Source organism: Vipera berus, assembly GCF_964194415.1.
Source record: "Vipera berus genome assembly, chromosome: 11".
NCBI lineage: Eukaryota > Metazoa > Chordata > Lepidosauria > Squamata > Viperidae > Vipera > Vipera berus.
Window position 1 is genome coordinate 14,315,305 of NC_138214.1, and position 72,089 is coordinate 14,387,393.

A 72,089-nucleotide genomic window follows, 5' to 3' on the forward strand; every position below is an offset into this window, starting at 1 on the left:
CTCTCTCTCTCTCTCTCTCTCTCTCTCTCTCTCTCTTTCTCTCTCACTCACTACTCACCACTCATTCTCTCTCCCAGCGAACTACTACTGAGTTTTTAAAATTTTTATTTTCTTCCCCGAGTTTGGCTCACATTTTATTTGAAAAATGTATAATAATGTTGTAGCCTTTTCAAAGAAAACAGAGCTATTAATTAATGTCTATATTGTATGCCACTCTCTTGATAATTTTATTTGTCCATAAGAGCAACAAAAAAGCAGAAAGGTCATTTTTAAACGGTTTCATCTTCGCACATCCTGTGAAATATTGGACCAGCCTCCTTGCCAGACTGATCCCTTCCTTTTAGAGTCTGTAGTCTCTAGCTAGGAAACACCACTAACAGCCATGCTGATTAAGAATTGTAGGCCTTAAGATCCGAATGATCAAAGGGCATCTTATGCAGGGAGGCAGTTTTATAGTCTTTTATTAAGAAACCACAAGAGCGAAAAGTCATTCATTTGAATGATATTAATTTATGTTGGTTCAGCTGACCATACCTTCAAAGTATACAGGTAGCACAACGTTTATATTATCCATGTACACACACACACACAATGCACACCCAAATCCACTTTTCCCCAGACATAATGTCTAGTATTTTATCCAAATAACTGTACACTTTGAAAATCCTTTTTGACTGAAATAAAGTGAAAAACTAGTGAAGGCTATTTTCGTTCATAGCTGGCTGCCTGTCAGTTTGTTCTGTATTTGTGTTGTGGTTCCTTGCAATGAAACCGCCCCCAAATCAAAGATCTTATGAATATCTTGCGTGGTGCCTATGGAGAACATTTGATACACATTTGTACATTGGTAGCAAATAGAGGTACCAAACAGGAATCAAACCGGATTCCTCCAGTCTTGGTTAAGTAAAGCCAGCATTTGTCTTCCTTTACTCTATAGAGGCTGTAGGGTTGTGTGTAACATTTTAGGGCAGAGGGATCCATCATTCGTCATCATCATCTACATGCAGGTAATCCTCGACTTACAACAGTTTATTTGAAGGTACAATGGCACTGGAAAAAGTGACTTATGACCGTTTTTCACACTTATGACCATTGCAGCATCCGGGTGGTCACCTGACCAAAATTCAGATGCTTGGCAACTGATTCATATTTATGATGGTTGCAGCATCCCGGGGTCACGTGATCTCCTTTTGCGACCTTCTGACAAGCAATGTCAGTAGGGAAAGCCAGACTTATGACCGTTTTTCACACTTATGACCATTGCAGCATCCGGGTGGTCACCTGACCAAAATTCAGATGCTTGGCAACTGATTCATATTTATGAGGGTTGCATAAATTCACTTACCAAATGTTTCACTTAGTGAGAGATATTTGGGGCTCAGTTGTGGTCGTACGTAAAGGACTATTTGTACTACTAAAACTCTACAGTCTGTCGATTGTAACTTTCAGTTGGGTGAGATGGTGCATCTGAGGGCAACCATTTTTGAATCAATGCAGCTCAAATGAGCTAACTTACAGAACGTGTCCAAATTTGGAATCTATGCCTCCTTTGGGATTAAAATTTGGCAAAATTGTGGCACTTGCGTGCTTAGCCTGCTGGGCTGCCAGGCTGCCACAATCAAGCAGTAGTAATGTGATCATTTTCAATGAGCCACGCCAGCTTCCCATAAAGAGTGTCAGTGGGGAAGCCAGCGGGAAATCAGAAGTCACTTTTGCTCCCACTGATATTTTGCCCCCCTCAGTCATACTGATTCATTGTTTAGGTAAGGAAATTATCTTGGGAAAAATGACCCAACAGGGCACGCATGGGTGGTCTAGCACTTTGTAAAACTGGGCGAGGCTACAAGCTTTCATTTTTTTTTAGACAGATTGTAACCAGCAACATGAGTTAAGGAAGCAATAAAATAATAAAATAAATATATAATAAAATAATAAAATAAATAATAATAATAATAGAATAATAAAATAATGAAAAAATAAAATAAAATATTAATTAAATTAAATAATACTCAGGATTGTTGGGGGCAATTAAGCTGACTTTGTAATAATGCCGCTTGGGGTGTGTGTGAAAGCCCTAATAAGCAGGCATATACATAGAATGAAGGCTACTGCTAAGCTTGTAAGCCGCCCTGAGTCTTCGGAGAAGGGCGGGATATAAATGGAATTTAAAAAAAAAGAAATGGCAGGGAATGAGCAAAGTAATAAACTGAGATGACTTTATTTCTCCACAAGATGGCAGCATATCCACAGGTATGGTTGTGCCTCGCTGGAGCAAAGATGAAAAAATTGAGAAGGAGCAGTGTTGTCAATCAGTGGGAGCAACTTCAGTAACAGGTACAGGGACCTTGGAGGTCATCTAGTCCAACCCCCTGCTCTCACAGGTGACTTATACTATTTCTGATAAATGGCTTTCTAGTTTCTTAGCCTCCAGTGATGGGGCAGCCACAGCTTCTTGTGGCAAGCTGTTCCACTGGTTAATTGTTCTCGCTGTTAGGAAGTTTCTCTGCAGTTCTAGGTTGCTTCTCTCCTTGATTAGTTTCCACCCAGTGCTTCTTGTCCTGCCCTCGGGAGCTTTGGAGAAGAGGCTGACACCCCCCCTCTTCTTTGTGGCAGCCCCTCAAATAATGAAACACTGCTATCATGTCACCCCTGGTCCTCCTTTCACTAGAAGCTTTAAGGATTGCTGAAGGATTCCTGAAGTATCCTGCTGAAACAAAGGGAGATGTAAAAAAAACTAATCATGGATTTGTGGGGGGGTGTTGTTGTTAGTTGCGAAGTCGTGTCCGACCCATCGCGACCCTATGGACAATGTTGCTCCAGGCCTTCCTGTCCTCTACCATCTTCTGGAGTCCATTTAAGCTCACACCTACTGCTTCAGTGACTCCATCCAGCCACCTCATTCTCTGTCGTCCCCTTCTTCTATTGCCCTCAATCTTTCCCAGCATTAGGCTCTTCTCCAGTGAGTCCTTCCTTCTCATTAGATGGCCAAAGTATTTGAGTTTGAGCTTCAGGATCTGGCCTTCTAAAGAGCAGTCAGGGTTGATCTCCTCTAGAACTGACCGGTTTGATCGCCTTGCAGTCCAAGGGACTCGCAGGAGTCTTCTCCAGCACCATAGTTCAAAGGCCTCAATTCTTTGGCGCTCAGCCTTTCTTATGGTCCAGCTTTCACTGCCATACATTGCAACTGGGAAGACCATAGCCTTGACTATACGCACTTTTGTTGACAGAGTGATGTCTCTGCGTTTTAGTGTGCTGTCTAGATTTGCCATGGCTTTCCTCCCCAGGAGCAAACGTCTTTTAATTTCTTGGCTACAGTCCCCATCTGCAGTGATCTTCGAGCCCAGGAAAATAAAATCTGTCACTACCTCCATTTCTTCCCCATCTATTTGCCAGGAATTGAGAGGGCCGGATGCCATGATCTTGGTTTTCTTAATGTTAAGTTTCAACCCAACTTTTGCACTCTCCTTCTTCACTCGCAACAAGAGGCTCTTTAGTTCCTCTTCACTTTCTGCCATTAGAGTGGTATCATCTGCATATCTTTGGTTGTTGATGTTTCTTCCGGCAATCTTAATTCCAACTTTTGATTCATCTAGCCCTGCCTTTCTCATGATGTGCTCTGCATATAAATTAAATAGGCAAGGCGACAGTATACAGCCTTGCCGGACTCCTTTCCCAATTTTGAACCAATCAGTGGTTCCGTGTCCAGTTCTCACTGTTGCTTCTTGGCCCGCATATAGATTTCTCAAGAGACAAATAAAATGGTCTGGTATGCCCATCTCTTTAAGGACTTGCCACAGTTTGTTATGATCCACACAATCAAAGGCTTTAGCATAGTCAATGAAGCAGAAGTAGATGTTTTTCTGGAACTCTCTAGCTTTCTCCATGATCCAGCGTATGTTAGCAATTTGATCTCTAGTTCCTCTGCCTCTTCGAAATCCTGCCTGTACTTCTGGTAGTTCTCGATCCACATACTGCTGGAGTCTAGCTTGTAGAATTTTAAGCATAACTTTACTAGCATGAGAAATGAGTGCAATGGTGCGATAGTTTGAACATTCTTTGGCACTGCCTTTCTTTGGAATTGGAATGTAAAGTGATCTTTTCCAATCCTGTGGCCACTGTTGAGTTTTCCAAATTTGCTGGCAAATTGAGTGTAGCACTTTTAGTGCATCGTCTTTTAAGATTTTGAATAGCTCAGCTGGAATACTGTCACCTCCACTAGCTTTGTTGTTGCTCAGCTTTTCTAAGGCCCACTTCACTTCACATTCTAGGATGTCTGGCTCGAGGTCAGTGACCACCTCATTGTGATTGTCAGGGATGTTAAGCTCATTCCTGTATAGTTCTTCTGTGTAATTTTGCCACCTCTTCTTAATCTCTTCTGCCTCTGTTAGGTCCCTGCCATTTTGGTCCTTTATCATGCCCATTTTTGCATGAAACATTCCTTTCATCTCTCCAATTTTCTTGAAAAGATCTCTGGTCCTCCCTATTCTATTGTTTTCTTCTATTTCTTTGCATTGTTCATTTAAGAAGGCATTCTTATCTCTTCTAGCTATTCTTTGGAATTCTGCATTTAATTGGGCATATCTTTCTTTTTCTCCCTTGCCTTTCACTTCCCTCCTTTCCTCAGCTATTTGCAAAGCTTCCTCAGACAGCCATTTTGCTTTCTTGCATTTCTTTTTCTTTGGGATGGTTTTGGTTGCTACCTGTTGTACAATGTTGCGAACCTCTGTCCATAGTTCTTCAGGCACTCTGTCTATCAGATCTAATTCCTTAAATCTATTTGTCACCTCTATTGTATATTCAACAGGGATATGATTTAATTCATACCTGGCTGGCCTAGTGCTTTTCCCTACTTTCTTCAGTTTAAGCCTAAACTTTGCAACAAGAAGCTCATGGTCTGAGCCACAGTCAGCTCCTGGTCTTGTTTTTACTGACTGTATAGAGCTTCTCCATCTTTGGCTGCAGAGCATATAGTCAATCTGATTTCTGTGTTGACCGTCTGGTGATGTCCATGTGTAGAGCCGTCTCTTGGGTTGTTGGAAAAGGGTGTTTGCTATGACCATCGTATTCTCTTGACAAAATTCTATCAGCCTGTGCCCTGCTTCATTTTGTACTCCAAGGCCAAACTTGCCTGTTATTCCAGTTATCTTTTGGTTTCCTACTTTAGCATTCCAATCCCCCATGACGATAAGGACATCATTTTTGGGTGTTAGTTCTATAAGGTGCTGTAGGGCTTCATAGAACCGGTCAATTTCATCCTCTTCAGCACCGGTGGTTGGGGCATAGACTTGGACTACTGTGATATTGAATGGTTTGCCTTGGATTCGAACTGAGATCATTCTGTCATTTTGAGGATTGTATCCCAGTATTGCTTTTCCTACTTTTTTATTGACTATGAAGGCTACTCCATTTCTTCTGAGGGATTCTTGCCCGCAGTAGTATACCTGATGGTCATCTGAATTAAATTCACCCATTCCTGTCCATTTTAGTTCGCTGATACCTAAGATGTCGATGTTTAGTCTTGTCATCTCTTGTTTGACCACGTCCAGCTTTCCTTGATTCATGGATCTTACATTCCAGGTTCCTATGGAGAAAAAATCTTTACAGCATCGGACTTTCCTTTCACCACCAGACATATCCACAGCTGAGCGTCCTTTCGGCTTTGGCCCAGTCGCTTCATTCTTTCTGGGGCTACTAGTACTAGCCCTCTGCTCTTCCCCAGTAGCATATTGGACGCCTTCCGACCTGAGGGGCTCATCTTCCAGCGTCACGCCTGTGGGGGTGTAGATGTACTCAATTGGGACGCGGTGGCTCAGTGGGTTAGGACGCTGAGCTTGTCGATCTGAAGGTCGGCAGTTTGGCGGGTCGAATCCCGAGTGCCATGTAGCAGAGTGAGCGCGTTACTTGTCCCAGCTTCTGCCAACCTGGCAGTTCGAAAGCACATAAAAATGCAAGTAGAAAAATAGGGACCACTCCGGTGGGAAGGTAACAGCGTTCCGTGCGCCTTTGGCGTCTAGTCATGCCAGCCACATGACCACGGAGATGTCCTCGGACAAGCGCTGGCTCTTCGGCTTTGAAACGGAGATGAGCACCGGCCCCTAGAGTCGGAAACGACTAGCACGCATGTGCGGGGGAACCTTTACCTTTTACCTTTAGATGTACTCAATACCCCACTACTTACCAGAGAGTTACCTGCCTGGAGTCACCCTTTAATCCTTAGTGCATACGTATCTTGTGTGTGAGGTTCTGATATAGATTGCAAGTTCTGTAAAAATCAAAATTAAACTCTCAGGACCTGGAGATCTGCCCAGCCCTGTCGTAGAATGATGGGTAATGCAAATACAACAATGATGGCTACCGACTTTAGTTTCTATTGCTTCGTCGTTCGTTTTGCCTTCAGGGAACGGCACAATTGTTCAGCCACTGAATGGACTGGAAGTATTTGGGTTTCCTTTTTCCCCAGTAAAAAGAAGCAGCTTCAGAACTGTTTGGGCCTCTTAAACCGACGTTAATCCTACTGTTGTTGTTCTCATTTCTACCCACCATTTCTCCCCACTTGGTGAAGTGGAATTCCAAAAGTAACTGTCGGTATTAATTTTTGGTTTTATTTCTATCGGAGATGATTTGCTTCCTTTTCACTTAGGAACTACAATCTGACCTCTTACTTCATCCAGGAATCCTTTTTAAAGCCACCTAGGCTGATAGCTAGCCTAGACTTGAATACATTTCTTTCTTTCTTTCTTTCTTTCTTTCTTTCTTTCTTTCTTTCTTTCTTTCTTTCTTTCTTTCTTTCTTTCTTTCTTTCTTTCTTCCTTCCTTCCTTCCTTCCTTCCTTCCTTTTCTAGAGCTGCCCATCTCAATCAATGATTCTGGGGGCTTAAAATTAGGGGGAAAAGAGCTCATTCCTTTTTTCCGTTGGTTCTACTGTCCAGTGACTTTTAGTGCAAGAAACAGTTTTCCTAAGCGTTCATCTCGATGTTTCTTTCTAGTAACAATGAATTAACCAAACTTCAGACAATAAATGAGTTTGCACAATGGAAAAGCCATTGGGGACCAGCTGGCTGCCTTTACAAAATGTGCTAAGCTTGGTTAGTGCTAGACTTGGTTAGTCAGGGGAGTTGTTTCGTCTTTCGATGGCTCGGCATGGGATTCGCTTCAACGGTTGATAGCTCGGTGCATTGTACAAAACCCAGGAAATGGACGGAACGGCTTGCCACCCGAAGTTTTGCTTTTCGAGAAGAAAGTGGACAGCCGTCGTCCAGGGTCTCCTGCGTGAGCAGGGGGTTGGACTAGAAGACCTCCAAGGTCCCTTCCGATGCTATTGTTTTGAGACGATCAGATCCTACCCTCGCCCAGTGAGGGAATCTAGTTTCCTGTATAGGACTGACACTGATGGTTTTTCTTTTCTGGTTGGACCCCTTTTGATTTCCTCCTATCACCATCACCACCCATAGCTGCCATAGCTCACTCGGTGGTGCGTGGAGGTAAAAGAAGGACGTGGGGATGGCACTGAGTGTCTTTGCTGCTGCCCTCCAGTTTTGAGAGCAGGGACTGACACCACCCAGCTGTGCTGCTTTCTCCTCTCCCGTTTGCAGAGTTGCCGGCTGGATTTCTCCTCCCAAAACAAAAGCTTTTCTTCCCTTTCCAGAGCCGAAGTGGCAGGGTGATAGCAGGAGAAATCCCTGCTTTGAACAAGCGGCTAAATCTCCAACGTTTTTTTTTTTAACCTTGCACAACCTCTGGGTGAGCTCCTGGTGTGAGACCCCCCCCTCCCGCCCCAGGTAGAACCAGGTTCAAATTCAGACGGTGATTCTCTCCTTCCTTCTTCCTCCCTCCTGATGCTGCGTCCCACACCACACCGGTGCCTGCATGCACAGGTCCACTTTGTTATTTAAAGTGTACGGAATCTCCTAGTAGGCATTCTCCTTGCATGAGTCACCAAGCCACATGAGCTATAAGGGATCTTGCTTTCCAGAGGAGCTCCTCCTTGGAGAAAACGGGTGCTAATTCAGGATATTTTCCCTCCTGTTGGGTGGAAGATCTCTCTCTCTCTCTCTCTCTCTCTCTCTCTCTCTCTCTCTCTCTCTCTCTCTCTCTCTCTCTCTCCCATTTACAGCACTGCAAAAGTTCAGGCTCTTGAATAAGAGTTTAGAAATCACAGTCAAAATGTGTGCAGTGTCCTTGCCAAATCAAAATAGTTTTTTTAAAAAAACAAATCAGGTATTTTAAGAAGGGCTTCTTTCATTTCATTTGATTCTGTTATTTCAAGACCGAGGAAGTTCATCATCTCCCGTTTAACAGAATAATGGTGTTGGAAGGGACCTTGGAGGTCATGTAGTCCAACCCCCCCCTGCTCAGGCAGGAAACCCTATAATATTTCAGACAAATGGTTGTCCAAGTCTCTTCTTAAAAACTTCCAGTGTTGGAGCATTCACAGCTTCTGGAGGCAGGTTGTTCCACTAGTTAATTGTTCTAACTGTCAGGACGTTTCTCCTTAGTTCTAGGTTGCTTCCATCCGTTGTTGCTTCTTGTCCAGCCTTCAGATGTTTTATAGCTTGACTCCCTCTTCTTTGGGGCATCCCCTGAGATATTGGAACGCTGCTATCCTGTCACCCCTCGTCCTTCTCTTCATTAAACTAGACATACCCAATTTCAGCCACCGTTCCTTGTATATTTTATCCTCCAGTCCCCTGATCATCTTTGTTCCTCTTCTCTGTGCTCTTTCCAGAGGCTCAACATCTTTTTTTTATACATCGTGGTGACCAAAACTGGATGCAGTATTCCAAATGTGGTCTTACCAAGGCCTTATAAAGCGGCATTAGCATTTCATGTGATCTCAATTCTATCCCTCTGTTAATGCAACCTAGGATTAATTACATTGGCCCCTTTTGGCAGCTGCAGCACACGGCTGGCTCCTATTTGAATCTTACTTCTAGTAGAGATTTATTTGATGGCCTCTGACAAGTAGCTTTAGCCTTTACAGGTAATCCTTGACTTACAACCATTCTTTGGTGACTGTTTGAGCGTGACAAGGGCACTTTAAAAAGTGACTTATGACCAGTTGCCCTACTAACGATCGTTGCAGCGTCTCCATGGTCGTGTGATCAAAAATTGGGCACTTGGCAACCGGCATGTATTGATGGCGATGGCACTATCCTGGAGTCACTGATCACCATTTCTGACCTTCCCAGCTGGCTTCCGACATGCAGAGTCAATAGGGGAAGCCAGGTTTCCTTAACAAGATTCATTTAACAACTGCAGTGATTTAACAACCATGGCAAACAACCACTTTGCTTAGCACTAGAAATTTGGGACTCAGTTGTGGTTTTAAGTGGAGAACTGCATGTATTTTAGTTCTTCTGCAAGCAAATGGTCCTCTCCTTAAGGCTTGGGACACCTGAAAGATATTATATGGAATGTTTAATTAGCTTTCTTGAGCCATTTTAAGCCTTCCCTCTCCAATCTCTCTCTCTCTTCTCTCCAAAATGGAAATTATTTTTTTTAAACTGGAAAAAATAATTTTCTGTCTTGGGTGATAATTTACTGCGAGGTCAGGCTGTTCCTTTTTACAAAATACAGTTATGACTTAATTAGTTTGGCTCATGCATCTGTTTATATAAGAGATTAGATACTGGAATGAAGGATCCTGTATATTAAGATACTGGATACTGTAATGGAATTATGGTTATGTTTTAATTATATTTCAAGCAGTGAACCCTTTCTTCTGAAAGAAAAAATGGGACTATCAAAATATTGATGAAGCAGTCAAGCTATGACTGTCTGACATGAGTTAATGTGATATGTTTTTAATAGGAGTGAAATGTTTATACTTTAGGACCAAGATGCTGAAGAGAATTTTGTGATCCGTCCATTTGGCCTGCAAGAATCTTGACATGTGTTTATATATTTTTTAAAAGTGTGTTTGGTGGCTTTCAATCAATCCCACTCCTCATTTCTTTCTCTCTGTGTGCAGAGGAAAAGAGTGTGCTATTCCATGGGGGGGGGAATGTGTATATGAACTCTCCATAGATCATTTGTTTACACTTTTAAGATCTAAGTGCAAGCCGAAGACACTAGAGTTTGCCCGACAGGCGTGAATGTATACAATAACACAAGAGATAACAATAATATCAGGGGTCCTTGGTGCTCTCTGAGCTTGCTTGTTTTCTTGCAGACGTTACATTACCCAAACTAGGTAACATCATCAGTGCTACCGGTAGTAAGGAGTGCAATTTGCTATCAGTTTACATTCTGGTGGCTTGTTCGTTAGTGTTGGTGTGGATGGTCTTAGAGATTCTTTGGTTGGGCTGTTTGCTGTTGGCTTCATTGGCAGTTTCTTGACTGGGGTATTGTTTACTTGATTATTGGTCTGAAGTTAACCTTGGAATTAATCTATGCTGACCCAGGTGCTGATTGCTGGTTGGGGGGTGCTGGGGTCTTTTTAGGCTGGGTGAGAAGTCTCTCTAATTGGTCCTAAAACAACCACATGGAATCAGCATAGCACACAAACCAACTAAAGCCCTTCAGAACATCCTAAGCAGACCAAAAGACCCAGCAAACCCAGAAGAAAAAACATCTGCAACAGAGGTCCCCAACCTTTTGGGCGCCAGGGACCGGTTCTGTGGAGAAAAGTTTTTCCGTGGACCGGAGAGTGCGTGGTTTTGTGTGCTGCCTGCATCCCACGGATGGGGCTTTGCTTGTTTGTGTGGACCGGTTGCTGGCATGCCGCGGCCCGGTACCAGTCCACGGACCAGGCTTTGGGGACCTCTGATCTACAACATACAATGTAAGAACTGCAACCACCACTATGTAGGACAAATAGGCAGAAGATTGGCAGGACACATCCACAAACACCGAGTCGCAGTCAGAAGACATGACAAAAATTCTTTCATTTCACAACATATAGACAGATTTAACCATCGTCTCAATTGGGGAAATTTGACCATCCTAGACTAAGCCAAGTCCAAAAACATCAGGGAATTCCTAGAAACCTGGCACTCTGACAAATCAGCCATCAATAGACACATAGACATTAACAACTTCTACAGACTGTGCAAAAGAGACACTCACCCAGCCCAAAACAGAACAAAAAGACTCCAGCAGCAATCAGCACCCAGATCAGAATATAACTCGAAGGTTAACTTCAGACCAACAGTCAAGTGAGCAATACCCCAATCAGGAAACATCCAAAGAAGCCAACAGCAAGAAGCTCAATCAAAGAATCTCTAAAACCACCCGTCCCAAAGACCAGAATTTAAACTGACAACAAACCGTACTCCTTTCTAGCACTGAAGATGTTACCTAGTTTGGGTCATGAAACGTCTGCAAGAAAACCAGCAAGCTCAGAGAGCACCAACAACCCCTCATGTCAACCCTGAGCTACAAATATTATCCTTTATTAATACCAATAATAGTTGCCCCATTACAATTAACGACTTCTATGTTTGTAAAAGAACACCTCAACAGGGCATAGTTAGTATATCCTCCATGTTCCAGTCATAAATCTTGCCAAGTTAATAAGCTTAAATGGAACCGGGCACTGATTTAAAGTAGGCTCCAAAGAGTGACGTAGAATAGCAGGTAAACAAGGAGTTGTTCCACCAGACTTACTTGGAAAGGAGACATTGCACTTATCTCCTAGGCAAAGCCCTTGGTGCCTATCCAATGAATTACCGTTGTTTTCACAAATGCATATTTACGGCATTTGCTCAAGACTCTCCTGTTCTGGCAGGAGCAAACTCCGCAGACTGTACGGAGACCTCTGCAGATTCTTATCTTCACAACCAAGCTAGCCAGAAAGTTGCTTTCTTTAAGCCAGTGGCCACCTTTAAGACTTGTGGACTTCAATTCCCAGAATTGGAATTGCTTGCTCAGGTATTCTGGGAGTTGAAGTCCACAAGTCTAAAGGTGGCCAAGGTTGGAGACCCCTGCAATTTAAGCCAAGGCTGTACCACACATCAGGGAAAGCAATACAGGTAGTCCTTGACTTACAACAGTCCATTTAGTGATCAAAGTTACAATGGCACAATGAAAAAAGTGACTTATGACCATTTTTTACACCATTGCAGCATACCCATAATCACGTGATAAAAAAAATTTTGGGATGCTTGGCAACTGGCTCATATTTATGATGGTTGCATTGTCCCAGGATCACGGGATCCCCTTTTGCGACCATCTGACAAGCAAATGGGGAAGCCACATTCACTTAACAACCGTGTTACTAACTTAACTACAGTGATTCACTTAAGAACGGTGCCAAGAAAAGTCGTAAAAATGGACAAAACTCACTTGACAACTCTCTCACTAAGCAACGGAAATTTGGGGCTCAGCAGTGGCTGAAAGTCAAGGCTGAAGGTTGACCTAAGCTGTAAAAAGCAACCAGGGATGTCGTTTCCTTCCAATTCTGTTATTCTGTATTCTATTATTCTATGCCTTTCACCTACTGCTGTATACATTTAGCAGACGTTCCTGTAAGAGGGCATCCGGTAAATTGAATGACTACAAGGAACCATGCAAAGTACAGTTATAGCTTGGCGATAAGCAAAACATGGACACCCGGTGATGGGCAGGCAGGCAGGCAGTGAACAAGGACAATATAACTACTCAATGGATTAATTAGGAATGAGCCATCAAATTGAACATCTTGATTTGTGCCTGGTGATTATCCATAGTTCTTCTAGAATAGATAATGTATTCCAATGTTCTCTTCAATCCCATTCATCCACCATTATCCTCCAGTGCTTCTACCCATTCTACTGGGCCAAAGAGAATAATTTCTCCTAATTCATCATCCACTCATAACAGATGACCAAACTCTTTGAAAGATGTCAACAAAACTTGTCAGTAACCCACCAGCAAACATCGTGACCAAGGATGTAAATGAATCCTGGCTTATTAAATATCCTAAGTGAAGGGGCAAGTCTAATGAAATAGAAGAATTGAGTAGATTCACGCACGTGGGTGTAAGGGAGGGTTGGTGATATAATATTCATAATTAAGTTGAAAAAGAAAGCGGGCGTACAAAAGTAACGCTGCTTTTTTGCCTGAGAAAAATAAAACACAGAGGTTGTGTTTCCAATTCCGTTGAAAAATAAGCTGCGGCTGCAGATAATAAGAAAGCGGGCTTTCGTAGTAGTTAAAATCCATAAATCTGTCACTGTCCAAAGTGCAAAGGGCTTACCCATCAAATGCAGACAACGTGACAGAAAAGGAGAAAGAGCTGGCCTTTTATGCAGCTGCAGATCAGCAAGACCATCCAAAGTGGTCTCACAAGGGGGTGAAAAAAAATACAGACTTGCTTATTTGAAAAAATGAAGTCTGTAAATATGAGACAAGTCAAGTCTCAGGAAAGAAATGGCCCATCCTTTGAGCAGAGAAACCACAGCCTCCACTTTGCCTAATTTGATCTGGCATTACCATCTCACATCAAGAATGGTGAACGTACAATAAGTCGTTCTGCTCTCTTGGACAAAAAATTACAGGGCTCCCTTGGTTATTCTCAACTTTAGCCTGTAGTATGAAGAGATGGCAGAGGGTGGAGGCCCTAGGAGAAGAAGGGCATTTAAAGAACATGGACGTAATCTTGACATATGTTCTTGGGATCTAGCAATCTGTGGTTATCAATCACTATTAACAGAAGTCTTAAGGTCTTCCTCTATCCTTGGCTAACCTGTTGAACCAAAACGAGTAATTCTTTTTGTCCTTTGATTGGGCTGTCTAGAACTCAAACTAGATAAGACTCAAATAAGGTGTTCTGTGGTATCAGAATGGTTGTCTCTGATGGGGAAAGTGATGAACGTGGGCAGAATTGCTCCTGAAACCTCTTTTTTTTTTAATGGCCTTCCAACATTTCCTCAAAGCATCTCAGTCAGCTTTCTGTGGGATACACTTTTGCCATCTAGACCGCCCTGCAGTGTAGTGTTGTTGTTTTTTGTTAAGTTCAGAAGGGTTGTGAATGACATGTTAGCTTTCATTGTGAAGTGTCTTCTCTAAGGTTCACTCTTCTCAGCTGGAGTGAGAAGGCAGTTAATGGTAGATGTGGAGACTCTGGAAAGAGTGCAGAGAAGAGCAGCAAAGGTGATTAGAGGGCTGGAAGCTAAAACATATGAAGAACAGTTGCAGGAATTGAGTATATCTATTCTAGTGAAAAGAAGGACCAGGGGCAACATGACAGCAGTGTTCCAATATTTGAGGGGCTGCCACAAAGAAGAGGGGGACAAACTATTTTCCAAAGCACCAGAGGGCAAGAGAAGAAACAATGGATGGAAACTAATCAAGGAGAGAAGCAACTTGGAATTAAGGGGAGATTTCCTAATAGTGAGACAATTAACCAGTGGAACTGCTTTAGAAGCAACCTAGAACTAAGGAGAAACTTCCTGACAGAACAATTAATCAGTGGAACAACCTGCCTCCAGAAGTGGTGAATGCTCCAACACTGGAAGTTTTTAAGAAGAGACTGGACAGCCATTTGCCTGAAATGGTATAGGGTTTCCTGCCTGAGCAGGGGGTTGGACTAGATGACCTCCAAGGTCCCTTCCAACTTCTACTTCTTATTATTATTATTATTATTATTATTATTATTATTATTATTATTATTATTATTATTATTATTATTATTATTATTATATTATTATTATTATTATTATTATTATTATTATTATTATTATTATTATTATTATTATTATTATTATTATTATTATTATCATCATCCCTGGAGGCTTTAAAGAAGAGGTTTGTCGTAAATTTATTTATTTATTTATTTATTTTAATTCCATTTATATCCCACCCTTCTCCGAAGACTCAGGGCGGCTTACAAGCTTAGCAGAAGCCTTCATTCTATGTATATGCCTGCTTATTAGGGCTTTAACACACACCCCAAGCGGCACTATTACAAAGTCAGCTTAATTGCCCCCAACAATCTGGGTCCTCATTTTACCTACCTCGGAAGGATGGAAGGCTGAGTCAACCTTGAGCCTGGTGGGATGCGAACCTGCAAGGTCGCTTCCAACTCTGTTATTCTGACTTCTGTGTTTACTAGTACTTTATCCCTCCAAGTGGTTAATTATTAGTCTCTGCATGAAGGGCTATTAGTTGTTTTCATGAAGACAAATTAGTTTCGGTATTACTTGTTGACCAGATAATTCTAAGGGGGGGAAAAAAACTAGGCTTCTCGGAGAAGACAGGCTAGCTCAGCAAAATGTACACTGCCCAGCACAGCATCAACCATTCTTTCTCAGCCACAGAAGATGTTGTGGTCCTTGAGCTGTCATTCATGTTTTCTATTTTTTTAAAAAATAGACATGCATTTGGATGCTGACTCAATGGCAGTCCGAAAGGACTACCCCAAATCCTATCAATGCAATCTAAAGCAACGTTGGTCTGGCATACAAGCATATAAATCAAGTCCTATAAATCAGGGAACTCCCAACCTTGGCGATTTGAAGACTTGTGAACTTCAACCCCAGAATTCCCCAGACTGGCTGAGGAATTCTAGGCGTTGAAATTGACAAGTCTTAAAGTGGCCAAGGTTGGAGACCCCTGGTACAAAGAGTAATGAGGACATAGTGGCTTTTAGATCACCGTCTGATGCCCGGAGACCAGATTGAAGGACGGAATGCATTTGACTGTCCTTTTCAGTGGACTCTGGAGATCTTAGCCTTCTGCCTCCTATTAAAGCCCACCAATCACATCTAGAAGGAACACTTCCTATGGAGCATTTTCACACGTGGAGGTGATGGGCAGCCAAGGCTATGGAACAAAGCAGAAATGCATTTTTACTAAACACACACACACAGACACAACCAAACACACACACCATCAGCCCTTTTTCTCATAGTGAAACTATCTGACTTCCTGTCTCTTTTATTTATCTGTCCATCCATGCAGCCATCCCATGGGGGGGGGGGAAATCCCAAAGAAATTGGGAGAGACTCCTACGTAATCTTAATGAAAATCCCATGGGGAAGTTATCTCCTAAGAAATTGGAAAGACAGGTTTCTACAGAGAATCATTTCTAGGGTAAACCAGCAGGGATTTTTTCTGTTTTGTTTTGGGGTTTTTTTTTAAAAAAAAGTCCCATTCTATTTTTTCATCCTCTCTTCCCTCTAAGCACCAACTTCCACCTGTCATTTTGGAGGGGAGGGGGGAGAGAAAGAAACCTCTAAAGGGGAGGGTCTTTCAAACAGCTGGTCCTCTTGGAGAAGTTGTGCCCCCCCCCATCTGCTCTGTAGAGGTGCCGAGTAAGTGGCCAGAAACTCAGCAAAGCCTCTGAAACAGAAGCGTTGACCGTCGTTCAGGTTCGGCAAGTCTGCGCAGAGAGAGCCCCTTCAGCAGTTTTTTTTAATCCCATTTATATCCCGCCCTTCTCCGAAGACTCAGGGCGGCTTACAATCTAAAGCACAATGTGCTTAGCAATAGCCTTCATTCTATGTATATGCCTGCTTATTAGGGCTTTCGGGGGGGCCCAAGCGGCATTTTTACAAAGTCAGCTTATTGCCCCCAACAATCTGGGTCCTCTTTTGCTCAAACCAACCCACCCAAAAACAAGGAGCAAACATCATCCAACCGTTGTTTGGATAAATGTGCCTTATTTACCGCTCGTATGACTTTCTGCTATGTAGCAGGAGTGCCTTTTTTTTTAACTTTTTCCCTTTTTCTCCCTAACATATGCTGTCTGCTATAACATGAGGCCGGGAGAAAGGGGAGCTGGCTGCTTCATCTGGAAAGCATGCAGTAGAGAGAGTGATTTTGCTGGTGGGTTACGATTTTAATCTTTGGGAGAAAGAGAAAGGTTTGCCTGTTTCCTCCAGAGAAAACAAGCCGAATTAGAAAGAAAAGCCCTGTAAATATTTCCTGTTTTAATTCCCGGAGCACCAGAAATTAAATGCATGCTTCAAAAGGTAACTGTATAGAATGACACACACACACACAAATACAAATCGTTGCCTTTAGTGAATACCCTAGGTCCAGGAGGTGGTCTCACAGGAAAAGCTTAATGACTTCTGTGACACTTTCTGTCTGGGACAGGATTCCGCCATAGGAAAGACAAAAAAACAAAAAAGGCCTTGGTTTTGCTATCTCTAAATGACTTTGCTATCTCTAAATGATTTTGCTATCGCTAAATGATTTTGCTATCTCAATAGTTTTGCTACCTGAATAATTAAGGGAGGTGTAGATTGTGTAGATGCTGCCTTTTAAGCATATGTCTCAAATTCAAGACTTGGAAGGGGAGGAAATAACTTTTGGTGGCTCTAGAAAACTGGGTTAAAATAAGAGAGAGACTATTTGATTAAATTTATGAGGAGTCCTTGGCGCTCTTTGATCTTGGCTGTTTCCTTGCTGACATTTCATTACCCAAACTAGGTAACACCGTCAGTAAATGAAATGTCTTCAAGAAAACCACCAAGCCCAGAGACCACGAAGCACCCCTCGCTCCAGCCCTGAGCTATGAATATTCTCCTTTACCAATTCAATTTATTCCAGGAGGAAAAATAACCCTTTTTTTGTCTTCATCTGGGTTCAGCCGTGTGCCAAGCCAGGTAAGGCATACATTTGGCTTGATCTGCAGCTTTCAATCCGCCGGCTGACTTTTAGAGTTGTGGCAAGATTAAGGCAAGGTATCACAATGAGCACTTAATACGTCCGGATCAATCTTCTGGCATCAGAGGTTTAGAGATTCTTAAAGATCCTTAAACCTGCTAAGTTTAGTCCAACAGGGCTGAAGGAACAGGGAAAGGGGAAATTGTGATTAGGCCAGGATCTCAAGGGGGGTGGGAAGGTCTGTAAGAGCTCCACGAAGTATTGTGGGGCTTGGAGAGAGTGTCACATGTAACATTTACAGTATCTCCCCCTCCTGACACACAAACCCAAAGACCAGAGCTAAAGTCAAGAATTGAAATAGCTGGAGACATTTTCAGAGACACAGCTAGAGGATCTCTTCAGAGGACAAGTTCTATTGTTCCAAAAGCTGCCCCAAGTTTTTTCCAAATTGCAAATTTACACCATTTTCAGATATCAGACAACTCCTATTTTGGATTGTTTATAGGCTACTATTTCATTACTGGAGTACAACCCAAAATAAAGTGTTTCTGTTGTGTCCATTTTAATTCAGATGCTCCTTTGAACCAGTTTTTTTTAGGCATGGGATGATCTTGTTGGAGGAATGAAACATGGGAAGGGAGGGCTTTGGGACAACCGTGGCATTTCCTGAAATTCAGAACCGCAGTACAAATGACCACAAGCCACTCATGACCTCTGGCTCATATTATTACTTTAGACATCTGGAAAGGCATTTTCTGTGAATGAAGTGAATGACTGGGAATGATTTACAGTGCAACCCCTTGCTTTAAACAAGCTTTCCCCATGCTCCATTTAAAGCAGGGCTGTCCAATGTGGGCAATATTAAGACTTCAGGACTTCGATCCACAGAATTCCTAGTCAGCCACTCTGGCCGAGGAATTCAGGGAGCTGAACTCCACAGGTCTTAAAAGTTGCCAAGGTTGGACACCCCTTGCTTTAAAGAAAAAAAAGGAGCTATATAGGAGTTAAACTATAACACATTAAAAAGTGCCTTAAATCATACTTTCATTTAAATGACACTTGGGCTCCTGCTTGCTATAGTTTTGATTTTTTTAAAAAAAATTAGTATCCCTGGGACATTCAGAACACCCCACAGAAGTGTTTAGTTGAAGAGGTATACATGAAGCGTTTTAAAGATTTAAATCCATTCTTAGCATGAATTGAACACGGGTGTGTGTCACTCTTTAAGTCAGGAGTCTAAAGAATCACTCAACCACTCACTACATGAACACATTTACTGCAAGTAGCTCTATGGAAAGCCAATTCAGATAAATATAAACACTATACAGAGCTTCAAGCTAGTCTCCCAAAATTGCAAATGTGCTGCATTTTACCATGAAAAAACAATGTAACAATATTTACAATGGAAGACACAGCCAGATCAATCAGCTCAAACCTTTAAACAGATCAGTGAAGCAGAAATAGCAAATATAATGAACAATTTCAACCATGTATGTTTTTCAGTTTGTACAGACAAGTGTCCCAATATCAAATTAAAATGTACAGGACAAACATTGTTCCATCGTTGGTTTCTCTGTACTCTACAGCAGCATCAAACGGGTGGCTGGAAGGTGGCCCACACAGATATGTTTAGGAGATGGTCCTCCAGCACAATACTGAATAAGTTACTTGCTGTAAACTAAGACAAGAAAGATTGCATATTTTATTATGCTGTACCTGTTAAGTCTTTGTACCAGTAGTTGTGAGGTTACCCATTGATTCAGCATTTGTAAAATCAGTGCTCTAACGGCCGCCTCAGGAATTCATATGTGGCGCATGTGGCTTTCAACGCGCCTTTTTCACAATTCACCTCTTTGAACTGTCACCCCTCCCAATTTTATTTATTCAACGAAGAGATGTAAAAGTACCTTTCTCCAGCCTCTTCCAAACTGGTACCCTTCCAGAGATGTTCAGACTCCCAGAATTGGGGATCCTGGGATAGGCAAGCTAAACAAATTGGTCGGGACGCTCGCTTTGGTGAGGGCTAGCCTACTGCATTGCTAATTTATAGACTCCTAACCAAAAGAACATGGCAAGACAGCACTGCGGTCTAGAAAAGTGGTCATACTTTTAAAGTTAAGATCTGTTTAGCAGCAACTAGCTAACTTTACCCTTGAAAATCCTGTTTTAATAGATTCAGAAACTCATCTGTGCTCTTAAAACCCTGCAACTTTTTTTTCCTTCTTCTTTCCGATTACAGCACTCCACCTAAATTCATCGTTATCGGCTATATTGGGCAAAAGTTCCCTAGACCGTTAGGTGACAAGCACGTCAAATCAAACCCCCCCCCCAAAAAGAGATTCCAGTACATGGTGATGGACATCAAAACTGAAAAGGATCTAGTTTGCTTTACAAAAGATCAGATGTCAAAACATGAGGCAGCACTTCATATTTGTACAATGTTCAAGGTAAAGGAGTATCAGCCACGTGGCACCTGGGGATCTGCGTCCCACTTTCAACTCCGATATCAGTGCTTCTAATTATTAATGCACACTCAATGTCTCCACCCTAGCATCAAGCTCTCTAATGACAGAAGCCTAGGATATGATGTACCTAGCTTTTGCTATAATTTTGAATTTCCAATTTTAAACAACTCCCATAGTAAGAAAGGCCTTCTTTTCCCCAATTAGGCATAATAATATTATTAATAATAAAGTATTAGTTGCACTTTTGTAACTTTAGGGGAAAATAAAAGAATGGCTCCAAATAAAAGGGATCTTTTATCAAAGTGTAAGGTTAAGGGGTTCTCTCTATAAAAGCTCTACAGCACATTAACATGGTAATGCAAGGGTAATATACAGTTGCAATTCCCCACCCCCCCATTTCAGCTTATAAAAAAATCAACTCCCCATTTATCCAAAATTTAAAAGTCATAGAAGTTAACTATACAGGGACATAAGAAAATGCTTTAAGTATAATCAAGATACAACCAATTCTTCAGTTCTATTTTTTTTTTACATTCCAAATATTCTCAGAACACTCTTAAATTTAAGAGGACATAGATTTATTTTTTTTAAAAAAAAAAGATATAGAACTCATAAATTTATTGTACCGTAAAATGAAATTAAACAAACAAAAAAAAGAGTACCTCTTCTCGTTTATAGCAAATTGCTCTTCGTGGCTATGAAATCTCACCATCACCTAGTGGGGATCAATCGGCACGAGGGGGGACTGTTCATTCACAGCCCCACCCCATGCATGCGTGCCTTTTAAGTACCAATAAATTCACTGACGCTTACTCCCTCGTAATGGAGTACGAGACTTATGACCTCTGCTTGCCTCGCTCTCTCTTGAAGAGGAAAAGGAAGCAAGCATGCTAGGTGCTCCCACCCACCAGCCGGCAGTTAGTTCACCTGCTTTCCAGCAATTGCAGCTACCATCGGCGGCCACCAGGGGAACAACTGAGAAAGGACTATTTTCCCCAGGTGGGAGGGAGAAGTGGTAGCTACTCTAGAGGAGGCAGGGAGAAAGGTAAACAAGAGCATCTCTATGGTGCATGCAAGAACAAGCAGGCAATGGAAACGAAGAGTTCTCCCAGATTCTACTGTTTCAGTTAATGGGAACTGGGCGTATTGTGTGCGTGTGTGTGTGTGTGTGTGTTGGAATTTTGCTATCCAAAAGACTAGCTGCAGGCCTGTAGCTCTGAAACTATGATCTACTGATTTCGATGAGAGTTACAAATACGTTCGCTTAGGATGATCGCCTTGACACGTGTTCCCCATCCTCTCAAAAAGGGTTTATAATTGCGGGGGGGGGGGACAAAACTGTAAGCCAATGGTAAATTGTTTCATCCATCACTTCAAGTACTAGAAAAGCAAACCCATCATAGGAAGCTTCTCTCATACTGCGACCTCTTGAAACAAACAAAAAAAAAAACTGGTGCAGGAGATGTAGAAGCAGTGCAGGAAGTTATTGTTTTTCTACTCAAGCATTCGTATCGTCTCACAGATGGTGCTAGGAGAGCCAGAGAGCAGAGTGGGGAAGAGAGGTGGAAAAAACCCCTTCTTTCCTCCAAATTCATCCATGACAAAAGTTCATTTGGATTAGCGCGACGGTAGACTCAACCACCCCTCAGTGAAATCTCATTCCAATGATGCATGTCCGCGTCTGTGCTGGTGGAAGGGAACAGAGTTGGCTGGAGATGGGCCCTGCTTCCAAAAGCACCAGACAATTATGGAGATACCAGCTGGAAAGCCTGCTCTTCTCACAATGGTTTCCATGGTAATGCCATCAGTCTAGGAAAAGAACAAAAATATTTTAGTGCAACTGAAATGGGAGGGGAAAGAGAGAGGTGCTTGTTTCGCATTGTTTCTAGGGGAATTCAAACTAAAATCCTGGTTGGCACATTCAGATGCTTTCAAGGACAATTTATGGCTAATGAAACCACATAAAAAAATTCCACTGAACCCAGTCCATCCCTTGCTCTTCACAACTATCACGGAAGTTTGCCAAATTTCTTTTCTAAGGTGCCACATGTAACCTGTACAATCTCAGCTGTCCAGAAGATTAACTTGTCCGGCATTTCTTTAAGGCAGCCCAGAGAATATATGGATACTTCTGCAGAGTGATATTTATTTTACTAGAATGATGTCCAATCCCTAATGTTGTTGGGTTTTTTTAAAAAAAATTAAAATTTCATTTCACCCCTTAACACGGAAGAAATTCAGATGACTCAAAGTATTTCATACTGAGATAAATCAAGGGATCCATTAGTTTAATAAATTAAAACTTTTGAAGAAACCAAAGCACATGCAGGTCACTGTAAGCTGTTTGCACACAGCAGCTTTTCTAAGAGTTGATTTTTCACAATACTTCAAAAGATAAACACCAACAGAGAAAAAAACTTGCCTGTTTTTTTCTAGCGAATTGTGGCACAACTTAGCATGCAAAGTAACTTACCACCTGGGTTGAACGTGGCATCCTTGAAATAAGCAAACTCTGTTCCCAGGCCTATGCTTTCCCAAATGCTGTTATTTGCTACACAATTTATACTCAGGAATAGGATTAAGCTCCCCACTGGAGGTGGAGGGACTTGTCCCAACTATCCCTTGTACCAAAGCAAGTAAGAAAGATTATAAAGCAAAATTCTGTGGATGCCTAAGATTTTCCTGCAGAATTAACACAGTTGAATAACTGAGGGAATCAGATCCAAAAAGAATCCAAAATTTTACCTTATTCTTACTTTTTGATACTAATGCCAAAGTTCTCAACCACCCAAAGGATAGGATAAGCAAGAATTTTATCATCCAGCGGCTTATTCACAACTCCCTACAAATGTTCCTTTGGAACTACTGGACAAAAACATAACAGCCTAAAGATTTTTACCCTTAATTCTTTATGAAAGCAGCAGCAACTAAGGTATTTTTATACTTTAGATAATGCAAAAGAGAAGAGACCTGTATTGCGTATATAATCAACCATCCTAAACTGTGTTATTTATGGGGTTTGTCATCATTCAGGAATTGGGGATCTGAGGTAGATGACACACATACAAAAGATTACTTACTGGAAAGAAGAGATAAATGAAAATCTTGCCCGCCCCAATCAACAACTTTACTTCCAAAAGCAGAACAAAAGTGAGAACGTTGAGTTTTTAGAATTACACCAGCCATGATCTCTCTTCCAGCCACTGCAAGATATCAGTAGCTCTCCCCTTCATTTATGCTAAAGCCACTTACTGAATGTGTTTGAAACAATCATCTATCCCACTGTTCAGTGTGATTACAAAATTCCTCCCTCTGGATTTGGTCCTCCCCTAACAACAGGCTCTCTATGTACCCATTCTTTCTTGCCTCAAAGGGCTGAATCACATGTTAACAAATATCCTGTTGAATAATTCTATTAGCAAATTAGGATCATATCTGAATGTTACCAAGGATCAAATACTTCCTATATGTAAAAAAAACAACAAAAAAACCCCAAGCACGTCAAGGGCAGGATTCTAGCCTGGGAGGAGGGATAAAAGTCACATATAAGAAAGGATAATCTGATTTACACAGGAAAGAAATTAAACTGGAAACCTTCCTCCACCTGGGTAGACAAAAGTAGAAGCAACAGTGGGATGCCTCTATCATTGACGCCCTAAAAGGAAATCTTGACTCTTAAAATAACTTATTCCAAAAACATGTCCTTTTAAAAATATTTAATATTTAATCATTTCCAATGTGTTGCCTCCCATTTCAAATAATTGTGCATAATGCCCAATCATTAAGATGGGGACGCAAATCATAGTAACATTTACAGGTGTATATAGTGGCTATCACCAATTGTAGTGTTTTGTTAATGTTAGACCCAATATATACATCCAGGGTGTGGGAGGTCATATAGAACAGAAATTGGGCCCAAGGGGTAAAAAAGAAAGTCCTTTTGTACTAGAAATTTATATTCTCCCCCCACACACACCTCCGTATCCATTCATAAAACTTCTGCTTTTAATTTAGATTTCTTTATTGTGGCACTACCTGTATCTGTCTATCAGGATGAGAAGCCAGGCAAACAGTTATTTTACCTATTGCAAGTACTGTTTCTATTCTGAAACAGTTCCTGTATGTTCAACAATGGCCTAATAGGCAAAAAAAATCTGAGTGAAGTTTATTTCAGCATTTAGGTACAGCTTCAGTTGCTGAAAAGCCCTTATCATAAAGCAACAGGAGGGACCCCAGCCCACCGAGGGAAAAAAGATGGCCATTCCAATAGTTGTGGCATGAGTTGATGCTCTGTCTTCTTCAGTTTAGCAGCCCAGGGGTAGGCCACCTTGGCTCTTTTATGACTGGTGGACTTCAACTCCCAGAATTCCTGAGCCAGCCACGCTGAGAAAAAAGGGAGAGGTTTCCAAGCTGAGCCAGGCTGGCTCAGGAATTCTGGGAGTTGAAGTCCACGAGTCATAAAAAGGCCAGGTTTGAAGACCCCTGCTCTAAAGGTACAAACCAGTAGTTCCACCAGACGTAGAGTTGGTCTATAGCAGGGGTAGGCCACCTTGGCCCTTTTATGACTCGTGGACTTCAACTCCCAGAATTCCTGAGCCAGCCACGCTGAGGAGAAAGGGAGAGGTTTCCAAGCTGAGCCATGCTGGCTCAGGAATTCTGGGAATTGAAGTCCACGAGTCATCAAAGAGCCAAGGTTGCTGACCCCTGCCCTAGCCAATTCGTCTCAGAAAGCCATAGGTTTCTGTTTCAACATGTACAGTACCAAGGTAGTCATTAGGCTGCCTTTCAGATGCCTAATAAAATTACATGTGACCCAGGTTTAAAAAACAAACAAACAGCAACTAGCAGGGTGGGCAGAGCTGGCAGCTCTCTGGGTCATGCAAACAGTTTATGGATGAGTCATAACTTTAGGGCAAGCAGTGGTGAGGATTTCTCCTACTTCTCTTCTTCCTCTCTGCAGCAGCCCTTTCCACAGAGTAAGATTATGCAGTTTTCAAAAGATATTTCCTCACTTTTAACGAAGAAACCCTTTTTGTATTATGTACCTTAAACAAAACTCTCCATATTTTAACCTCACATTTCTCCCCCTAGACCGCTTAGAAACTTTTCAGCTTCAAAACCAGGCCTGGCTCGTGTTCCAAATGTGAGCAAATTATGCATCTGGGAACAAACCAGATCCTGGGTATTTAATCTTAATAAGTAATGCGTGCTAGGATTCCAATATTGGACAATCTACCAGCTGCTAAACTTTCTACTTTTTCTTCCCATTTGCCTCCTCAAATTCAGGGAGATATGCTAGCAATACTTCAGAATAACCGACGCTTCTGTCTGCACAATATTTGAAAGGGAATACATCATTCCAATACAACTGCAGCCACGTGTCACTTTTTTGTTCACTTTTGCTTATGCAGATTTTTTTTCTCAGACTCCTGCAATTATTCAGATCTCTCTTCCTACATGTTTTAGGAAGAAACTTATAAAGTGCTTTTTGCGACCTTCAGGTAGAATCTTGAAACCCAAATTCCTGCTCATTTATGACTGCAGTGAAGTGGCAATGACTTTAAGAAGTGTACAAAAATGCAGATTCAACTGTGAAGCTTGGACATTTAATTCATTAACAATTTAGAGAGATTTTTGTTTGCTATTCTTATATGGGAAAATCTTTAATCATGTAAGTTCAATGCAAATATTAAATGCTATTACATCTTCCAACACTGATCAGTAGCATAACAGATTCTGGTGTGTGTTAAGACAGATTTGCACACTAAACAATCAATAAATTCAGATGAGTAAAACATGCTTAAAGAATACTAAAGCTGAAACACTTCCATTAAACTACTGCAAGATACAATGAGTGTTTACCAAACAGAATGTTAATAAAGAAATGCCGTTTTAGTAATTTAAACAGGAATACAAGCCAAGCTTCCAACAACCACACTTTTCCTTTCAATATACCATATATGCAACTTTTCAACCAAAATTTTAGTTTAATATTTCTTGTGCTTATTTCCCTACTAAAATGCTTCTCAAGTTGCAGGTAAAACAATTCTTTGCATCTTTTAAGCATAATATGATGTCAAACATCCATAGGTCACCTTCTCAAGTTTAGAAGACTGGGAGTGAACAACATGCATGGAAACAAGCAATCTTATTTTTATACATTCAGTTTAACAAAGTATTTTCTGCTTTGTCATTTGTTCATCATTCGTTTGTCATTTGTAGTTTATCTGATAAACTGATAAACTACAACCTGAACAGACAAAAAAATTCAGAACCGCAAACAAAATTAAACCATGATTTGCACTTCTGGTGTTAAAAGACTTTTTTTTAAAATGCTTTGAGTATGAAACTGATAGGAACTGACGATGCAGAAAGCGTATTATTAAATTGAGCATGTAAGAGCAGGCTATACATACACATTTCACACCATATTGAACCATGATTTGCTTAACAAGTCATGGTTAGAAAAAGTGGATTATTTTGGTAAGATATAATTGGCTGGGTAGGTCTGCATGACACACAGAGCCCCAGATAAGTATCTGAAGGGAGTAAGGTGGCAGGTGCAGCCCTGTAGCCAACTAGAGATTTAGCACCCTCTACAAGTACAGGCTGTGAAATACTATGCTAATATTTCTATTACAGATGGTGCTCTGGAATGGAATTTTCTCAGGTCAAACAAACAGGACAAGGTCAAGAGTAGAGGAGTTCCTTTCATGATTACAATCAATGTAATTTTTACAAGCCAGGTAACTAGAGTCAACTACACTTGCTTTGTTCTTTCATTCTTATTGCAATCTAAACCGCCCTCCAATAGTGATTTGTTTAGCGATGACTCAAAGTTACAACAGCACTGGAAAAAGTGACTTAAATGACTCTTTTTAACACTTATGACCATTGCAGCATCCCCAAAATTCAGCTGCTTGGCAACTGGTTTGTATTTGAGATGGTTGTGATGTCCTGGGGTCATGTGATCACCCTTGGCGACCTCCTGACACGCAAACAAAATTCACTTAACCACCGTGTTACCAACTTAACAACTGCAGTGATTCACTCAACAAACCACGGCAAGAAATGGGGCAAAACTCACCTAACGAATATCTCACTTAGCAACAGGAATTTGGGGCTCAATTGCGATCCTAGGTCGAGGACTGCCTGTATTTGAAACGGCTTTCCTTGCACTGTAGAAGACTGCACACAATTTACCAAATTCATATATGTGCATCATGTATAAACAGTTGTGCCAGAACTTGGAACTCCCAATGTTATAAAACATCTGAAAAGTGTATTATTAGAATTATTAGCCTATATTCTTTCTCCCAATAATTTTCAATCTTTTGTTATTTTTTCTTTTGTACAAATTACCTCCATTTTAAGATTCTTGACCAGATGTTGCATTTTTAATTATTTATAAGGGGAGGAGGTGTAAACTGTTTCCCAACTGCATATGCCAAAACAATACAATTGAGGAGTCACTGATTTAGAACAACCTAACGCTAGGTGAAAATGAAAACAAAGTCATTTTAGCTCTGACCTAATGTAGTAAACTTCGGGAGCTGCTTGTGTTAAAAGCAAATGGGCTTTACGGAGGGGGGGGGAAATAAAAGATTGGGGAAAAGGTTCTTGACTTTTTGCTTGACACTTCTTCCTAAAACCACTTGCCAAAAGAAGCTTCAAATACAAGCTTGGGAGAATAAACAGTAGAGTTGAATTGGATACTCCTGTTTCCACTGCTTTGCTACAAACTGCCACAGCCTGAACTGACTTTTCTGTGAGAAGAAATGACTGGTGTTTTGTTACAATTCACTTCAGTCTAATGTTTACTCCTGCTCACAAGATGTCACCTTCAATTTATCACAATATAATGTTCTGCTTCCCTAGTTTCCAGTAGTTTGGCAAGAGGAATCAACTCTTCCTATTCATAAAAAGCCTGGAGGAGGGGCATAGTAATAGAAAAAACTGCTAGCAATATTCTGGATCCCAGGAAAAATGGGAACTTCAGTACAGCACAATTACTGGCAGATGAGTCTTGCTTCTCACAAGGAAACTTTGCAGACTTCAATAAGTTTTTGTGTTAATTAGTATATTTAAGAGTTCGAAGAACAAACCCTTTCAAGTTCTATTTGCAGAAACTATATGCAATTATGTTCAAGCAATAATCTTTTTTAAGCAAAAGACGTATGTGTTAGTAAGCCAAATGTGAAACATGCTGAGAAAAACATGTATTCAACAAGTTACGGGAAACTCACGTTTTGCTTTACAATTTTAAGCAGAAATGTTTGCATTCAGACTGCTTGTCTTAGTAAGAAAAGTATGATGCCTTGGAGTAAAGGAATCAAGATTCATAATTCATACTTAAGGGAAATCTGTTGCATTTAACACGCAAACAACGTTAGAGAATTTCAGTGGAGATACTTAAATTAAATGAGCAATTCAGCCTGTATCCTCCACAGAAGCTGCACCTTTATGGTTAGCTCTTAATCACAGAATACTGGAAACACCTCTGAGTTAAGACTGTTATTAAGACTGTAACATCTAGAGACAAACATATCCCAGACACAGCCTTGAAGTAGCCTAAGCAAGTTTGAATAGGCGTATCATGATGTTCATGCTTTCTTTGCTCACTGACGAAATGAGAGAGGCTGTATTCACAGAATGTACCGAGCCACGGTTAACTTAGTCATTGTTTATTCACTTTATCCTTGTTTCAAAAGTTCACACGACAAAACGAAGCCCTAGTAGTCACGAAAGTTGGGTTCCTACAGTATGTTAGAATAAAGTCTTATCGGACCTGTGGTGTTTTACAAATAAAGCCAGAACATAGCAACAAGACAGACGTAAGCCACCTACTCTGACATTATTATATTTCATTGTTCCACTTGGTGCAATTACTAAGGAGAGACACTTGAAAACGCTACTACTGTAGGAACGGAAAAGCACCCAACTACTTCCAAGTGGGAAACCACATTTTTACCACTGGGAACAGGTTTTATTCAAATATGGTGATTAAATAAGGAGCTCTAGGTCAATAAGCTTAAATGCTCATAATTCTGGGCTGGATGGTAGCAACTGCCTACAATACACTAACTCTCATCAACACAAACTGCATATACGTAGCTTTTGAATAAGGAAATAACAGTCAGAATCTTAAACTCTACCAAACTCAGCAACTGTCCTCACTCCCAGTCCCAAACTTTTCATCTCTTTTCATATTTAAAGAGTTAACAATGGTAAACCTCAGTATGGAGTAATATATAAATTAAGCAGGGGCAAACGCAACCCTTCTCCTAGGTTTTCAAGTGAGGTATCAATAGGCAAAAAGATAGTAACGTGCTAAAAACGTAATCTGTAGTCTAAAATTGCTACAGTCAGATACAGAAAGCCAATTTCTCACTTCATATAGGTATATATTGCTGGTAAGTGCAAATTACACTTTGAGATATAAACTGAGTTATTTCTTAAAGCAGCTCCAAAGGCAGTAAGTATATAAGGTCTCACTAGTTTTCATTCTAATGAAACTGAATGCCCTTAATTTACAGAAAGACGAATTCCACACACGACTGAAATTCAATAGCTTACGGAGAACACTTAAAAGGCTCTGAATCTCGCCAGAGTCAAAACAAGTGAAAAGAACAAGGCAAGCTGCATATTTTTCTAAATCCCAGTGCCCTCCTGCTTACGGACTGACTCATCTTTTATGTAATCTTTTCCATAGGCTGTAAAGCACTTTCCCAACCTGGTGGCTTCAGGAAGCATTGGAGTACAACCCCATCCCTCCGTGCCCCCCCCCCAACCCTCAGCTAGTATAAGCAATAATCACAGATGATGGGAGAGCTGTAACAGGGGACTCAGCCCCCAAAATGTAAGACGTACACAGAAACATTGTTCAAAATGTTGGAACTCTAGGACACTTTTATAATGTCTTTACAGGGAGGGACAAAGAGTTCTTTAAAAAAAACAGTCATCTATTACTCAGTTGTCATTCTGGTATTTTTAAATACTATGTACAGAGAGTACATGAAAATAATCATTAGTTGCTAAGTGACCATAATTTAAACAGTAATTAGAATCATGCAATCATGTAATAGAGCACACTGAGGTGTGTTCTATTTTTCTTTCTCTTCCAAAAACTACTGCTCCCAGAAATCTTTAGGGGAAGAGAATACAACTTAGTTAATTGTAACAATTACTTTTATAAAACTACTATATTTTAAAGTTAAAATACTATGAATAACGCTGCAAATCTCGCTTTGGCCTACAGCCTGTTAAACGTGACCTCCCACAGGGGGGAAAAAAGGGGGGGGACTGTATTGTAATTGGGGCATTTCTTCTCCAAGACCTGAGAAAAGGTAAATTGTTTTGCAAGGGGTCTCTAAAACTATGAATTAGAAAATAAATTTCAGGCATCTGAAACATTACGATTTAAAACAGATGGTTCAAAATGCTTTAGAATGTGTACATCTATTGCTTTTTTTGCTACTATACTGAAAGATGTAAAACGTTTGAGCCAAACTTGGGGATTACAAATGCAAACATGATTTATGCCTACCCAAACGCTTTAAATCTGACTACTGTATTACCAAGCACAATAGGGACAATTGAACAAGGGGGGAAAAAAGCATATAATGTCAAAGAGTTAAGATTTAGTGACAATGATTTAACTCTTTGGTCAATGTTGTTGGTTTTGCTCAGAATCTTTCAGTTTTCTGCAACCTGTCCTTGACAGCAACTGAACACCCACCATACTTTGAGGGTGGTGGGTGTTGCAGTCTAACAGAGAAGGAGGGCCCTGTTTAGGGGATAGTGATGCCGCCCAAGGAAAAGGTTTGGGAAAATGAAAAGGGTTAAAGGTGCATCCATAACATTTTATAAAGTTGCATTTCAAAGCAGTATGTTGAAACTTTACATGCATTAAGCCGTAGAGCAGGCGCCTGCCAAAATTACAAACCTTTCCTCGCAGAGTTGCACTTCAAACTGTCTGATCTGCTGAAATCTATGCTTACATATACTCCGCTTTCCAGGTTCAGAGTACCGTTTGAGAGGTGGCAATTTGGTGTGTTAGGGCTCTCCTCACAGTTTAGTGAATTCTCCCGTAAATTTAGAGCTATATAATTTAGGCCATTCTGAAACCCAGTTGAAGTATCTCTGGACATCTTGCTTTCGTGGCCATCTGAAATGTGTTCCTCGGGTTTCAACCACACGTTGTCGAAAGAGGCCGAGCTGTGCCTTTTACTACTGTCAGTAAAGAAAGAGGAAGAAGTGGTCACGGTGGCTGCAGAAGAAAAGGTCTCGGAGCTGTGCCGCCTCCGTCCCTGGGGGTCAGCTCGAATGACTTTAGGTACTACGGGAGGATCAGGATTAGAGAGAGGGAAGTCTCTGTGTCCAGCATATTGGTCAACAATGCACAGTCGGTTGACTATAGAAGGAGGACTATCAATCTTTAATCCGTTTTTGCTCTCTGTGGCAAATGGTCCAGGTGGTGTAGCTGCCATGTTGAAGGTCATCTCGGTGTAGGCATCAATCCGACCACGTGCCGTGTTGACACAAGCCGTACCAAACGAAAGCCTAGCATAATCAGCATCAGGCAGATTTCTGGAGATACTCGAATTTGCATAAATTGAAATGTCCGTCAAAGAGTTAGATAGTTCTTTAGCAGCTTTGGGGGACTGGACGTCCAGATCAACACTCATGTAGTCGGAAAGCGGTGACTGCCTGTGGTCACTACTGGAACCAAGAGATGATGGAGAGCCTTCTGCAGATAAAGAATATGGCGTGTTACTCGCTTTCTCACCAAAATCTATATTTATATATTCACCGGGGCTAGATGGCTCAAGTGGAATTGTGCGATCATACATTCTTGGTATGGTGTTACTACCTCTAGTACCGAGTGGAAGTCTTGTAGGCCTGGTAGCCCTGTTCTGCGCAAGGCCTTCTTCTGAACTTTTCAGATGGGGTGATCTGGAAAGGCCATTAGCCAGAACTTCGTTGCTTTTCCCATTTTCAGATCCAACATACAATAATTTTCCAGGTGATGACATTGGAACATATTCATCATGTTCACCGGTTACAGCCTTAAAGCTTCTTGGGAGAGAGAAATATGAGCCAAAATTTTTGGAATCGATGTTGGCATGCATATAATCTGGATCACAGGGTTGCTTTGGAGCAGCAGAATTTCCAGGAGACATATCCATGTACTCATTATTTGTTGACTTTTCATGACCAGATTTAGTATTAAACTCAGTTAAGGGATTACGTACAGGCGAGGAGACAGTTCGGGGAAACATCATCATGTATCCTTTAGAATCAGCCTGAGATGACAACCAGGAACTGTTAATCTGTTTTGGAACAGACATGCTTTTAGGAGTCATTGGCAAGTAGTCACTGTTGCTTGTGAGAGAAGATGCAACTCCTGGCATCATTGGCATGTACCCATCATCTCTGGCTTTATTCTTGCTTGGATTGCATACAGAATCAAGAATTGATTCCTCATACTCAAGTTCAGGGTTATTTTTGAATCTTGGCGATTCAGAACAAGACAGGCGTCCATGGCTTCCAGAGGAATCTTCATCTAAAGTAGTTTGTGTTGTTTTCTGTTGTCCCGGTACTGAAGCGGGCTTAGTTAATGAGTACGTTCTTTTTCTAAAGCATTTGTCAGCCTCCCGGTAATCATCTCTTGAACTATTATCCGCCTGCTGTTTGTTCATGGACATGTATTCATTTAAACAATTTTCTTCTCTGATTGGTGGAGTATTGCCCAAGGAATCTGGCGTGTTACTTCTCACACGAAAGTACCTAAAGTCTCCGGGGCTAGAACCATATTCATCAGAGGAAATGAAACCTCCATCGCTTGGGGACCCACATACAGATGAACTGGAAGGCCTTACAAAGTTATCGGTCACCGATCCATGCCCACTTCCCGAAGAAACACTGATGGGGCTAGTAGTAGAAGGAAAATGAGAAACTGGTAGAGAGGCAGACCTGGTGTGATAAGAAGAGCTAAATGCTGCTCTAACGTATCGTCCACTCCCTTCTTGGCGGCCCAAGTTCATCCTTGCAGTATTCAAATGAATCAGACTTCCAGTAACTGATCTAAATGGTCTGGTCATCGTCCCCTCCCCTTCACTAGAAGTTCTGAAGCGATAAGCACTGCTGCTTTTGGTAGTGGGAGGAGTCCCCCCTGTAACACTTTCAGTTCGGGACCTTCTTTGTAGGCCAGTCTGGCTAGGGGGTAGATTACCAAGATGCCTCCTGGTAGTTATGAAGGAAATAGGATTGGTACTGCTGCCACCACCAGAAGACTGGCTCTTGCTGCGAGGTCTGAACTCAGAGAAGGCTTTTAAAGCTTTCATGGTCTCTAGAAAAGTCTCATGCATGTTCTGAGCAACCACCGAATCATCTACTTGCATCCATAGCTCACCTGGTCCAATGGAGGCTGACCTGCCCACTTCAATGAAAAAAAAGTTTTCCGAGTGCCCACATCGCCGAATGTTCATTAGTTGCAAGTGGACGGAGGGTACTTCAGTATTGAGCTTGACCAGGTGAATGGCCTTGCTGGAAAGGCATAACCTGTACACCCCGGTCAAATTCTTGGTCTGCCCCAAACCCTTAGGCTTCACGTTGACTTGCCAAACTTCTTTGAACACCGTTCCCGGGCAGAGGGCAGCTCCGTAGTGCTCGTCGTCGTCGTCCAGCTGCTGATCGGCCTGGTCCTCCTGCTCCAAGAACCCTCTCTTGCTTTGGCTCATGAGCTCACTGATGGCCTGGTACCACCCTTCTTGCTCGGCCTCGTTCTCAGCCACCATGGCAAAATACTCATCCTTGGTATACAGGGCAATGATGTGTTTATGCTTGGCATCTGCCCTCCGGCTGACAGTGAAGCACTGGTAGAGAGGAATCACCCTTTTGGGAGATGGGCAGCAAAGGGCCACATTGCCTCCAGCCGCCGCCGCCGCCCTTAAGCTACTCTTGAACTTCTTCTCGCTGTCATAGTATTCCAGGCGGGCCGGGCCCAGGTGACTCTCCGCCCGCAAGACAAAGTACCGCTTGTGCCCGTGCTTCTGCTTCCTCAGGTAGCCGCATTTCCTCACGTCGTCCCCCCAGGTGAGGCTGGCCGGGGGCGTCAGGGCAGAGGCCCGGGCAGAGGCGAGCGGAGGCCCACTCCGGCCCAGGGGGGTGGCAGGGGCTCCCGCTCGGCCCAGCGCGGCGGGGTCCCCGGGCAAGAGGGCGTCCTCTTCCTGGACGAGGCAGAGGGAGCTGCTGGGCGATTTCCTCAGCAGGAGCAGGAGATGGTGCGGGGGCTGAGCCGGGGGCGGGCAGGGAGCGCTCTCGGCCGGCTCCTGCTCCTCCTCAGTCGCCGCCAGCCTGGACGAGCCGCCGCCGCCGCCGTCTCCCGTGGCCGTGGCTGCTGCTGCTGCGGCCGCCTCGCCTTTGCCTTCCAGCGCGGGGCAGCCGCCCTCCCCGGCGGGGCCAAGCATCCCGCTCGCCATCTTAGGGGCCGGGGCAGGGTCCGAAGCGCTACGCCGGGCGGGCGGGCGGGCGGGCGAGGGAGGGAAGCAGCCGCCCTCACGAGGGAAGGGTCTCCCAGGCCCGGCCGGACATGAGCGGCCGCGGGTCTCTCCTCGGCGCCGGCCCAGCTGGCGGCTCCCGGCCTACGAGGCGACGGCGGCTTCCACCTCACGGCCGCCGGTCGGACGCGCCGGGCTGCTCCGACTCTCCCGCTTCTCTCCTCACACCAGCAAGCAGGCTCGGCGGCACCACGGCGAAAACATCACGTGACCCACACCCCCTCCCTCCCTCCCGCGCGGGCGGGGAGGAAAAAGGGGGACGCCAGGCGAGGCCGCGCTTGGGCCCGCCCAGAAGGCGGGGCGGGGAGAGTCCGCGGCCGAGTCTGGAGGAGCGGGCGGGGCGGCAGCCAATGGGAGTCGGCGGGGTTTTCTCAGAGGGTCCAATCGTCAGTCAGCCCGCCCTCGGCTGGCGGGTGGGTTCTTTCCGCCTCTTTGAGAATGACGGGCGGCCGCTCGGCCCAATGAACGGCGGGAGTGATTAATAGTAGGGGGGGGCAGGGAGTGGAACGACGCCGAGGCGTGTTATGTGTGTGTTTTTGGAGAGACAAGAGGCACGGAAGGAGGGGCTTGGGCGCCGTCCAATCATCTTCTCACACAGTAGAATCGACGCCAAACGGAGGCCGGAGCCGCTCCGTGCGTGCGTGTAAGATGAGTGACTGAGAGAAAAAAAAATACACATACACAGAGAGGCCGGCTGCTGCAGATGGAACGGCAGCTGGGGCAGCCAATCGGCGGGCGCGATTCCCTCGCCGCCGGCCAATCAGCACGGCAGGAAGGCATTTTGGCGGAGAATGCTGGATGTTTTTCTCCCCCTCCCCTTTTACAACTTTTTTTTTTCTTCAAGGAACGGCGCCTCACACACGCACCCGCCTTCTCTCCCCGCGCCCGCTGCGAGGGCCGGGATTGGCCGCGGCGAGGGCCAATGGCCGGGCGCGAGGGCCGGGGGGAGGAGGAGTGGGTGGAGCCGCCGGCGAAGTAAACAACCCGTCGGCGCTCGGGCGACCGTTGGAGGAGGCGGCGGCGGGAGGGGCGCAAAAGCCAACCGTCGCCTCTGCTGGGAAGCGCGAGGGGCGGGGCGGGGCTTTCGACCACGTGCCCTGGGGCCGCGCGGGCCGCGCCCAGGCCACGCCCCCCCCGCGGCGCTGAGGGTGATAGGGGAGCGGGAACGTGTGGAAAGCGCGAACACGGGTGCGACGCTCTGAGGGGGGGCTAAAGACGCGCTTCTCAATTACCTCCCTCCCTTTCCATGTGTTAACCCTGAAATAAAAGGAGGAAATGGGGCGACTGGGAGGGGGGGTTCATAAAAGCTTGAAAGAGGCGCAGATGGGCTTGGTGGTCCTTGGGAGGCTGTTCTTAGGCAGAGACGAGCCGGGTGGGTCTTGGACAAGGATCTGCGCCTCAGAGGTGTCCGGTCAAAAAAGTCAAAATGGTGCCCATCACCTTGACTACTCTCCTCGCCCCTTCAGAAGCCCTGGGGTCTTGGACTAGGAGAAAACACACACACACACACAAACACACACACGGGATAAAAAACAGTTTGCAGCACATCGGGGTACACAAACTGCAGAGAAATGGAGCGGGGCTCCAGTGGCGTAGCGTGGGTTGTCAGCACCCGGGGCAATTTGCGCCCCCTAACCCGGTGACGTCATGGCACCGCCGAAAAGACGCGCCCCGCAGCGGCGTAGACTTTCCAAGAAGAGTCGCGCGCATGCGGGATGCTTCCGGGTCCCTCTCGAGGGCGGCTGGGCGGGGCTCCGACCTGCAAGAGCCGCTGCATTCAAGCTCGCACGTGAGCCCCGCTAAATAAAGCCACGCATGCGCACGAAGCTAGGCCAGCCGGCCGGCGGGTCCGTCTTCGCTCGGCCAAGCCTGCCGGGGCGCCTGCGGGGCGCTTGCGGTTGGCCTGAGCCTGGGCGGAGAGTTGGGCGCTTCTATTTATTTTATTCAGTTTATGTGGCCGCCCATCTCACCTGCCAGACTCGTTTCGCTTTGCAAGAAAGAGCAGCTCGAGAGCGGAGCCAAGCCGACTCTGTGCAGCCCTTGGGGCTCCCTGAGCAGCTCAGTGCGAGCGCGCCCCCCCCCAGAAGTTGCGCCCGGTGCGGCCCGCCCCCCCTGCACCCCCCACGCTACGCCACTGTGGGGCTCACACATACTGTTTGTAAAGGAATGGACTGCCGCATACAAATGAAGTGGGGCTTGCTCTCTTTTACACACACACACACACACACACACACAGGAAGAGGGGCTCTGTACACACCACACACACTAAGTGGGGCTCAACATACACCACATACAAAAATTAAGTGGGGCTCAATACCACACACACACACACACAGACAAGTTAAGGGGTTCAGGACACACCACACAAGTGGGGCTTAATATACACAAACATGCACAAATTAAGTAGGGCTCAATACACACCATACACGAATGAAGTGGGGCTCAGTACACACCACATACACGCACACGCACACACAAATGAAGAGGGGCTCAATATACACCACGTACATACACAAATTAAGTGGGGCTCAATATACATCACATATACAAATTAAGTAGGGCTCAATACCACAGGGCTCAATACACACCCTACACGAAGTGGGGCCCAGTACACACCATGCACACGAATTAAGTGGGGCTCAATATACACTACACACACACACAAATTAGGTAAGGCTCAATACACAACACACACACACACACACACAAGCGAATGCAGTGGAGTTCACAGCACACAGAGGGACTGATTGCAGTGGAACGGGCCTACCCTTCAGGCCAAACATGGGTCAATCAAATTTGGTGGCTGTCCTAGCTTGGAAGCTAAGCTGGGTTATCCCTGGTTAGACCTTGGATGGGGGAACCTTTGGAGATTCCCAGGGCTGAAAGTTTAAGAAGTGGCCCAGGATCCTGCAGCAGCCAAGCCTTTGCATGCTGATGCAAAGCAACTTACCAGGAGGGTCTCGTGGTTAAGCCATCCTAGATGAAGTTTCCACTTCCACCCCATTTACTTATGCATTGGTCCTTTTTATCTCGTTTGCTGTTCACTTTAATGTTTTAATATTTTTAACTTTCTAATTGTCTATATTGTTTTTATGGTTATTGTAAGCCACCAGAGTTGATTTACTGTGAGATTGGAGGCATATAAATGCAATAAAAGTTTCTCAATCTGATTTTGCCCTGGCCTCCTTCCAGCCTTCTTTTTCTCCTCTTCCTTGTCCAGCCCCATTACAGGATATAACCCTGGGAGAGTAACTGGTACATTTTATGGCTTCAGCAAGACTGCATTTGTTATATTATTATCTGGACCGTTCCTCCTGTAGGAGACAGTCCTTTATTTCAGAAAACTGTCCTTTATTTTTCAAAAAGTCACTTTTGTCCTTTATTTTGGTCATTTAAATTGTACCTCAAAAATGGCACAATGCCCGTGAGGCACAGCCTTCCACATTCATGTGAAAATTATGGAAATTGAATTTTTTAAAAATAAACTCACATTTTTAGGACTTTAGATATTTTATTAGAATATGCACTGTAAATTTTTTTATAGATTTTGCTCTTGGATTTTTTCTTTGTAAAGAAAAGTTATAAATCTAAACAGTTTTTTAATCCTTATAAAACCCCTTTCAGATTTGCCTCTTTTTCGGATTTGTCCTTTAATTTTTCCAAGAAAATACGGTCATCAAAAATATAACATACTTTGCTCTTTGGTAGTCCACATGTGCTATGGCCTTCTGTTACATGGTTTTCACCAGCGGCCCCCTTCAAATCTCCTAGAACCCTTAGGGGGTCATATGGCCCTTTTGTTGAGAAAGCTTTTAGGCCCTGGCCAACCAATAATGACTGAAGGCCTACCATTACAAGACTGTCCACTTATTCAGACGTGCAGGATAGCCCCTTTGGAAATGTCCTGGTGTCCGAGGCCAAACATCCTTGCATGGGAACTGAGCTGCCTGTTTCTAAGCCATTCTCCAAAATTGTGGTTGGTCTCCACTCTCTCCTACAGATATTTTTTTCCCCTCTACTGTGTGATTTTATACCTTTGTTGTTGTTTTTTCATTTTAATCCTTATTTTTTAACTTTATAGTCTTATTCCATTTTTAACCCTTTGGTAGTTGCCTTGAATGCTCTTGCTGAGTAGAAAAATGTGATGGAAATAAAATAATTTATTTTGGGTAATATTGTACAGCAAAACCCTAATTTAACAGACCATTTGGGAAAGGGATATTATTCCTGATTGTCCCATTAAGTTGGAGAATGCATTATCCATTGCCTTGTTACTTCGGTACATTTGCATAATGTTAAATTGGAGATGCAAATAGAGTGGAAAGTTCACCCATCACACTGAACTCTAGTAAACTGAGGTCATTATACCTGAGGAAGTTGCAGTGGTTGCGTTTCTGATTTTGAGGATTTATTTTAAAAGCTTCTCTTTAAAAACTGAAACAATCAGAGACATAAGAGACTGTTGGTAACTGGAGGGCTGCAAATCTGTTCAGTAAACAAGGAATGCTTAGTGTTTCCCCTCGAGACAGATATTGTGACCACCAAAGCTGCTTTTACATCTATGATACCTGAAAAAGAACAATATGGGTGATAAAAGTCAGAGTAGAAATTGTTGACCAGACTACTTCTATAAGATGATATCTGGGGGGAAAAACCTAGTACAAAGAGGAGTATTCCCTTAAATATGAGCATAAACTTGGTGACACAGCAAAGAGGAGCAAATAATGAAAATACAATTGTTTAAAACCTACATGACTACTAGCAGTTAAGGACAGAACATTGCAAAAACAAACCTGTTGAATAATAATCATTTTGAGGCATACGTAAAGCATCAGAGGAATGCAAGTATCCAATTAATTCTCTTCTGATGAAAGACAGAAATGTTGTTAGAACTTGGGCATCTCACGGGAAGGAATTTTGTTTGTTCACATCAGTGTAACTCAAGGCTATGTATTATCGGAAAAGCAAAGATTAATCACATTTTTGTAATATTTGAGATATTCCTCACTATATGTTGGACCTGAGATTAATTTCATTTACAGGACATGATGCTGTTTATTTCACCAGGAATATACACTCAATGGTTCATTAGTGAAATAGAGATTTTTTTTTCTATTACTGCCTGTTTGTTGTTGTTTATGTCTGTTTTACATTGTTTATGTGTATCTAGTGATTACATAATGATTATATCTATCTGCTTGTGGAAAATTTATAGTTACCTTTTAGAACATTTTCTTGGATGGTTTTACTCACTGTATTTTCATTGTTCATTTCCTGTGCTATAGTTTGTACTTTGGTGAAAAAAGGTGACAAAAAGTCTTTTCCCTCGCTTATTCCACATTCCAGAAATGGCTTTCTTTCTTTCTTTCTTTCTTTCTTTCTTTCTTTCTTTCTTTCTTTCTTTCTTTCTTTCTTTCTTTCTTTCTTTCTTTCTTTCTCTTTCTTTTTCTTTCTTTCTTTCTTTCTTTCTTTTTCTTTCTTTTTCTCTTTCTTCCTCTCTTTTTTCTTTTTCTTCTCTTTTTTCTTTCTTTCCTTTTCCTCCCTCCCTCTCCTCCCTCTCTTTCTTTCTTTCCTTCCTTCCTTCCCTCCCTCCCTCCCTCCTTTTTCTTTCTTTCCTTCCTTCCTCCCTTCTTGCTTTCTTGTTTTCTGGCTTTCTTTGCTTTCCTTCCTTCTTCGCCATTCTTCCTTTCCATTCAGTACACAGTGTAGCTTAATAGTATAAACAAATTGCATACAGATAAGCACTAATTGTAAAACAAATTAGCCCTATTAGTGAAACAACTATCATTTTACAGATAGTAAAATCTGGCTCTGCTTAAAAGAACAGGGTCACATGTACGTAAGGGGGAAAAATTGTAAACATTAGCAAGATGACCAGGGAATTATGTGTGGTTATCGACTGTAAAAGTCTACTAGCATAAAATGGGCGATGCAATGAAAGAATTTACAATTTCCCCCCCCCCCCGAAATGGAATGCCTTCATAGTTCTGAGACCATCGAAGAGAAGGCATTGCATTGTGCCAAAGAGAATGCCTCCTCTTTAGAGATTGTGCAGCTGCTCTGTGTTCACCTTCCGACAGTCATTTTCATTTGAATTGATGGGGAAATGTTGGTTGGGATCGCACCATTTTTGACTCTCCTCTTCAGCTTACATTCAACGCACTGCAGGATTTGCCTAATGATTTAGAGGAGTTTATGCAGCTTGGATCTGGCTTAGCTCTTTAAGCATCCAGTATTACGCATGGCTGCCTGACATCCACATGACAGGTCTCCCCTCATAGTCCAGCTTTGAACACGGATCTTGTGCTTCGGAGAGTGAAAGGGCAGGGGTGTGGGTGATGCTCTCCTTCCACGCAAGTGAAAGTGACGTTCCAAAAAGCCGATGCATCTCTGCAGATGGCAGGAAAACGTTAACGCCCAAAGGAGCTTATCGCAAGATACTTCTCGGATTCTTAAGGGAATTTCAGCCACGGTCCCTTTCCTGGCTTTAGTTATTTATTTTTATTTGAACTAATAAGCCTACGTGTGCTGTTTATTCTATCTTTGTGCCACTCTTTGAGCAGAACGGGGGGGGGGGAATGATACAGGAGATTCAGCTAAAGACTCTTCCATATTGTCCTTTTTTGCAGAAGGACAGTTTGCTTCTATTACGTAGCTTTCTAACAGCGGCATTGAAGGACTTCCTGCAGCAACATAAACCCTGCTTCTTGAGGGAGCATAGTCTTATCCAGAGGTCACTCTTTTGACAGTTAAGTGATGAGAGACCTTAACATTATCTAAATTCCAATTCTAGTCCATACTTGCTGTGTCTCTACGTAGTATAGATTGTACCAGTATTTTAAGCATGCTTAGAAGGAAGCTCTATTAAATTCAGCGAGATTTGCCCCATTAAAAAAAATCGTGTAAGATTGCAATCAAAGTTTTTTTTAAAGGTCCACAGTCATCCGTGAATGAAACACCAAGGATGTGGTGTACTATTTGAGAGCAGAGGAATGCTGTTTTGCCACTTGCATACCCTTTTTATTTTGCATTTCCCAATCAGCCTACTTTCTTTGGCCCAATACGAAAGATGTACATTCCTGAATTGTTTAGACGTTGCAAAATCATTCACACAATTGTCGTAACTTCCCATAATTCAATTGTAACCATTTTCAATTTCTTATTTTAACGTTTCGTTTAAAATGTCTCAAATACATCTCAGAGAGTTATTTTTTTTGTCTCCGGATGCATTTAATATGTCATCTGTTGCAGAAGCAGATCACCCAAAGTTATTACAACATTGCAGTGATAACGGCTGCAGTTGTAATGTGGTTGCACTGGCAAAGTGGAATGGATGGGCTCCAAACGATTCAATATTAGCAACACTCTGAAAATGTACAGTGCATTTGCTACTAAATTAGCACAGCATCCTGACAGTTCCTGGAAACCCCCCCTTTTTAAGGATAATGTTGGTTTTACTTTATCTTCTCTTGTTACCACAAGGTGATTAGGGTTTACTGTATTCAGGTTCTTGAACTCAGAATTTTTGCTGAAGGCAGTGTGGAAAAAAACATTCCCAGGAAACATTTGTTTACTTGCTCTTTCTTTTTTAGTCCCTTGACTTGTTTTGACAGTCGTCATGACAAAGCGTTTTTTACCTATAGGAAAATAACTGCTTGATTAGCATTTCCTGTTTACAAACCCAGGGTTTACACAGTCTGTACATTCGCTGAGCTATTCTGTAATTTGGAATATGTAAGTAGGATTCAACCAATGGACTTGTACAAATATCCATCCATTTCTTATTGGTACACTTTATGTAATTAAGGCAAGTATTGGAACAGGTTTTCCTTTTTTCCAAACAGGAGCTGCCAAAATGAACAGGATTTAGGACACGCGTGGAAAGAACAGCTTCATGCAAATTCCAATTTTCTCCATCTCTGTAACAAAAGTGGTGATCTAATGTAAAACTGTGTTTTTCTGGGCATGGAATAACTTCCATTGAAAGTGAAGCCACCTCCAATAATTATAGACCAATTTGAGTGCCTAAATCCATGTTCTGGAAATCATAGACAATAGCAAGAGAAGTGAAAGAATCTACCTGGCCTTGCTCCTCATACAATTAGAATAAAACTTAAATAAAATGGCCTCTATTGACATATATACAAGTGGCCGTGGTTTAGTGACTGCAGTGATGCAGCGATGAAAAAGTAATTTGCAACCCAGCTTCCCATTTGTGATCTTCTCTGTTCTGTGAAACAGGAAAGCTGAATTCAGATGATAAGCAGTTGCCATTTCACTTAGCCACCGCTTCACTTAACGATCAAGTTGCTGGTCCCAATTGTGGTTGTTAAACAAGTATCTGTACTGCAGTGTTTTTATAGGACACCGATCAGGACAGTCAGCTCTAGAAGTAAACAAAACAGGAATAGCACATTCCCAATCCAATGAATTCACACTTGTATTCTGGAAATGAAACAGAAAAAAATGGAGTCACAATTAGCATCCCCAAACATACTATTGCACTAGAATAAGATATACTCAGTCAGTGACATAATAATTCCCATCAATATCCAAAGGCAGCCATTCCGTTTCATGAGCGTACAGGTGTATTCACCAACAATGGTTGCTGAAGAAGTCCATGGAAAGTTACAGTGAGTAATAGATTAAACACTAAGAAGAGGTGTTCTCATAATTGGCAATTTTAATGCAAAAGTTGGAGAGCCCTCTATGGAAAACATTAGAAAATTTGAACTAGGAACCCCCAGTGGTGCAGGACAATGATCAATAGACTTCTGTATAGAAAGTAAGCTGTGTTGACACCCTGTCAGCTACACAAAAAGATGGTCCTACAGCTGTATAAATTTCACCTTCTGTAGCAACAATGGAAAAACTCTAGGCTGAATTGCACAGCTGTCAAAGACCGATTCAGTCCGTTGGTTCTTAATCACAGAAATAGACTGAAAAAGCCTCAAAAAGACTCAATCCCAATTAGGTGCAACCTAGAATCCGTTCCCAGAAGTATGCAAAATTGAGAAATAAAGTCCTGTACCTAGTGGACAGCAGCCCAAGGAATTGTGGGAAGACGTTAAATGATTGTAAAAGGGGAAGAACCAGACTAGAACAGAACAGAATAGAATATGTATTGATTTAGTCTTTTGGCCCTATCCAAAGTATAAAACTGGAAGCCAGCAAATATACAGTACAACGGAGCCGGAAGGCAACAACAACACAGGGCATCAAACAAGGCCATGAAAATAGCTAAGAGGCAAAAAGAAACCGGCAAAAGCCAGGATGATCCAGGGAAAATTAAAGAACTTAATCCAGCAACAGCTGAAAAGAGATAAAGAGTTATATCTGAATTCCGAGTGAAGACAAATAGAAAATAACAGACCAGAAAGGATAAGGTGTCTATTTAGGAAAACCAGAGAAATCATGGGAATGTTCCAACTTTGTGTCAATGTCATATGGAACAAGCATGGATGCAACCAAATGGGAAATAAGATGAAAGGAATAGAGAGAAAACTTGTCCTAGAAGACCAATCCCAAAAACATTGTATTAAAAGACAAAACTATGAGAATGAGCAATTAAAAAAAACAAACCCTTTCCCCTGAAGTAAGAATCAAAGGGGCCAGGTTTCTCATTTAGTTTTCTCCCTGTTATGTTAGATACGTTTGTTTGACCCCCTCCTTCCTTATATTTGATAGCAGCCCTTTGTCATGGGATTGTAGGTGTCGGATAAACACGAGGGAAACTTTATGGATACCTGAAACGTAAACCACAGGATTTCCTTCCTAGATCAATGAACCAAAGATAAAGTTGCTAATTTAGAACAGTTAAAATGAACAAACCCGAATGAAATCCTAATCCCGCTGCCTCTCTCTGTCAACACAAACTCTGTTTATTGTGGGCCATTTCCCGAAGAGCACCACATGTTGTTTGCCTGCGCACAAAGGGCACACAATGACTGTGCATTGAAAGTCCGGCATGTGCCAAATGTTCATGAAAGAGAAATCCACCAGATGCTCTGAAGCTGTTTACACATTTCAGATTCTTAACAATTACTCTGTGACTACTCCTCGTAGTCCTGGGCAGAGCTCACCTACATATAGTAACTTCGGGAGTGGCTCAGATAAACAGTTGATGCTTAAAAGGCCCTCTGAGTCATCACTCTCCATTCTACATTGCAGAAATGAACACGCTCCGTTGGCCCACCGCCAGCCTCAGCGTACTCTCGCCCGTGTGGCCAGCAGGAAGTTTTGTTTTGTAAGCTGCTACAGAGGGGGATGGGCGTTCCGTCCCCGCGCACATGCTACTAAGATAAACAGCCCTGCAGAGTTTCTCTTTGTCCGTGTATATTGACTTTGGTGAAGTTTGTACTAGGACAGGGTGTCCAGGGTAAGGGTAACACGGAAGGGCTCTGGACAGCCAGCTGAAGATGGAATTCTCAATCAGTTCAATTCTCAATCAGAACAGAGCTGGGAGGGAACTTAGAGGTCTTCTAGTCCAACCAACTGCTCATGCAGGAGACCCTACACCATTTTAGACAAATGATAACTCAGTCTCTTCTTCAAAACCTCCAGTGATGGAGCACCCACAACTTCTGAAGGCAAAGCCGTTCCACTGGTTAATTGTTCTCAGTGCTAGGACGTTTCTCCTTCATTCCATCACATGAGGTTTCTCCTTAAGGTCATCGTCTATCGTATGAAGGATTAGCAACTACAGTACTGTAACAAGAAGAATGTGGGTACGTTGTACAGACACAGTAGCCAAAGCCAGTGGGTTGTTGCACTTATGGAGGGGACTGACTTGGCCTTAGCAAAGCTCTTCAGTTTGAAACTGGTCATTCAAACATTTCTCTTAGAAGTCAGAAAACAGTTGTTCATGCCAATAGAAGGGATTATGTATAGCTCAGGGTTAAACTGTGGAAAATTTCGTGCTCTCTGAGCTTGGTGGTTATCTTTAAGAGGTTTCTTTACCCATCTAGGCAAGTCCCTTCTAGCAATGATGATATTACCTAGTTGGGTTCATGAAATATCTACAAGAAAACAGCCAAGTTCATAGAGCACCAAGGACTCCACCTGGGTGCTAATTTAAAATTGCTGAGAGATTTGCAGTACTGGTTATTGGCATCCCTGATGCTTTTGATCGGATTGGTGGTAAGTTGAAATGTTTGCAAGCATTTCATCTGTTAAGAAACATTTCCTGCAGTAGAACAGACCCCTGAAATCCAATTCGGTGAGTCCACATGAATGCCTAATGGGTTGAGTAGGGCAGAACCGGCACAGGCTTTAGGTACCAAACCTGGAAACTCTTCAATCTTTTCTGTGGAAGCTCATTGTTTGACAGATGTTTAGTGCTTTCTCCACTTCCTTCTGATTAAAGATTCTTTGGAAGAATAATCAATTCTGTCTTCTGATGGAAATTTACACCAAGACTACCCACATTCTAGTACAACAAGCCTCTCCTCCATACAAACGTACAGCCAGTATAACCAACCATATAACCGTGTTAAGGCCCCATCACCCAGTTGACTATGGAAAAAGCTTGAGCTATTGATATGATCATGACTAAATAGCCTGAATAGCGTAGAGTTTATTCAGTTCAGTTCAAAACTGAAGAAGCTTCTTGGATGAGAAGCGAAACATTTTTAAGGAAGAAACCAAGAAAGTCCAGTTGCCTTTTGGCAAAACATCTTTGGGATAAGCAGTTAAAACAAACCGTAAGTATTCAGGCTATTTAGTCATGATCGTATCAATAGCTCAGGCTTTTTCCGTGCTCAACCGGGTGATGGGTCCTTAATATGGTTGGTTATAATGGCTGTAAGTTTGTATGGAAGAGAGGCTTGTTGTACTCCTGCTTTAAATTTTAGTAGTCTTGGTGTAAATTTTCACCAGAAGAGAGAATTGATTGTCTTCCCAAAGAATCTTTAATCTGAGGGAAGTGGAGAAAACACTAAACATCTGTCAAACAATGAGCTTCCACAGAAAAGATTGAAGAGTTTCCAGGTTTGCTACCTAAAGCCTGTGCCGGATCTGCCATGAGACATGAGACATTTTCATTTTCTGCCCTCTGAGGATCTAGAAGCCACCTGTTACCAGTTGAGGCGGTCATGAGATTGTCTTTCCCATCTAAAATTAAATGGGTTATGACCAGAAAAGGTTTTTTTTTCTCAACCCTAGCACGCCATTCATGGAATCCCTTCCGCCTGGCACAAACTGGAACTCATTCAGGCAGATGCATTTTTATACGCCCAACCCACCCCGTGCCAAGCAGGACAGGATGTTCTATGAACTTACTTCAAGTATTTGATGAATTGATATCCCAGTTCTGTTTGCTTAACTTTTTTAAACCGAATTTCTGCATTGTTTCTGCAACACTCTTGTGTTTTAGCTCAGGAGTCAAAGTAACTCTTTGGGGGCCAATGTCTTAGTTTTGAAGGCTGAAGTGAGGGACGGTCAGCAAGACCATAATGCAAAATGTGGAGGAAGACCCAAGTTTTACATAAGCCACGCTAGGATTTCCTCTTGTTCTATATTTCTTCCAAAATGGATTTTTTTCTCCTGATTTTTATTCTTTATCCATTTTAAAAATCATTTTTAAAACTTCTCTATAAATTACACTTTGGAAATTCAGCTAGGGCAGGGGTGTCAAACTCAATTTCATTGAGGGCTGCATTAGCATTGCGGTTGCCCTCAGGGGGCCGGGTGGGTGTGGCCTGGGTGGGCGTGGCCTACTGGGTGGGCGTGGCTAGAGTGCATATGGCCTACTGGGTGGGTGTGGCCAGCTCTACATCGTTCGCATCAAGGGTGCCTATGGGAGCCTGGGCAGGAGTGGGACAGATCTGAGGGTCTCTGGCAGGAGGAGGGTCTCTGGGCCAGGGCCAAGGCAGTGGGGGCCGTTCCCTCACTGTTTCCAGGATGGCTTCGCGGGCCACATGAAACTACTTCGCGGGCCGGATCCGGCCCCCGGGCCTTGTGTTTGACATGTCTGAGCTAGGGTAATAATCCAAAACATATCTTTCCTGATAAATGTAACTTTATCAGCAGCAGGCAAATCTGGAATTCTATCTACTTTTTATTTATCGTTTTCAGAAACACATGCAAACTTGTCCTAGTCCCAAGGCTGGATTTATCTTCTCTCCAGCATCTTCCTTACTCGTTCCTTTCTTATTCCTAAGTTACCTCTTTTGCACAAAAGACATTATAAGCTATCCTGTGCTTTTATAAGATTTTTAAGGCTTATTATGCCCCTTATAATGGGAAGGGGAAACTTGACATCTTGCCTTAACACAAATACACATTGTGCTTTCACAGTTTCAACTAATTTCGTAGCAAACTTTTTAAAAAGTTTTTTAAAAGTGAACTGTTAAAAGCAGTAAAATATTGGGGGAAGAAAAAATTTTTTTTTTAGTTCACTGAAAGAACAGGGGGAACTGTGCATCATCCAATATTTACAGTAGCTGCAGCTTGAGATTCTGTTGTCAGGGACAACATTTGTTTACTCTTGTTAATCATTTATTATCAAGATTTACTTTCCGCCTAATTTTTAACAAAAATGTAGATGAATAATGATTACAGTAATCAAATGATTAGATTCACCATATTTTATACTTAAAATAGGCCTCTTACAGCCAGTTGAAATAATTCAAGTTCAGGTACCATTTTTTTTTCTTATTGTAAATGTGACTGTGCTGGACAGAACCCACAATAATTATATTTACATTTAATGTTTTGTTTTTTTTAAAAAAATGATTATGTTGGAAAAACAGGTCCTAAATTACATATATGCAGTTCTTTCATTATTGGGCAATTCCATTGTGTAATCATAAACAAAACAATTGCTTGTATTGTTCTTGGTTGAGATATGAATAAATTAGCTACTCTTCTCAAGCAGTGGGATTTATATGATGAACATGGTGTTCAGGATTACAGATTTTGCTTCCAGTGTTGCATTATTAGTGAAGCATTATCTAACAGCCAGATCTGAAAAATTAAAAACATTTTAGCAGCAGGATTTAATGTGGAAATAATGGGAAAAGTCATACTGCCACATCAATTTCTGTTTTGTACTCTTCTCAACATAATAAATCAAATTTGGAAAGACAAAGAAATGTTGCCTAGACTCTTATTTTCAAACCTCTGGAATTCTTACTTCAACATGTCTCAAAGACACCACGTTCGAGACAGCCAAATAAAAGGTTGTATTAAACCAGTGGTCTTCAAACTTGGCCCTTTTATGACTTGTGGACTTCAACTCCCAGAATTCCTCAGCCAGTGCGTCTGGCTGAGGAATTCCAGGAGTTGAAGTCCACAAGTCATAAAACGGCCATGTTTGAAGACCCCTGTACTAGACCTTTTGCAGTCACGTATAACATGGTGGCTTTCTTTGTATATCATGCTGTGTTGCGTTCCCCTAGCCCATAACAATTTTAAGTGAATGAGCCCTTTCTGACAATGACTTCACTTGTTGGATTGAATGCCTGCTTAATGCACACCTTAGTGGTGCTGCTATGGTGCAGATCTCCCTGCCATTTTGGAAATAAACGATTGCAATTTTATTTCCCTTGCTCAGGAAATATCCCAAAAGTGCTTTTTCAGGAGGCAACTGGACGTCCTTGTTTCTTTTCGCTTCTTGGAGGAGAAGCGAAAACTCTTCAAAGAAAAACAAGGATGTCCAGTTGCCTCCTGAAAAAGCACCTTTGGGAGAAACATGACCTGGATGACTGAGAACCTCCATAGACATTTGCTCACGTTTTCACTTGCTGCACCCTTGTCATGAAAAGATGGGGACTGTGATTGCATGAGGGAAGCCCCCCTCTGAAAAAAAAGTTTGCTTTTCTTACATTGGGCGGTTACAATCACAATGTCACCTTTTTTTTTAATCTCCATGGACAGAAAGTGCCAGGTCTATTTGGTTCCTTTGAGTACCTATTACTTGAAAAATATTACATATGAGTAGACTTATATAGGTAGACCTTGACTTGTGACCACGACTGAGCCCAAAGTTTCAGCTGTTAAGAGAGATATTTGTATCTGAGTTTTGCCCCATTTTGCAACCTTTCTTGCCACTATTGTTAACTGAATCACTGCAGTTGTTAAGTTAGCAACCTGGTGGTTAAGTGAATCTGGCTTCTCCATTGGCTTTGCTTGTCAGAAGGTCACAAGAGGTGATCACGTGACCCCCCCCACACACACACACTGGGCACTGCAACCATCATAAATATGAACCAGTCTCTACGCATCTGAATTTTGATCATGGGGCTGCTGCAACGGTTATAACTGTGAAAACGGTCCTAAGTCACATTTTTTGAAGCCTTTGTAACTTTGAACAGTCGCCAAATGAAATCTACCGTCTGTCAGCCACTACCTTGGAAGATGCAGAACATCTAGAGAAGATCTTCAGCCACCTTTACAACTGCTGACGTGAAACTGGGTCCAAAGGAATTTTGGAAAAAAACAAAGCAATCTCACAGCATCTCTTTTTTTGTTTTGTTTTTTTACCTTTCTTCTGAGTCACTGGCCATCAGAGCAACAGGTTAGTCCACAAAAAAACCTTTGAAAGAGACCGCCAGGTTTTTAAAGCAAGACATACCCTTGACCCATGTGTCAAACTGACCTTGCTTGCACAGCCTCACATCAAAGTAAAGCTGAACGACTGCAAACTTTGAAAAACAAGAATCTGGAGTCAACAAAGAAAAAAATTAGATTTTTTTTTGGAGGAAAGGAGTGTTTTATCTTTTTCTTTTTTAAAAGATCTTTTTACATCTTTTACATCGAAAGTTTATTTTGAAGGCATATTCCACTTCAACCGAACAATCTTTTTGCAACTAAAGGTAAGTTCCATGGGTTTCGTGAGATTTATCCCAATTAACCTTTAACTGGATCCAGGTTAAGATGACATTAAAAAGAACGTTGGAAAAATATTTAGATGTGAGACTGCAGAGATCTTAACAACTGTGGCAAGAAAGGTCCTAAAATGTCCCGCTCAGCAACAAAAATGTGGGGCTCAACTGCGGTCGTCAAAGCCGACGCGTACTTGTAGCTTGATTCCTGGCACAGTTTCTCCAGATGCTCACAAGAGATCACAAGAGACCAACAAAACATTTTGCAGCTATGACCATTGTCTATCTGCCCCTCAGCAACTAAAATTTGTTGGCTACCACTGAATCTTGCTTTCCACTCAGCTATTAGCTGTCCACACTACACGGCTCTCTTTCGTGGCTTCAGCCTAATTCCCTTTTAAAACCATCTAAACTAATTGTAACTGTGAACCTCGTCAACAAACTCCACCTTACACAAGGAAGGAACTTCCTGTTTTCAGATCCAAATTGACCAGCAATTCATTTCATTGAGTTATTTATTCCCTCTGGGAACCTCTTTCCCACACTTTCTCACCTTCCGAGCAAAGAGAACATTTTTGCCAATTTTCTCTTCCTGCCTTACCTTTCGGAAAGGCCCTTTGACTTATATAAAAAAAAGCAAGACAAAACAAAAAAACCACCATTTTTTCCCCAGAAAGATGCTCACGATCATTTCCATTCTTTTCTTTTAGCCTTCTAGTAGCACCACTGTACTAAAGCCAGTTTCCCTGTTTCATCATAATAATCGTCTTTATTGATTAGCCCGTGGGCCCTATCAAGGTGCAGAGTTCCAAACACACGTTACGCTAAAATGCAGTTAAAAACAGTTTAGAATGGAATTAGTTAAAATATGTTTCAGGAAAACAGTACTCTGGGGGAAAGCATTAGGTAGAGGCCCGTGGTGGCGAACCTATGGCACGCGTGCCACAGGCGGCACACAGAGCCCTCTCTGTGGGCACGCGCACCGTCGCCCCAGTCCTAGGTCTTCAGGTGGGTTTTATAAAACCTTTCCTCTTTAGGCCTCCGCTGCCGTGTGCAAAAAAAAAAAAGGTTCAATCAATCAATTAATTTCAACTTCTCGCGGGGAAAAAAAAAAGATCTGGCAAAGTTGGAATTGATTGATTGAACGTTTTAGTCCCACCCAGTCTGCCGTTACCACTGCAGCCACACCCACCCAATGGGCCACGCCCAGCTAATTGGCCACACCCAGCTAATGGGTCATGCCCACCCGGCACCCAATGATACATAAGTGGGTTTTGGGCTGCAGTTTGGGCACTCGGTCTCTAAAAGGTTTGCCATCACTGGTGTATAGGCTATGCAAAGCATTCGAAAGAGGCGCTCTGCAAAAGCATGTTTGCGCTGACAAAGCATTTCTCTTCAACCTATTAAAGCAAGACACGTTCTTGGCCAGGGTGGCGCGGCTACTTTGAGCGCTGTCCCCAGGTGTCCCCATCTGTTTGCACATCTGCATGCCCTTCCCTCGGCTGGGGGGGAGGGGCTGTCTAGGCAGACATCTGGGGACTGAGCGAGAGACAGGGAGAGACACGTCATTTCTGCTTTTCCAAAGCACCTTTGCCGAGTTCCTTGCTCAGCCTTAGATATTAGCAAGGTTAATATAGTCCTGTGATTTTAATTCAAGGAACAAATCAGGGTTTAATTGGGGGGGGGGAATTGGCACTGCTCACGAACACAGCCGGGAAAGCTGTCTCCGGAGATTCTCAGTCATCCAGGTCATGGCTGTCGCAACGATGCTTTTCCGAAAGGCAACTTGGACTTTCCCGGCGTTTTTTTCCTCGAAAATGTTTCGCTTCTGAATTGGAGAAGCTTCTTGGATGAGAAGCGAAACATTTTAAGGGGGGGAAAAAGAAAGTCCAGTTGCCTTTTGGAAAAGCACCTTTGGGATTGCCAAGGAAGCTATGGAAAAGCATACCGTTTTACCCACTCCTTTGACTGCCTGCTTGCCTGCTTCCTTCCCTCCCTCCTGATTTGCAGTGGAAAGCTTCATTTGGTCTGGAAATACAGAGAGTCCACGGATTAACACCATTTCTTTAGGAATCATTCAAAGTTACGATGACGCTAAAAATTTTTTTACCTTCAACCAGTCTTTGCACATAGGGACGCGGTGGCTCAGTGGGTTAAGACACTGAGCTTGTCGATCAGAAGGTCGGCAGTTTGGCGGGTCGAATCCCGAGTGCCGCGTAGCAGAGTGAGCGCCTGCTACTCGTCCCAGCTTCTGCCAACCTAGCAGTTCGAAAGCATGTAAAAATGCAAGTAGAAAAATAGGGACCACTCCAGTGGGAAGGTAACAGCGTTCCGTGCGCCTTTGGCGTCCAGTCATGCCGGCCACATGACCACGGAGACGTCCTTGGACAAGCGCTGGCTCTTCGGCTTTGAAACGGAGATGAGCACCGGCCCCTAGAGTCGGAAACGACTAGCACGCATGTGCGGGGGAACCTTTACCTTTACCTTTAGTCTTTGCACTTACTACTGTCACAGTATCCCCACAGTCATGTGATCAAATATCATCATCATCATCATCATCATCATCATCACCGCAACAAGAACAACAGAAGTTGGAAGGGACCTTGAAGGTCTTCTAGTCCAACCCCCTGCTCAGGCAGGAAACCTTGTACCATTTCAGACAATTGGCTGTCCAATCCCTTCTTAAAAACGTCCAGTGTTGGAGCGTTCACAACTTCTGAAGGCAAATTGTTCCACTGATTGTTACAACGGTCAGGAAATTCCTCCTTAGTTCCAGGTTGCTTCTCTCTCTGATTAGTTTCCATCCGTTGCTTCTTGTCCTGCCTTCGGGTGCTTTGGAAAATAAGTTGACTCCCTCTTTGGGGCAGCCCCTGTGTTTTGTAACTGGCATGTATTTATGATGGTTGCAGTGTCCTGGGGGGGGGGCGTGTCACACGGTTGCCATTTGTGACCTTCCCAGTCAACGTCCGCAAGGAAAGTCAATGGGGAAAGCAGAATTTGCTTAACAACTGCACTATTTACTTGAAGCTGCAGTGATTAACTTAATCACTGGGCCCAAAAGGTGGTAAGATCAAACACAACTCACTTAACCACAAGCAACGGTCTCAATTATGGCCATAAGTCAAGGACTATCTCCATTGCCCTTTGAAATACCTTCCTTTATCTTCAGTGATGCCATTGCTTAGCACCTCCTAGCAGGATGATGGCATCCAATTTAGTATACGCTTCGGTATTTACAGGTAACCTCGACTTAACGGCCACAGCTGAGCCCAAAATTTACGTTGCTAAGTGAGACATCTGTTTCGACCCATTTCACGACTTTGCTTGCCACAATTGTTAAGTGAACCGTGGCAGTCGTTCAATTAGTAACACGGTCCTTAATCGGGCTCCCCCCTTGACATTGTTTGTCAGAAGTTCACAAAAGTTGATCACGTGACTCCGGGACCGTCACAAATGTGAACCAGTTGCCCAAGGATGTAAATTTTGATCACATGACCAGGGGGATGCCGCAAGGGCCGTAAGTGTGAAAAACGGTCATAAGTCACTTTTTTCCTCTGGCCGTAGTAACTTTGAACAGTCACTAAGTGACCACCTGTATTAAATTTGTTCCTTTTTCACTCTGAAAATCTTTCTCCCTCTGCTCTTTTCCAACGCTTTTTCCTGACTATTGAAACGGGCAAAGATTTTGCCCTGTTTGCAGATAATGCAGAAGTAAAATACGTGAAACACTGAAATTCCCCCAGAAGGCACCGTATAACAACGCCTGTAACCCCCGAGAGCTATGGAGGGAAGTCACTTCAAGTCCATGAGTTTTAAAGGAAATAAAAGAAAAAGGCAATTTAGAACAAACCTTTGCCTTAATGTGGATTGCCTCAGATCCCCTCCCCCGCCCCCAGAGCTCGTTTGCTTAACAACATCAGCAAGGAAGAAAATATTTTTTTTCCCCACATCCCTTTCTAAGTGAGCCTGCTGAAATTAAGTATCCTTGGCAGAAAATCAGGAATGGCGTTTTGTGGGAAATGGCCACCCACTCTGTATTGAAACCAAAAATAAGTGAACCGCGTGCATGCATTCCCCCCCTCCCCTCCCCCCCCCGCTTTAATTCTGCTTGGCGTTTGTATGTTCCAGGCACAGCTTTGCTGCTGATACCAATAGGAGAACTTTAAGGCTCAGGAACAGCTGGTAGCGATGTGTCTTCTTTGTGTGTTGGGACAACTGTGATGTTTCGGATGGTCCTTGACTTAAAACCGGTGGTGGGATTCAAATAGGTGAACAACTGGTTCTCTGTGTAGATGCCGCTTCCGGAAGTCCGTTCTGGGCCCGGGCAACAAAAAATTAGCTGCTGGTTCTGCCGAAGTGGTACGAACCGGCCAAATCCCACCACTGCTTTTACAACAACTGTGTAGCAATCACCAGAAGTTACAACGACACCAAAAAAAAGTGGCTCTTGATCAGTTCTCGCACTTATGACTATTGCAGCATCCCCGTGTAGTCAACATTCGGACACTTGGCAACTGGCAGGTGTTTGCAACGGTTGCAGCATCCTGGGGTCATGTGATCGCCATTGGAAACCTGCCCCACTGACTTCCAAGAAGCAAAGTCGATGGGAAAACGGGATAGGCTTCACGATCGCAAGACTCACATAACCTCTGCAGTGGTTTGCTTAATAACCATGGCCAAAAGTTCCTAAAATTGGACACGGCTCTCTTTTAACAACTACCTTTCATATCAGTGGAAACTCTGGTCGTATGTTGAGGATTGGTGGCACGGTGGTCAGAATGCAGTACTGCAGGCTACTTCTGCTGACTGCTGGCTGCCTGCAGTTCGGCAGTTCGATCCTGTCCAGGTTCAAGGTTGACTCAGCCTTCCGTCCTTCCAAGGTCGGTAAAATGAGGACCACTGAACTGCTGACTTTGTAAACTGCTTAGAGAGGGCTGTAAAGCACTGTGAAGCATTATATAAGTCTAAGTGCCTTTCCTATATAAGAGCCATAGTGGCACAGTGGTTAGAATGCAGCATTGCAAGAAAACTCTGCCCACAGTTAGCAGTTTGATCCTGACCAGCTCAAGGTTGACTTTGCCTCCCATCCTTCCCAGGTCAGTAAAATGAGGACCCAGAGTGTTGCGGGCAAATATGCTGACTCTGTAAACTGCTTAGAGAGGGCTGCAAAAGCACTGTGAAGTGGTATATAAGTCTGTTGCTATTGCCTGCATTCAAGAATAAGCTCCACTAAACCCAGTGGAATCTTTTTTCTTTTTTTTTAATACGGAAGTATAGAATTGCACTTAGTCTTTTAATAAGATAAGAAATTAGATCATGTTCAACAGTTGATGCAATTATATAAGCTGAAAGCATCAGGCCCCTTGTATTTTGAATCACTTCCTTCCGTGCAGGCAGAAGCATTCATCATTCTGTTCTTTTATCCAAGGCCTGTTGTATAATCGTGATTTACCCAACCCCTCCCCCTCCTTCCACTTTATTCATTCATTCATTCATTCTCTGCTAGCTGGGGTATGGAAATATCTTTGTGCATAAATAATACTTTATATAAAGGTAAAGGTTCCCCCACACATGCGTGCTAGTCATTTCCAACTCTAGGGGCCGGTGCTCATCTCCGTTACAAAGCCGAAGAGCCAGCGCTTGTCCGAGGACATCTCCGTGGTCATGTGGCCAGCATGACTAGATGCCAAAGGCGCACGGAACGCTGTTACCTTCCCACCGGAGTGGTCCCTATTTTTCTACCTGCATTTTTACGTGCTTTCGAACTGCTAGGTTGGCAGAAGCTGGGACGAGTAACAGGCGCTCACTCTGCTACGCGGCACTCGGGATTCGACCCGTCAAACTGCCGACCTTCAGATCGACAAGCTCAGTGTCCCAACCCACTGAGCCACTGCGTCCCATAATACTGTATATACTTATGTCTAACTCAAAAGGAGTACTTTTAGAAAAATCACAACGGCTGCCTGACTGAGCAGGGGGATAAAAAGACATCAGAAATCTAGACAGGTAATCCTTGACCTACAACAATTCATTTAGCGACAGTTCAAAGTTACAACGGCACCGGGAAAAAGTGGCTTGACCCTTTTTCACAGTTATGACCTTTGCAGCATCGCCGCGATCACGTGATCGCAATTCAGACACCTGGTGACTGATTCATATTTACCACGGTTGCAGCCTCCCCCTGGGGACAGGTGATCCCCTTTTGTGACCTTCTGACAAACAAATGGGGAAGCCAGTTTCACTTAACAACCATGTTACTAACTTATCAACTGCAGTGATTCACTTAACTGAGGCAAAAAAGGTGGTAAAATGGGGCAAAATTCACTTAACCACGGAAATTTTGCATTCAGTTGCGGTGGTAAGTGAAGGACTACCTATATATATATATATATATATACATCCTCTCCTGAAAGAGAAGAGAATTTACTTCTCTCTCTCTCTCTCTCTCTCTCTCTCTCTCTCTCTCTCTCTCTCTCTCTCTCTCTCTCTCTCTCTCTCTCTCTCTCTCTCTCTCTTGATTTATTGGTAAATTTTTATCCTGCTTTTCAACCGTGCTGCCAGAGCAGCTTCTAAGAGGAATAAAATATACAATAACTGCTTCATTAGACTGGATAAATGGTAAAAATTGAAACGCTCAGAGTCTTTCTTCCCTCCTGTTTTCCAAGGTGAAGGCAATAAGAGAGCTGCCTCATGAGGTCAATCAGTCCAGATGTATTATTACGGTATTAGTTTTAAAAGTAAAAAAATAATTGCTAAAAGAATGTCTGGAGATACTTGCAGTCAACTTCCCTTTCCAGGCCGCATCTGTTCTGCTTCCAGATGGGATGGAAACTGCTAGCAGGATGGCAGTTTTGCAAATGGGCTTCTAATTCAACCATCAATCTGGGTACTGGAGGTGGGGGTGGGGGGCAGGTTGATTCCCCACCAGTTGGGAAAGCCCTGCTTGAAAGCACTTTTGACAGAAACCAGTGCAGAGAACAGGGGTTCATTCAGTGGCAGCAGCATCTGATCGGGGGTGGGGGTGGGAGTGGGGCAGGGGTCCACGATGAGCCAGAACATGAATTGAAGCTGCTTCAGGAAGACCATCTCTTGAGTGCCATTCCCCACACATCTGCAGGTCAATTCCAGAAATGGCCACCTTCCCTTTGGCATTGAAACCTCTTAACATGTGTTTCCCTTCTCACCTTGCTCCTTCGGTGGACAGACGAAGCTGCACAAGACGAAAAGACCCGAGCCTTCACCTAAACGGCAGGCGTTGCGGAACATTATAGAGAAATAAATCTTCTATCATGACACAACAGTGGTCCAAGTGTCACACTTGCCTGAGAAGCTTGTAAATACGTTGATGTGACGCAATGCACTTGCTCTTTATCTCTTTGCTAACCTTGAGCGATTATTTTGCAATCTGCTGTTCAACAGTGAAGCTCTCCACGCCACTTTCACGTTAATGGAAATAATATTTTGCATATCTGCACAGCCTGATAGCACAGATCCAAGGCCCGGCAGTTACAAATTCATCCTCTTTCCAAGCTTCCAGTTTGTTTCTTGTTTTTAACAAGAGTCAGAATTCCCATGAACAGTAGATTGGTACAAAAAACCTGGGTGTGCCTTCCAGCAGTCAGGTGAACTCCTGGAACACTACTTCACTCTTACAGGATAAAATATTACAGGTAGTCCTCGACTTAATGACTGCAATTGAGTCCAAAATTTCTGTCGCTAAACGAGACCGTGGTTAAATGACTTTTGCCCCACTTTACAACCTCTCTTGCCACAGTTGTTAAGTGAATCACCACAGCTGTCAAGTCAGTAACCCGGCTGTGAAATGAATCTGGCTTCCCCCATTGACTTTGCTTGTCAGGAGGTCACAAAAGGGGATCACGTGATCCCGAGAGACTGCAACCGTCAAAAACGTGAGTCAGTTGCCAAGCGTCTGAATTTTGAATCACGCGACCACGGGGATGGTGCAGTAAGCATGAAAACTGGTGATAATTCTTTTTTTTTTTCAGTGCCACTGTAACTTCAAACAGTCACTAAACAAATGGTTGTAAGCTAAGGATTGCCTGTAGAAGCTTGGGAACATGGGAACACAACAAAATGCACGGCTCAACATTCAGTTTCCTGCCCAAGACTTCTCTCAACCCGGCTTGCCCCATAAAATGAAGAAATTACTGGGAAGCCTCCAGCCCAGAGGACTTATGAGACGCAGGCTGCTCTTTCAGGCTGGCCCGAAAAGCGAGGGGCCAACTGAAGCACAAGGTAGAAGATCTCAATCAATCAATCAATCAATCAATCAATCAGAACAGAGCTGGAGGGGACCTTGGAGGTCTTCTAGTCCCCTGCTCAAGCAGAAGACCATATATCATTTCAGACAAGTGGTTGTCCAGTCTCTTCTTAAAAGCCTCCAGTATTGGAGCACCCACAACTTCTGGAGGCAAGCTGTTCTACTGGTTGATTGTTCTCACTGTTAGGAAGTTTCTCCTTAATTCCAGATTGATTCTCTCCTCGATTATTTTCCATCCCTTGTTTCTTGTCTTGCCTTCTGGTGCTTTGGGAAATCCCCTCTTCCTTTGGGGCAGCCCCTCAAATACTGGAACGCTGCGATCATGTCCTCCCACCCTCGTCCTTCTCTTCTCTAGACTAGCCACACCCAGTTCCTGCAACCGTTCTTCACCTCTGCTGGGAGAAGCTGCCTTTTACATCTCTGCAACCTGCCCTGATGACCCTGACCTTGTGCCACCCTTTCCTTTGATACCACAGGAGTGGACAATTGGCCTGCGGTCTTTCTCTGGAATCCCACGAGAATCGGTCACGGGGCTTGGCAAAGATCCCAGGACAACTTGTTCTGAAGCGTCACCTCCCAAGAAGCTGCATTGTTGTCAGCGGAAACACAATGTCCACTGAAGGCAAGGTACTTTGGACTCTCGATCAGCTGGGATGCGACTCAGTGGCATCGCCTCTCGGTTGCCAGCTTGTGCTTCCCTCCCAAAGGCTCCTTCCTTTGTTCTTTGGAAGATGGTCCTCAGATGGAGACTCAGCCCGGTGGTGAGGAATTTGCACCCTGAACTTACCAAGGAGAGCCGAACCAACCTTTCCTGGCTAGCCTCAGAAGAGTTGGCTGCGGAATCATGGGACTTACATTATGGGGTGTAATGTATGGAAGGACTGACTCTTTTCTGTCCTCTGAGCCGCTGCTCTAAACTCAAAACTACAGGCAGTCCTCGACTTACGTTCATTTAGTCACCGTTCAAAGTTACACCGGCGCTGGGAAAAGCGACTTGTAGCCATTTTTCACACTTACGACCGTGGCAGCGCCCCCAGGGTCATGGGATCAAAAGTCAGACGCTCAGCAGCTGACTCGTATTTATGACGTGCGCTGCATCCCGGGGTCACGTGATCCTCTTTTGCTAACTTCTGACCAGCAGAGTCCGTGGGGAAGCCGGTTTTACTTAACGACCATCTTCCCAATTTAACAACTGCAGGGAATCACTTAACCACTGGGGCAAGAAAGGTCGTAAAACGGGGCCAGATTCACTTAGCAACTGTCCTGCTTGAGCACAGGAATGTTGGGCTCAATTATGTTCGTTAAGTTGAGGAATACCTTTAAGTCCTTCTTAGTTCTGGGCTGACACTTTCCACTTTCCCCCTGTTCCTTCAGCTTGAGGAAGGATCACAATCACAATCACAATCATAATAATTCAAACAGACAAGCACCTGCCACATAACACCACGGAGTTAACAACTGTCGATAAGAAAGACAAAAAAGTATGGATAGTGGACGCGGCAGTGCCTGGAGACAGCAGAATAGACGAGAAAGAACTGGAGAAGATCACAAATTACAAAGACCTACAAATAGAAATAGAAAGACTGTGGCAAAGGCAAGCAAGGGTAGTACCAATAGGAATAGCCGCCTCGGGTACAATCCCAAAACAACTGGAGCGCCACTTGAACACCATCAACGGCATTGACAAATCCGCCATTAGTCAATTGCAAAAGGCGGCTTTGCTAGGCACTGCTTCCATCCTGCAACAATATCTGTAATGAATAAAAGTTATATAATAATAATACCTAGGATGCTGGCAACAACCCGTGTCAACCATTAGTGCCAGTCAATTTGAATGTTCAGTTGACTGAGGTTCATGTTTAATGAATTATAGCTTAATAATAATAATAATAATAATAATAATAATAATAATAATAATAATAATAGTAATAGTAATAGTAATAATAATAATAATAATAATAATAATAATAATATAATGCTACAAAAAACTGCGCTACTCGGAACATGTTACATTTTAAGGAGATACCTGGTTGATACCTAGGATGCTGGCAGCAGCCCGTGTCAACCATCAGCCGCAGTCAATTTAAATGTTCAGTTGACTGAGGTTCATGTTATAACAATAATAATAATAATAATAATAATAATAATAATAATAATAATAATAATAATAATAATAATAATAATAATAATAAAGCTGGAAGGGACCTTGGAGGTCTTCTAGTCCAACCCCCTGATCAGGCAGGGAGCCCTATACGCTTTCAGATTGGCTCTGCAAATCCTGCCGAAGGGGAAGAGCATTGGAGCTGAAATTCTCAGGGACAGGTGTGGCCTTTTTGCCCTTCCGGAGAGATGAGGTGGCCACAGGGAATGCGTGTGAACCTCCCGTCTCTCTCCCTCTGCAATCTTTTCTCCCACAGTCTGCAGAATCGCTGCCTTCCCACCTTTTAATTAAATGCCAAAAACATGAAGAGGGAACTCCTCCTGCATGGTTAAGCTCAGCTTAGGGAAGCGTCAGCAGCCAGGGAGGCTTCCAACCGATGGAAGGATGAATCACGGTAAACAACCCCGGGGTACCCTTGCGGTCATAGCTAATGAACCCGGACTCTCGGAAACGTCAGGAGAAAATCCAAAGGAACGCTCAAAGCACCTCGCAGGACAACAGAAGCCTTCTTCGTGAGGGAAGGAAACTTGGGGAAACCTTTTATTTAGTTATGAAAATAAGCTCTGTCTGGCCGCCCACTCACTCTCGGGGACTCTGGGCGGCTTACAAAACAAACAACAACAACAACAAAAACAATATACACAAAGCAGGGGTCTTCAAACTTTAAGACTTGTGGACTTCAACTCCCAGAATTCTGGAAGTTGAAGTCCACAAGTCTTAAAGTTGTCAGGTTTGAAGACCCCTGACAAAAAGTGAAAACATTAACCTACACACACACACACACACACAGAGAGAGAGAGAGAGAGAGAGAGAGAGAGAGAGAGAGAAGCCAATTGATGGGCTCCACCCCACTCTGGGTTCCCCAGGCAAAACCAGGTCTTCAGAACCTTGCAAAAGAGTGTTAAAGTGTGTGTGGTGGGGGAGCAATCTCATCTCTGCAGGGATGATGTTCCAAGGTGAGGAAGCCATTACAGAGAAGGCTCTTCTTCTGGGTCCCATCAGAGAGGAGCCACCACATTCCCTGTTTCCCCCCACCCCCAAAACAAAACAAAAAAAATCTCGAAGACACCATTTATTCATTCACTGTTTATGTGCCACCTTTCTACAAGGACCACTTTTTGGCCATCAGACAAAACTTCCAATAAAAGTACAAGGACCTTCACAGCTGTCCCCTCAACTGGTTTTCACCTTTACTACATTACTTGAAGGGCCCCCACGGGGAAGAGACGGAGGGTGGGTGGGGTCGATTTATTCTGAGGGTAGGACAAGAAGCAACTGGTAGAAGCTGGTCAGAAGGAAATCCAATTGGCACATAAAGAGGGATTTTCTGATAGTGAGGACGATTAATCAGCGGAGTAGCTTGCTTCATGGAGCGGTGAGTGCTCCATCCCTGGAGGTTTTTTTTTCAGAAAAGTTTGGATAATCATTGGTCCAAGTTGGTACAGGGACTCCTGCTTGGACAGAGGGCTGGACTAGATGACCTCTCAGGCTCCTTCTAGTCCTATGATTCTTAAGTCTAGTGAACCCAGATGGAGGCTATATTCTTTTTTCAGGGCTAGTCCAAGGTTCTGATGAAGGCTAAATAACACATACAGGGAGTCCTCAACGTACAACAGTTTGTTTACTGACAGTTCAAAGTTATAACGGCACTGAAAAATGTGACTTATGACCGTTTTTCACACTTACGACCGTTGCAGCATCCCCGCAGTCACGTGAACAAAATTCAGGGCCATGTGATTCCCTTTTGCGACCTTCCGCCAAGCAAAGTCGCTAGGGGAAGACAGATTCACTTAACCGTGTTACTAGCTGACCAAACGCAGTGATTCCCTTAACAACTCTGGCGAGAAAAGCCATAAAATGGGGCAAAGGTCACTTACTAACCATCTCGCTGGACCACAGAAATTTTGGGCTCCCTTGTGGTCTTAAGTCGAGGACTACCTGTAGTACTTCTCTCCAGGCCTTCAAGGGAGGGACATCGAACGCAAGGCTGGTTGATGATTTGAGTACTTGAGGCGCAACAATCCCCTTCTTCCCACCCTGGGAGGTAAAGAGAATTAGCCACACGCACACAAAAAAGAAGAAGATGGATCAGCAGCAGCCCCAACATTTGCAGCAGGGAAAATAAATATTTACAAGGGAACAAAGGGGTATCAAAGACGTAGAAAAGAGACTGAGATAAATACCGGCGTGTTCCTCGTCCTATCCTCCCAGCTGTGTTCTGCTCATCTTTCCAACACACAGCCTTGCGTGTCTTTCTGAAGTAATAAAATGCATCGTGCAGGCCATCGCAAAGGAAATCATTTTATTCTCCCAGTTACATCAGGTCCCAGCGAATACAGCTAGTCCTCGAGTTAGAATGGAGTTGGAAGGGACCTTGAAGAGATTGACTTATTCTCCAAGCATCAGAGAAGAATAGAATAGAATAGAATAGAATAGAATAGAATAGAATAGAATAGAATAGAATAGAATAGAATAGAATAGAATAATAGAATAGAATAGAATAGAATAGAATAGAATAGAATAGAATAATAGAATAGAATAGAATAGAATATTTGATTTTGATTTGATTTGATTTATTGAGATTTTTATACCGCCCTTCTCCCAAAGGGACTCAGGGCGGTTCACAGGGCATAAATATATAGAATAGAATAGAATAGAATAGAATAGAATAGAATAGAATAGAATAGAATAGAATAGAATAGAATAGAATAGAATAGAATAGAATAGAATAGAATAGAAGCTGGAAGGGACCTTGGAGGTCTTCTAATCCAGCCCCTTGCTCAAGCAGGAGAACCTATACCATCTCAGACAAACGACTGTCTGGCCTCTTCTCAAAAATCTCCAGTGATGGAACGCCCATGATTTCTGGAGGCAAGCTGTTCCACTGCTTAATTGTCCTCACTGTCAGGAAGTTTCTCCTTAATTCCAGGTTGCTTCTCTCTTTGGTCAGTTTCCAACCATTGTTTCTCGTCCTTCCCTCTGGTGCTTTGGTGAACAATGTGACCCCCCTCTTCTTTGTGGCAGCCCCTCAAATCCTGGAACACTGCTATCATGTCATCCCTATTTCTTCTTTTCTTTAGACTAGCCAAACCCAAGTCCTGCAGCCCTTCTTCGTATAAGTTCCCATCCATCACTTCTTGCCCTGCCCCCAGGTGCTGTGGAGAATAGGTTGTCGCCTTCTTCTTTGTGGCAGCCCCTCAAGACGGCAGTCCAGTCTGGACGACAAAACACCGCTTATCCTCCAAGAGTGGTTCACTTTACACTATGATTTCTGGGGGCAAGCTGTTCCACTGGTTCATTGTCCTCACTGTTAGGAAGTTAATTCCAGGTTGCTTCTCTTTGGTCGGTTTCCATCCATTGTTTCTTGTCCTGCATTCAGGTGCTTTGGAGAATAATTTGACCCTCTCTTCTTTGTGGCAGCCTCTCAGTTACAACCACAACTGAGCCCAAATTTTCTGTGGACTGGTACCGGGCCGCGGCATGCCAGCAACCAGGCTGCACAAACAAGCAAAGCCCCATCTGCGAGATGCAGGCAGCACACCAAACCATACATGCTCCAGTCCGTGGAAAAATCTCTCTCCATGGAACCAGTCCCTGGTGCCCAAATGATTGGGGACCTCTGTTCTAAGCGAGACATTTGTTTAGTGAGTTTTGCCCCATTTTACGACCTTTCTTGCCACAGCTGTTAAGTGAATCACTGCAGTTGTTAAGTTAGCAACACGGTCGTTAATTGAATCGGGCTTCCCCATGGACTTTGCTTGTCAGAAGGTCGCAAAAGGGGATCACGTGACCCCGGGACTATGCAGCCATCATAAATATGAGTCAGTTGCCGAGTGTCTGAAATTTTGATCATGTGACCACGGGAATGCTGCAATGGTCACAAGTGTGAAAAATGTCCGTAAGTCACTTTTCTAGTGCTGTTGTAAGTTTGAACATTCATTAAATGAACTCTTGTAAGCTGAGGACTAACTGTAATGCACCCAGAGAAATTGTTTGGCAGAGACACCGGCTTCTAAAATTCAGATTGCCATTCAAATTTCACTTGCAACATCATCACTCTATAAGGTCAGGATGTCTCTGTCAAAGGGGACCCATTTTATTATTATTATTATTTTTTAGGGGAGAAGGTGGAAATATAAAATGGCAGAAAATATTTTAAAAGAGCCAGTTGGCATGGAAACGACCACTTTTTCTTGAACTACCCAATGTAACATTAAGTTTTGATTTGAAACAGGCCTGTGAGTAATTCCAAAAAGGAGAGAAAGTGGTTGCATTAAAAAAAAAGAAAAAGAAAAATACGGTATTTGTTCCTAGGGTAATTTCCAGTTACAAAATAATGCCATTCCTTTGCTGGCTTATAAAAAGAACGTTTTATTGCTCTTAGTGACTTATGGAACTAATAAAAGTGAAAAAAGATCAACCGGTTCATGTGACGATTTCTGGTTCGATAACTTTGAACTAATATTAATTCCTGATTAAAATATAATTGAAATTGCTTTTTTTTTTACAAAAGGCTTTTTGACTTGTAAGTGGCTATTAGGCTGACATCAACAATGTTGTTATTGATGTTTGTATGAGTGAATGTATAGCTTATATTCGGGGGGGCAGGTAGGTCTCAACTTACGACTCGTCGGTTAGCAACCATTCAGAGTTATAAGTGGCCTCCACAGGGGGTACTTATTCAGTGACCACCCCCTCCCCTCTGTAGTCACGTGATCACACTTCAAGCACTCGGCAACCAGCCTTCCATGATTTAAGACATTTTTGCTGAAACCCCCAGCATTTACTTCCGCTTTTCGGCAAAACTGTGCCCTAGCAAACCATTTGTTTGCCTAACCTCCACAGTGTCCGCTCAACAACTGCAGCCTTCACTTAACAACCAGAGCGAAAAAGGTCATAAAATCGGGTCAGTCACATCGGTTTACAGCCATCATGACGTACGACTGTGATTGTCAGGCACCACTACAGCCGTAACTTAAGGTCACCTGTAGATGCAATGAACATCTGTCTCATACTGTGGGAGGAGGATAAATAGTCCTGGTTTCATGGCTGTCTTTATGGGCCAACTAGGTTATATTTTGTATACTTGGGAGGCTCCTTAGGAAATGGAAAAGTTCTGTCATAATGAGCTTTCCCCAGTGGTGTGCACAATGGTCCTCCTAACAGTAGGAGTGGCAGAATCAGAGGGTGGAGTTAAAGGAGAAATCAGCCAGAATCCCTACGTAGTCACAAGCATTCTAAATCCAACCTCTCTTGAATTTCATTGACCCTTTGTCCAACACCCTGCGGGTGCTAACCATTTGTTGAGAGCATTTCTGTGCATAGACATGAATAGCAATAAATCATTTTAATAGGAACTTCATCTGTGGACCTGATCTTTCACGCCTGACAAGAACTTTCTCTTCTGGATGGGGCATTCCCAGTTGGTAGAGTCACAAAAGTCAAGTTTGGCTGTCAGTCTAATCCAGGGGTGTCAAACTGCCAGCCTGCAGGCCGGTTGCATCATGCAAAGGCTGCGCCCACCCCAGCTCCGGCAATGCAAAAAAAGTTGCGATACATCGCAACAGGTCACGTGACGCAGCGAGTTTGACACCCGTGGTCTAATCCCTGCTCCTTCTTCCTATACATGCAAGGAGTGAGGCTTCTAAATGCAGTTACCACTATCCTTTTCCCTTTGATGAGCTTCTCTGTGGACCCTCCTGGTTCTGAGAATCTCCAAAATATCCAGGTTTCCCTCTCGATTACACCAATCAGGCTCTGCATTTCTTCAGAGATCAACCTTCAGAAACACAAAGGGATTTATCTTTGAAATACTGCAGGACCATCCCAGGTCTGGTACAGTCCTGGAGGAAAAACTGAATGTCGTTGAGTTCCTCAGAATGCTCTTTCACTGGAACAAAACAGAACAAATTGGGTTGCCACAAAGAAGAGGGAGTCAAGCTATTCTCCAAAGCGCCTGAAGGCAGGACAAGAAGCAACTGATGGAAACCAATCAAGGAGAGAAGCAACCTGGAATTAAGGAGACACTTCCTGACAGTTAGAACAATTAACCAGTGGAGCAACTTGCCTCCAGAAGTTGTGAATGCTCCAACCCTGGAACTTTTTAAGACAACCAAATTGTCTTAAGACAACAGGAAGTTGGACTAGAAGACCTCCAAGTTTCCTTCCAACTATTCTGTTCCATTCTAATTCTAATTCTATTCTGTCCAGGCAAAAAAGGAATGCAAATGGTATCCATATTAGCCCCAAGAAACACACAAAGCAGAATTATCTCCCTCACTCCTCTATATTTTTTTTTTTAAAAAAAATCTTGATTCAGGTTTGACTCAACTCCTTTCCTTAACTGAAGTTGTCCATCCAGAGAATTATTTTTGTTCCTTAGAAACTAAAGTTGGTGATCAGTTTGAACAGGATCACCATCTGTTTCTTATATTCCATTACTCCTCATTTCCATACCTGAGATCATTTTGATCCATTTTTGGTTGTGGACAAAAAGAATAGAGCAAAATTATTTTTAGAATCGCAATGTAAATGATTAAATTTCAGAAAGAAAGAAGCAAACCATTGAGGGGAAAAAAATCATACCACTGTTTAAAATAGCTCATTTTCAGCACAGTCTAAAAGTTATATGCCTGTGTTCTCTTAACTTATTGTACAAATCATCCCTGAACATCGTTTTCTGCAGGGCCAAAGCTGTTTTATATGGTAGTTGTAAATTGGATAATCTTTGATTTTTCTGCAGCCTTGTGGCGATATATCACTTGCAAAGTCTACTGCAAAGTCTATTGCAGGATCATAAAATATGATATAGTAAGACCGTTTAACACAGTGATTTAACTTGGTCTACTGAAAGTTAAATTATGGTGTTTCATTGCATTGTTCTCCTCCTGTTGTTGTTTTTTTCCTGTTATAAAGTGTTCTGGTGCCCTCCCTGGGTTTCAACATTGAAAAAGGATTGCCAGTATCCAGCCTTCCAGAGGTAGAAGGTAATTGATAGGTAGAGTTGTGGATTTTGCCATCTAGTGGCAAGCAGGCACAGTTGTGGTTCCTACTGGCCTTTCCGTTTGCCACGTTGGCATTTAATGTTCTGTAACAATGAGCTTGTTGACTGGAAGGTGGACAGTTTGAGACCCAAGCTCTGCGGGATGGGGCAAGCTCCCATGCCTTCCCGACTCCTGCCCATCTAGCGGTTCAAAAGCATGGTAGCACTTCAGTGGGAAGGTAACAGTGTTCTGTGCACCTTGGCATATATTGTAGTCATGCGGGCCACATGACCATGGAAGCATCTTCAGACAATGCTGGCTCCCTTGGCTAGGAAACAGAGATGACAACTGCCCTGTAGAGTCAGTCTTGACTGGACAAAGGAAACATTCATCTTTTTTTTTAAAAGACTCCAGACCAGTGGTGGGATTCAAATACCTGAACAACTGGTTCTCATATTTGATGCAGGCCTGGGCCTCCGATGCCTAGAGCGGACTTCCAGAAGTGGCATTATGCACTTCTGGTGGGCTATTTTAGACCTGGGAGGCCTCCTCCAGGCCTCCGATGCCTAGAATGGATTTCCAGAAGTGGCACCCATACACTTCTGGTGGGTCATTCTAGGCCTGAGAGGACTCCTCCAAGCCTCCGATGCCTCCTCCAGGCCTCTGAGGCCTAGAATGGACTTCTAGAAGTGGTATTCATGCACTGCCGGTAGACTGTTCTCGGCCTGGGAGGCCTCCTCCAGGCCTTCCAGGCCTAGGCTGGACACCTGGAAGCCAACCAGTTCTCTGAATTGAGGTAAATTTAGCTACCAGTTCTCCTGAACTGGTGCAAACTGGCTGAATCCCACCACTGCTCCAGACTCTCAGACTAAAGATGTAGGAGAAGACTTTTGAGACAAAAGAGCTTGTTGGTCTTTGAGACAATTCCTGAGATGATGGAATCAATCTTGAGGTTTATCCTGAAGGCCATGAATGTGGCCATTCAGGCTTTCCATGACCTTGGAAGAAACAAGTTCCTGGTTCTGACTTTCTTACCCTGAAGTTTTCAGATTCTTCTTCTTGTGAACAAGTAGAACGAAGAGTATTGTCTAAAAAAAATGACATATAAGTTTTCATGTCAAACCCTAAGACCTGATTGTCCTGTTTGTGCAACTCCATTTCCTTGAAGGTTTAACAACTGAGGGGAAGCTTCTGTTCTAAGCCAGATGGCACCAGTTTGTGGAATGTACACTAGGATATTGTTCCAACCAGCCTTTAAGATTTCCAGTCCTGTGCAGTGACCTCATGGAGGGTGGAGGCTGCCTGGAGTTTTCTCTAGGAATGCAGCCTAACCCATTAGGAAATGTCAAATGCTCCATACACACAGGATCCTTGAAGAGGTGCAGGGCAAAGGCTGGAGCAGCACGCCTAAGTTGATCATCAGGTCCAGTCAATTGTCTCCACGGTGAATGGAAGAGAAAGAAGTATATTGTTTGATTAGTCTGTTGTCATGTGCAATTCAGCAGTCTGAGCACTGATGATGTTACCTAGTTTGGGTAATGAAACATCTGCAAGGAAACAACCAAGCCCAGAGAACGCCAAGGACCCCAGAATCCTCCTCCTCCTCCATTCCACAAACCCCACTCCCTTCTCACACTGATGATATTACCTAGTTGGGTCATGAAATGTCTGCAAGGAAACAACTAAGCTTGGAGAGCTCCAAGGAGCCCTCATTCTCCTTGATCAAACCAGTCTCTTCAAAATTAGAACTACTGTATTTAGCGGTGTGGCTCAGTGGGTTAAGACACTGAGCTTGTCGATCAGAAGGTCGGCAGTTTGGCGGGTCGAATCCCAAGTGCCGCGTAGCAGAGTGAGCGCCTGTTACTTGTCCCAGCTTCTGCCAACCTAGCAGTTCGAAAGCACGTAAAAATGCAAGTAGAAAAATAGGGACCACTACAGTGGGAAGGTAACAGCGTTCCGTGCGCCTCTGGCGTCTAGTCATGCCGGCCACATGATCACAGAGACGTCCTCGGACAAGCGCTGGCTCTTCGGCTTTGAAACGGAGATGAGCACCGGCCCCTAGAGTTGGAAACGACTAGCACGCATGTGCGGGGGAACCTTTACCTTTACCTTTATTTAGGCTGCAAAGGTCTGGATAACCAGTAGCTGGCAGGGAAGCAAAACTTCAAGCCTCCAATGCCATTGATTACTGATTAACTTCTTATTCCCTGTATGGGGTAACCCTAGCTAGTGAGATGAGTCTAGAACGATACTCTTCCCAGTTGGATAGCTGAGTGTGAACGGTATTTTTCTCTGAGGGATTACTCGCTTCATCTGGAGCAGCCACGTTTGATCTCCTGATCCTTTAGATTTTGAGCTCTGATCCCCTTAATCCACTGCTTTTAATTTCTGGCTTCTGTCATCCGTTTGTATTCTGTGATAAAATGAGAACTGTATGTCTACCAGCTCGTAAGCAGCATCTTTGGGGAGAGAACTTGAAGAGTGTGGTGTCTGATCCAGAAGAAACAAATTCTTTTAGACCAGATACTGGAGTCAGAGAAAAAAGCCCTCAATTCTTCTGTCCCAACTTTGTAGAGTCTTGCTTAGTCGGAGTTCTACGTTATTCTGTACCTCCAAAGACACTTGTATTTTCAAATTTTTGTTCCATAAAGTTAGCTGACCACCTACCTCCCCAGCAGAACTGTACACATGAATAAGGAACTGCCTGTCCCGGAGACGACTGCTTTGCAGTGCTGTGTAGGCATTTCATGATTAGCTAAGAATATTTTCATATTCATCATGATGCAGCCGGAGGGGGGGGAACCCTCCTAATATTGCTGAGTCACTGAGAGCTGTTTTTGCTAAAGTAAACATAGTGTATAGTGTATCCACTCTTGGAGGATAAGCGGTGTTTTGTCTTCCAGACTGGACTGCCGTCTTGAGGGGCTGTCACAAAGAAGAAGGGGACAACCTATTCTCCACAGCACCTGGGGGCAGGGCAAGAAGTGATGGATGGGAACTTATACGAAGAAGGGCTGCAGGACTTGGGTTTGGCTAGCTAGTCTAAAGAAAAGAAGAAATAGGGATGACATGATAGCAGTGTTCCAGGATTTGAGGGGCTGCTGCAAAGAAGAGGGGGTCACGTTGTTCACCAAAGCACCAGAGGGAAGGACGAGAAACAATGGTTGGAAACTGATCAAAGAGAGAAGCAACCTTTAGTAAACCTTAAACCTGGAATTGAGGAGAAACCTCCCAACAGGGAGGACAATTAACCAGTGGAACAGAAGTTGCCTCCAGAAATCATGGGCGCTCCATCACTGGAGGTTTTTAAGAAGAGACTGGACAGTCACTTGTCTGAGACGGTATAGGTTCTCCTGCTTGAACAGGCAGGTGGACTAGAAGACCTCCAAGGTCCCTTCCAGCTCCTATTCTATTCTGTTCTGTTCTACAATCTATTCTATTCTATTCTATTCTATTGAACTCCACAAGGCTTACTCATGAGGTCTTGACCACCTTATTAGCAGAAGTGTCTGCTATAATCAACTCAAGACCACTAGTACCAGTGTCTACCGATCCAGAATTCCCGACCATCCTCACTCCAGCTACTCTTCTCACTCAAAAGCTTGGATCTGTTCCTGTTCCACCTGGAGATTTTGGAAAAGGAACTCTGTATCATGATCAATGGAGGAGAGTACAACACCTTGCCAACTGCTTCTGGAATCGATGGAAGATGGAATATCTTTCTCTTTTGCAAAGTCGCAGAAAATGGAAAAATCAATACCCCAATCTTCAAGTTGGAGACCTTGTTCTGCTCAAAGACCAACAAGTTCAAAGAATTGAGTGGCCCATGGGACTTGTCGAGAAGGCCATTCTCAGCGACGATGGGAAGGTACGTAAAGTGGAAGTAAGGGTCGCAAAGCAAGGCACCATAAAAACCTTCATCAGACCCATTACAGAACTCATTCTGCTTCTACCTCTTGAAGACTGAACTCGTTGCTTTCCCTGTTGAATCCTGCCTTCAAGAAGAAAAGTGCCTTCAACCTGATCCAGACTATTGAAGCCTGAAAAGGCAATTGTTATTGTTGCAATATATATGCATGTTCTTTTATATCTTTCAGGTCTTGAACGCAACAAGCAAAACCTCAGCCTGAAATGGCAGTTTATTGTTGCAATATGTATGCATGTTTACTTATATATCTCAGGTTTTATGTCCTATATGGACGCATGTTTACCTCTTATATCTCTCAGGTTTTTATGCCTCATATATCATGTTTATTTTTTATATCCCTCAAGTTTACAT

At 43.2% G+C, this 72,089-nt stretch overlaps 1 protein-coding gene and 1 long non-coding RNA gene across 2 annotated transcripts; both read right to left on the minus strand.

Moving 5' to 3' along the window:
- Positions 1–18,795: 18,795 nt before the first annotated feature.
- IRS4 (insulin receptor substrate 4) lies at positions 18,796–34,755 on the minus strand. Its single transcript, XM_081336686.1, has 2 exons — positions 30,946–34,755; positions 18,796–21,809 (listed from the first exon to the last, which is right to left on the minus strand). Exons 1-2 carry the CDS (start codon positions 34,481–34,483, stop codon positions 21,805–21,807), a joined length of 3,543 nt encoding a protein of 1,180 aa, XP_081192812.1. The 5' UTR covers positions 34,484–34,755; the 3' UTR covers positions 18,796–21,804.
- A 3,312-nt stretch (positions 34,756–38,067) lies between these two features.
- Positions 38,068–52,753, minus strand: LOC308673288. The gene is made up of 3 exons (XR_014027619.1): positions 52,496–52,753; positions 52,334–52,413; positions 38,068–43,006 (listed from the first exon to the last, which is right to left on the minus strand). It is a non-coding gene; the product is annotated as an uncharacterized lncRNA (long non-coding RNA).
- Positions 52,754–72,089: the final 19,336 nt, after the last annotated feature.

Coding starts and splice junctions, on each gene's coding strand:
- IRS4 (XM_081336686.1), bottom strand. CDS start 34,483: ATGGCGAGCGGGATGCTTGGCCCCGCCGGGGAGGGCGGCTGCCCCGCG.